This window comes from Melospiza melodia, chromosome 2 (assembly GCF_035770615.1).
Source record: "Melospiza melodia melodia isolate bMelMel2 chromosome 2, bMelMel2.pri, whole genome shotgun sequence".
NCBI classification, from domain to species: domain Eukaryota; kingdom Metazoa; phylum Chordata; class Aves; order Passeriformes; family Passerellidae; genus Melospiza; species Melospiza melodia.
This window is the reverse complement of record NC_086195.1, coordinates 112,681,288-112,753,376: the sequence shown is the minus strand read 5'-3', so window position 1 is coordinate 112,753,376 and position 72,089 is coordinate 112,681,288. Positions and strand designations below refer to the sequence as shown.

The 72,089-nt window shown below is 41.3% G+C and overlaps 2 protein-coding genes and 1 long non-coding RNA gene across 6 annotated transcripts in view; all 3 read right to left on the bottom strand.

Annotated features, from left to right (window-relative positions):
• The window catches only part of CLYBL (citramalyl-CoA lyase), a 165,593-nt gene extending 141,309 nt beyond the window's left edge, over positions 1-24,284 (bottom strand). For all 4 annotated transcript variants that reach the window (XR_010026811.1, XR_010026812.1, XM_063149598.1 and 1 more), the window contains exon 1: positions 24,226-24,284. Coding sequence is in view for 2 of the 4 variants with exons in the window: in XM_063149598.1 (XP_063005668.1) it covers positions 24,226-24,278 (53 nt within the window). In the remaining 2 variants the exon portion in view is untranslated. The remainder of the gene's footprint in view (positions 1-24,225) is intronic.
• LOC134414670 (uncharacterized) lies at positions 17,988-23,487 on the bottom strand. Its single transcript, XR_010026817.1, has 3 exons — positions 23,408-23,487; positions 20,499-20,611; positions 17,988-20,085 (listed from the first exon to the last, which is right to left on the bottom strand). It is a non-coding gene; the product is annotated as an uncharacterized LOC134414670 (long non-coding RNA).
• A 16,930-nt stretch (positions 24,285-41,214) lies between the features above and the next one.
• TM9SF2 (transmembrane 9 superfamily member 2) lies at positions 41,215-69,476 on the bottom strand. Its single transcript, XM_063149596.1, has 17 exons — positions 69,319-69,476; positions 64,578-64,645; positions 63,420-63,513; positions 62,594-62,721; positions 58,323-58,452; positions 56,655-56,779; positions 55,687-55,798; positions 53,759-53,838; positions 53,543-53,651; positions 53,287-53,419; positions 52,927-53,046; positions 50,695-50,752; positions 49,883-50,042; positions 48,270-48,421; positions 47,150-47,261; positions 46,360-46,531; positions 41,215-42,374 (listed from the first exon to the last, which is right to left on the bottom strand). The coding sequence occupies exons 1-17, from the start codon at positions 69,448-69,450 to the stop codon at positions 42,307-42,309; spliced, it is 1,953 nt and encodes a 650-aa protein (XP_063005666.1). The 5' UTR covers positions 69,451-69,476; the 3' UTR covers positions 41,215-42,306.
• Positions 69,477-72,089: the final 2,613 nt, after the last annotated feature.

Sequence of the window (72,089 nt, the reverse complement as noted above, 5' to 3'; positions counted from 1 at the left end):
AGCCCAAGCACAGTTTTGCTTGCTTCCTCTGCAATAATTAAAACTGAGCTGTGAATTCCCTTCTCTCACACAGATTCATTTTCATTTCAGTACCAATTAGTAAAGGCTCAGCTTTAGGGAAACTGTTGCACAGCCTAGCACCAAATGAAATTCCTGTTTCTTCTAATTCAAAAAGAAAGCCTTAGTGCCTCTTTGTTGTGAGAGCAACCTAGATCAGAGAAGTGACAACTCATCTTCACAAAGACAGTAATGTGAGAGCCCACTATCTGAACATGAGGTTGTAATTCAACATGATTAAACAGCCTTTTTGCTGTAGAAAGATGTAAACAATTGTTACAATCATGACACCCGTGTTTTTCCGCAATTGCAGACTTCTTGTGTGCTAATTTGTTAGTCCAACACTGTGGTGTTCCAATAGCAGGGGGTCTGCATCAGCAGTGTTGGTCTTTTTGTTATCAAAACCCATCAAACCTCCACATTTAGTGAGCTCTGCACCTGAGCACTGGAGAGGGGTATCATTGCCTACAGCTTGAATTCATTTTTATAGAGTTCTGGAATTTGCAACCTAAGCAGACTGAAAAAATAGCCATTTTCCCCCATGAAGTCTGCAGAAAGTTTTGTTTCTCCATTAGCACAGCAACATCATTCTCCACATTCAGCTTCCCTCATGGAAGTGGGCTATCTACAGTAGGATCATATTGTAGCCTAAGTTGCCATATAGTTCTCAGTTTCAGTTGCATGCTATTCTCCTCCAAGCAGGGAAAGGAAATGCCATGGCTACATGTCCACTTTGGGCTAAAGTTCTGAGAGGTTTACAGTGATAACAGGCAATTTCAGAGAGTGAGATTCTTCTGCAGCAGAAAGCATCAGATCACCTACAATGGCCCTGCTGCACTTGGGCATCTTTAGTTGTAGAGATTCCCCCCATTAGAATAATCCAGAAGAAGTGCCATAGCTCCACCAACTAAAAGTAAGTTGTTAGACAGTAAATGGGACTCTGGCAGGCTGTGGTTCCTGTGATCTGCCCACAGTGGGGGCTCAGACATTGTGAGGAAAAGCTGCAGCAGAAAGGGGCCCTAAAGGCACTTCAATCCCCATTTCCTTCCACTCCTGCGGTCTTGTTTTCTGTCCCCTGCTCTTAGGAGGACCAGGCTCCTATCTCCTGCCCTGACTCTGTGCTGAAGAAGCAGTATGGCAACCTCCCACCCATGGACAGTGCTGGGTATGGACCATGTTCTGGGGACAAAAGTGGCAGGGGTGGTGGCTCAGTGATCCCAGGCCCCTCAGAGGAGACAAAACACCTGTGCAGAGGACACCAACAGCATATCAGTGCCCAGTATCTTGGTACCATATGCATATTGGTCAATGAAATATTGCAGCACTACCTGCACGTTGGCCCCATAGCTTGGTGCTCTCCAGCTTGGAAGTCATGCTGACAAACCATGGGGGATCCAGTATCATTTCAGGCTAAAATCTCCTCTTAGCAATCTGCAAAAAAAAACCCACTAAAATATTTCTGCAAATACTGTAAGGTAAACTAACAGAAGGTTAAGAAATAGCCAATCTGACTTTTCTGTGTAATCCAAATTCAGCACACAGTTTATGAAATTCTCTTCAATAATATATTCTTGCAGAGATGTTCTACAGGACAGACCTTAATCATGACTGATAAGGATGATTATTGTCTGTAGGAATGTGAGAGGTTTTTTATTTGTTTGTGTGTCCATTTTAAGGTTTTTTAAGGTCTTGCCCTTCCTGGTGGAGACGCTGCTCACTAGCACACAGTTATATATTCACTGTATCTGAGGGGGTTGATCCACAGAAGCCCAAGCATGACCTTTGAGGACAGTTCAAGAGACTCAACCAAAAGCAACTTTTTTACTGTAACCAATACTTGATTAACATTAATTACTTTGATAAGTAATTGAAGCAAGGATGGAAACTGGGTCTGCCCCCTACGAAGTGAATCCCTCTACCTATTCATCTAGAAAGTCATGGTTTAACCCATTACTGGTCAAAGCAGTGTTTTGAAAATACAGGCTTGAATAACCTCAAAAATAAAAATGAACTCATGCCATTGCTCCTTATCACTGAGCAACTTCTAAAGCAAGAGGACATTCCTGTCAACATTTTTGTTTCTATCCTCTTCTGGAAGGGTCTTATCTAGTTAAGTCAAATTCCAAACTGCTTTTGGATGCAGGAGTTTAGATGAGTGACTCTAATACAAGGGGCTAAGAGCTCTGATTCTTGAGTAGGAGAAACAGCTTTCCTGAAAGCTACAGTAAGGATACTAAATCCATGAAAAGGCTGTGATTTAAGCAATGGTATTCTGCAGTACTTCCCCTTGTCTAGGTTTAGGTGATTCCCTGCTCACTTAGAAGGTAAGTATTTCCACCTCTTCTCAAGTCTAGTAAAGTCAACTGTGATGGTCTGTGAGTCTTTTTAGAAGTTTCTACTTGGCACAGGATTAAAATTATTTGGATGTTCAAAAGTAAAAGAGTGCAGATGAAGAGAGATCTGTATTTCCTTAAGTGTAAGCTGACAGTGAAGTACCCATATTTATGGGACACTCGTGACTCTAATCTCGTATGCCTTAGCTGAGTATTTGTAAAACAGAAGTATTACCAGCCCTTTTTATCATGAGGGTTTTCTGAAGATAAATTAATTAATGTTTGTTAAGCATTCAGATATTTATAGCAATAAGTGCCATAGAAAACCTCATAAGGAAATTACCAATTCTGTCTTCACAGCAGGGTTTCAATAGTGTGCAGTAAATAAGGCCTAGGGCTACACATTGAAAAATTAGGAGAAAACAAAATATTGAATAACTGCTCATTAACTCAGCATCGTCCATCTTGTTCACTAGCTGAGGCAGGGGTCCTGTGGAAAAAGCTGTGTATGATCTTGATTTTAAAAGACTGTGCTATCAAGCAAATATATAAGGGGGCTGAACTGAACTGCACCAGCTATCTTAATTTTGACATTTCCTCACTCCTGAATATTTTACTCTCCAGCCTTAATGAAGCTGCTTTGAGCTGCTGCAAGACTTTGCCAGCCCCCCTTATAAAAGAACACTTCTAAGAATGCTGTGTGTGGGGAGATACAGAGGCTGAAAGAATGACTGAATCATAAAAGGAAACAATGTTAATAATATCAAAAGAGAGCTTCAGCAAAATTTTGCTCCAGTCTTTTAAAAGGCAAGAAAATATCAGTGAATCAGCTTACATTTCACAACAATAGTATGCAGCCAATGGGAATTTCCAGAGGAAATGTGGTCAGAGAGAGTATTTACACACTGAAACCAGGTTTGGTCATCAGCATTCAACAACACAGCCTTCCATGCAGTTGCTATCTCTATATCAAGATTTGGATGTGAACTGGAAGTTCAGTGCCTTTCCAAACATTAGCTGCTAGAAATCAAGGTTACTTTAAATAAAACACTGAGAGCAATTAGAGCTTTTAGGATTCCTTATTTGCAAGAGTCCATGGAAAAGGTGAGTGGAATATTAAGAATATGTTAAGAGCAGAGAAGGAGCCCTGCCACGAGTGCTCCTGGGCAGCAGGAGGAAGACTGCACAGAATAGGCTGGAGGGAAGTAGTATCCCTCCACAGTGATTCTTAGAGAGGGAAATTTGTGAGGACACACAGCAACAAAAATAGTTGTCTGTTGGACAGAAATCACCAAGCTCTAGCTGTGACTGCTGTAGCATCTAATGTGACAGTGGATTTATATGTGACATCACCATAGCTAAAATAAGACCAAACAAAATTTAAAGTAAATTGAATATTAGCCTGAAAAAAAAAAGAAAGAAGAAATGAAATTGCCAAAGGAATGTATATTCTCCTGTTGGCAAAGTCCAGTATGTTTTTTGCAGATATTTAATCCCACAATGAGTTTTTTGTTCAAAAAAGAAACGGGGTAGTTTAGGAAAAAAGACAAAACCAAACAACCCCAAACGCAAGACTTAACAAAATGTTACATGCTGATTTGCATAAAAAAGATTAGGTGGGAACACAGTGTATCTTGTGAAAAGAAAAGAAACTCAAAAAATAGTGCACATAGTAACAAATTCAAAGCCATGAAAAGAAGGAGCAATGGGAAAATGGCATTTTTCATTTTTATGATGCTTTGCATCTGCATTCATTAACTAAGGTTTTGTATTTTTTGGCTGTTTTTTTCTTCTACCAAAAAAAGAAAGAAAAATTATGAGGAAACCAAAACATACTCGTCATGATGGTAAAATGTTAATTCTGCAAGAAACACTTGCTTATTCTTTCTATCTTGAACATATAAACCTATGGGGAAAAATCTCAAAGATATTTTTAAACGGTGCACCATAAACGTTTTAACATTTGCTTGTTGAGGAAATTTTTGCAGTGAAAAGTTTCTCTAGAGAAATTATTTACAATATTAATTTAAGGCCTTACTTTGTAATTCCTTCTCAAAGGAAAAAAATTAAATCCCACTGGCTTCAGAGCAAGCAAATTGATTGCTTATGATGAGATAACTGCAATGAAGATTCAAATGATACACTTTTGCCAGGGATTGTGTTTCTTTTGTACTGCCTTTCCAGAATTATGCTAATTAAATGCTTACTAGAATGTCTTTCAATTAGTTAACATATTCTCTCATATTCCTCATTTTACAATGGCTTTTAAAAATAATTAGGTATTACATTCAAGAACCCAGGCACCTGATTCAGCAGCAGGTTGCATTGTGCTGAGCCACACAATTTATTGTCTACACTAACAGTCATATGAGGAGTGAGGGAACTGTGCTGTCCATAGCTTTTTGGGTTTTTTTTTTTTTTTTGGTCATATGTACTTTTTGTGGTGTGTCAGCCTTCAACTGGTCTTGGAAACCCAAGAGGGAAATCCCAGACAGCCTGAAGGCATGGGGATCTTGCATTGCCTTCAGCCACCCTGTGATTGCATTTGCCTCAAAGCCTTTTCACTTCGGAGACTACTTGGCTTTTAGCAGCACCAGACACCGTTCCCAACCACCAGACCATCGCAAAAGACAAGATGTTAAAGATTTCTTCAACAGGACTTCAGCCTTGACTGGTGTGACTGTCCAGCTTTTCACACAGCCAAGGTCAGCTTGGCAAAGCATCTGGAAACGTCAAAGCAAGTTCAAAGCAAGGCCTTCCTGGCCCCAGCCAGCACACCATTGTCTTGGGCTGGTGGCAAAGCAGCCTCTGTGGCAATAAAGCAGTGCTGGCAGCAGTGCAGCATGCAGGGAGCAAGGCTGTGCAAGTAAAGCAGTGCTGGCAGCAGTGCAGCATGCAGGGAGCAAGGCTGTGCAAGTAAAGCAGTGCAGGCAGCAGTGCAGCATGCAGGGAGCAAGGCTGTGCAAGTTGGCAGCCATGCAGCATGCAGGGAGCAAGGCCGTGCAAGTAAAGCAGTGCTGGCAGCATGCAGCAAGCAAGGCCATGCAAGTAAAGCAGTGCTGGCAGCAGAGCAGGGAGCAAGGCTGTGCAAGTAAAGCAGTGCTGGCAGCAGTGCAGCATGCAGGGAGCAAGGCCGTGCAAGTAAAGCAGTGCTGGCAGCATGCAGCAAGCAAGGCCATGCAAGTAAAGCAGTGCTGGCAGCAGAGCAGGGAGCAAGGCCGTGCAAGTAAAGCAGTGCTGGCAGCAGTGCAGGGAGCAAGGCCGTGCAAGTAAAGCAGTGCTGGCAGCATGCAGGGAGCAAGGCCGTGCAAGTAAAGCAGTGCTGGCAGCATGCAGCGAGCAAGGCTGCCCTGCGTCGCGCTCAGCACAGGCACGCGTGGCCCCGCGCGCACAGCCCGCTCCGTGCTCCAACGTGGACAGACTGAGGAGCATCTGTGCTGGGGGGGGATGTGGAACAGATAAGTAATTGCTGTTTTTACTAAGTAAAGCAGAAAATTATAGCACATTAACAGCCAAGCGTGTTTGTTGCCTGGGAAGAACCATTTGTTTTCCAGTTTGGGATTTTTTACTCATCTGAAGTCTGTGCCTCAAAGCACATTAAAATCGTTTTAATTATTATGAGTTTATGTTCTTATATGGATTTAAAGTGTATAAATATTATGGGGGATGGGGAGAGAAGAAAGTAAAATAAATACATTCAAGAAAATGTTGTGTATTTTTAGCATCCACTGTGGTGGATGCAGTTCTGAATTAGCACCTTAGAAAACATATAATTCTTTTTAGAGAGCATTTATTGCATTAAAAATGTGTCCTGGTTTATCAGACAAGTGTGTGGCTATGTGTATGTTCTCTTAGGCACATTCAGCTCTCTTCAAAAAGACATCCAGCAGAATAGCACTCTTTAGGGACAGTGTTTCAGGGTTGACAAGAACATTAAACCATATTATAATTATCTCTTCAATGAAAACACGGCTTTGTAGTGGAGGCAATGCACGGTCCTCAAGGCGAGTGTTATTAGGCTGTATGTGTTTTCTTGGAAGGAGATTCATGGAAAGAAAAAAGCTTTTAATTTACTGCAAGGAAAAAAATACAGAGTACATGTCATGCATAGCAAAAGGGATTTTACAAAGAAGGCACTAAGTTGAGTGCCTCACTTATCTTCAAGAATGCTTCTACATAATAAGTGTGGGGATCGGTTTAACACAAGCCACAATATAGATATAACACACACATACAATTCCCTGTGACCGTTCATATAGATAACTACAAAAAAATTGTCTGTAAAGTAAGGTAAATATAAAGCAATTGCCTCCTGTGACATAAATGGGTTCTGTCTCATTCTTTGAGAGGTCACCACTGAACAGAATACATTCTTATGGCAGTGCAGATAATAAAATCTGTTATTCTTAATGTGAATAGAAGGATTTTCTAACCCATCTTCCACATTCGAAATACTGTTTTCTCAAATTAATCTGAAATTATAACGTAGGAGTTCTGAAACAGCAAGCAAAGTTACAAACTGCACCAAGAAGATTCTAATATGTTCATAAATGACAGTATTTAATATACATATCTTACACATACTATCCACACGTGCACATTTGGATTTATTTATTCACATTTAAAAAAAAAGAATACTGTGGATTTTTAATACTTTCGTAAATGCCTGAATTATTTTAAACCAAGAATTTTCTTCTTGGTTGTGAAAATGAGATTGCAACTTTGTTTTCTCTAGCATGTTGGCAAGTGGATAGATTTAAATTCCTTAAAATTGAATTAACTAGAAGAAAGAAACTAATGATGTTAGCCAACAGTTACATATATCCTGAACACAGCAAACACCAACAATGTAATGAAAATCTTGTGTTAATGGAGAATTAATTGTAAAGCTGTGGCATTTCAGTTGCATGCAGGCAGGTCCAGGCACACGCAAGCATAAACACAAAAGACAACAGCCCCACTAAACAGCTACCAAAATATACCCAATTGGCCTAATACTAGAAACAACAGCTTGAGCATTTGTAGGAAAAAAATGTCAGAAACTCACCAAATCTTGGTTTTAAAAGCATGCTAGGTATCCAGAGGGAGCATTCGGAACAGTCAATTACTTTCACATTTTGTCCCAGGACTTTAAAAGTTAAAGGCATAGTTCTGCCAATTGTGAGATGCCCCATCCAGCACAGACCACCCACAACTACTGATTTTCCATCTGGTGAACAAAACAGACATCTCCCTAATTATTTTTAAAAAGGTTTTTTTTTCTAACATACTTCCTTTATTTGTCTGTGACCTGGAACTTAATGGAAAACCTGGTAGATGCCAACCTCATTTCTTGTAATGAAGCATCTTATTTTCCCTACTTTAACCATGCTTATTTAAAGGCTATTTAATAGAAAGTTATTACCTAAGCTGATTTTTGATAGGACCTAAATTACTAAATAGTTTGAAACTAGAACAACTTTATATCAAACCCTAAATGTTCTAGTTAAATATTAACCGTTAAAAGACCTTCCCTTAAAGCAGCATATTAAAACAGGAAGCAATGAGGTTTACAGTCTCATATGCTGGGTTCCCATATTGCCAGTGTCAAAATTTATGCCTTTTTTCAGCAATATGGTTGCCATTGCCAGCACCACACTTATAAATGCCAACTGTAATTAAAATCTGGCACCTTATACAAGCATTAAACATGCTTACAGATTAAAAAAAATCTTTATTTTAAAATACTCATTGCAGCATATGCAGGCTTAAAAAAAAATTCTTCTTCTGCCAGTTTTAGAAACATCACAAGAAAAAAAATTAAGGTCCAAGTTGTCCTGAAAATCAGTCCAGAGAAACCTAAATATTGTGCTGAATTTCACAGTGGATGTATGTGGAGGAGAGATGGCAAAATCTGGATTTTCACTTGAAACGGGCTGCAAAGAAATAGCATATTTAAAAGTCTGGAGCCTTGGCAGACACACAGGGCAGGTAACACACAGCCTTTATCTCAGCACCCTTTACACTGGCGGTTACAGTTCAATAAAGATGTAAAGCCTCGTCGCTGTCACGGTGAATGCCCAAGCAGGGCTGGGGATCCCACAGCCCAGTAAGGGAGGCTGCAAAGAACAGAGGCTGGGATGAACCCATAGCCTGTTCATCTTAATAGTTTTGGGGATGTAAACATGATCATCTGGGCTTTTCATCCCTTAAACACCCATCATTGGTGCATTGCTGTGCCTCCAGTAGTGAGCACCAGGCTGGGTGGCCAGTTAAGAACAATTCTCTCCCAGGCTTGTCAGCAACAGAAGTGATCAGCCTTGGGGAAAATAGGGAGCTGGGGGAAACAGGCCATTCTACCCAGCAAAATGTCCAGCGTAAATTCCTTTTCTATTTACTAGTGTGCTACTGCTAACTTACACTGCTCTGTTATGGACCTGCTGGAGATGAGGAACCCATGTTCATGAGAGCTCAAAACATAAAGAAGCTACCCAGGCACACAGCAGCAGGTGCACAAATGAGGTGCTGCAGCACCCTGAGATTGCTTCTTAGTCTGGCAGCACTGCACCAAGCACTGGTCTGTACTGCTCCAGTCATTCACCTTGGCTAAGAGGTGAGGAAGAGTCATCCAGCCACACTGTCAAGTAAATTGCTGGAGAAGGACCACCCCTCAGAAACTCAGCACCACCTGGGGACTCTGCTTGTGGGGAAGTGCCAAAATGATTTTTAAGCAGCAACTGAAAGCAGTGTTTTTTCAAAGCAGTTTGATGACAGGTTACAAATTGGCATTTGCAGGAACAGCTTCCAGAGTGACCAGTAGATGGAGAGGAACCATGCTGGCTCTGTCCCAGAGCTGGGGACACCACGGACCGAAGGCAGCAGCACTCAGCAGCGTCTCTGCCGCAAAGGCGCGATGACCGAGACGCTCCATCGTGTCCTCCGTACCTCATTGTGCTGGTGCCTGAAGCAAGGTTTTCTCTCGTGATCCTACCAGCAGAAGAGGTAATTAAATTTCATTGTGGGGTGTCCCATGTACCAAATGTTTATGGACAGGACTGAAAAATTGTATCCTCGCATTTTCTTGACATCGCTTTCTTGGCTGAATTCCTGAATCCTTATGTCAAGTTTGCACTGATGGTTAGGTTCACATCAGTTATTGATGACTTTCAGCAGGATTAAATCTTTCGAGACACTTTTCTTAAAAATAAACTACACTACCAAATGGGAAACCTTGAGTTAGATAATTAATTTGAAGCATGTTTTCCCATGTAAAGGTTTTAGTTATTTTCTGGGAGAAAGGTTAATTCTCAGTTTGTAACCACTAAAGTATGTTGCTTTGTAACTAAATATAGCTTTTACACTAAATTTGGCACTTCTTATTGCTAGCCAGAAGGACAGAGTAGCTCTGCTGATATATATTTAAACTTTTCTATACCTCATTATACATTTTTTTCAGATTAATTTTACTGTTTTTATTAGAAAATCATGTATGGCACAATTCTTATTTACTAGTTGATCTCTTTGTGTTTACTTAGGATTTATGTTTCTTTGGATGAAAACTGGAATACAATTTAAAACAGAATGCAAGCTTATAGCTTGCATAGCACTATCTGAGAGAGGCTGGACTTGTAAAAAATACTGATTAGATTTAAAAATTTATCTATTAAAATAACTTAGTATTAGCTAGAATTAGCACCAATCTAGTATTTGGTCTTAATATCCTCCAATATTGTAGTATTAGCAAATCTAATCCTCTCATAATTAGCTTTTATTCACAGATTGGTAGAGAAGAACAAGCTTTTCTGCTTCTTTCAACTCCCAATTGGTCAAGTTTGAATAAATTAGTCATTTAACTGAGCTAATTGAATATATTGAAGAAAATATTCTCTTGGTACTTGCAGAGGAGGCTATTGATCTCAAAAGCCGACACAATACTTCAAACACTTTGGGCTTCCAGAGTTTAGATTTTGACTTTCATCAGCTGAATGGTTTGATCCACAACCTGGAAGCACTGTTTCTGTTTTGGCTGGGGGTGGGGGATTATTATTCAAACAGATTACAGTAAATTTAGGATTTGCTGTAATTTTATTAGGCAATTAGGCATATTTTTAAGAATAAATATACCCAGCATAAATTTTTGAAAACTGTTTTTCTTATTTATTTCTTGATCACAAAGTTGTTGCCATCTCATTGATTTCAGCTCTCTGCTTATCATTTAGTTCCAGAATTTTTTCCTTTAACAGAGAAATATACCAGCATTACCATTACTGGTGGCAGAAAGCAGCAAGACCTACATCTCATATATTTTATATAAAGATGTCAGAACATAATTTTTATCCATTGTAAACAGGCTGCAAGTGGTCTGAAAAAGAATCTGGCAGTGTCTAAAGTGCTAAAAATTTTCAATGTCTTTCTTTCCTAAACTAATTCCCTTCATGGTTGTGGAGTGAAGACATCCTGCAGGTCCTACTCTCCACACTGCAGATCTTGTCAGGCATTGCAACAGATCCATCTGGCAAAGGGTCAGAATTCCTGTCTCTGAAGCCAAGGCCTCCCAACATATTTGCAGTCCGAAATACCAGAAAGGCCCAAACTATTGCTGGTTTGCCCCAGCAAGTTTATGCTTAGGTTCAAAACCCTTTAATTTTGCCATTACCATTGCATAATCAATGTCATTTTATGCAGTCATAGATTACAATACCAAACCTAAACTATCATGTCTATTTTTGTTTCTTATTCTGCCATTTGTTGGTCGTGCTTTCAGGTTAATATACCATTTTCCAGGCAAAAGCAGTCAAAGAAGCTGATAAAAAATACCCAAAGCAAAAATGCCCAAAGAAATGCAGCCATTTGAGACTACATTCATTTTCTGGTTTATGTTGTTCAGGAACACCAGTGCTGAGTTTCTGTGGGAAGACATGCTGCCAATGGCATGTGTCTTAGGTGATGATACTGACATTAAAGACAAGGTTGACTTAACTGAGGTCTGTATCATTTCAGATATACTCAAAGGAAATCCATTGTGACTGCATAAAGACCACAGTGCACTTCAATTTTGTCTTAGAAATTACAAATCTGGAAATCCCAAGTCAACTTTCACACTCTGAATGTGTCCTTGTGCAAGCGCTGTGTCACTGTGTTTTCCTTTTCTTTTGTTCTTTTTTTTTTTTTTTTTTCATTTGTTGTGTATAAGACATGGTTCTATTCATTCCAAATTATTGGATCTAGGCAAGATTTTCGCAATTTTAAGGTTCTCTACTAGAATGAAAAGAAATGTTAGGAAATGCCACATCACTCTTTGGTAAGTCATTTTCATTTCTTTTCTACATTTACCTAGTCAGATGAATGTGAAATGGGGCGTGAGAGCACTCTAAAGGGAAGGAAGCATTGCTCAGGTTCTGTTTGGCAGAGAAGGTAAAGTATGTAGGTGGAAAGGAGCCCCTTTGAATTTAGCCTTAGAAAGTTTATATCATCAAAAGCTCTGATGCTAGGCTTCCCTACATTCAGACAGACGTGATCCAATGCAACCAAACTTCTTGAGAGTCAAGAGTTTATGTGGATCCAGCATTGCAAACAAAAAAGAAACTTTTCCTCCTAAAACGAGACTCTTACTCCTTAGGTAGAGAAAGAGAGACAAAACCAAATTTAGCCTGTACCCTCTCTGTAGGGCACCACAGCCTTTACCCTAAGATGGGCACTGTTCAGCATGCTGTGCTTCATGTGCTGTGGCAGCAACTGGTGTACACTGGTAAGCAAACAGCACACATATCAAACCATCCACACTGAAACACACAGATGTGCTTAAAGCATGACAAAAGAAACACGTGGCAAGAGAGGGACTGTCAAGCTGAAAGAGTGTCATGGCTGAGGAAACACACAACCAATAACAGAAACAAAAGGGGAGGGGAAAAAATCCCAGAGGAGCAGAACCCAACCCATTGGGAGAGATGGAGATTTTTGGCATCAGTCTGCCTTTTGTAGAGCAGTTACTGGCTCCACCAAAATTTGGCTGACAGGCTTCCTTACATGTGGATGTACCTGGTACCCTGCTGGGCTGACAGGTGAGTAAAACTGTGTGCAAGAGGGCAAGAGAAGAAAAATGCAGAAAGATAAGAGCTTTTCTTACCCAACACCATTAACTTTCAGAACTTCATTCAAAAAATAACTAGAGAAGACTCCTGCAAAGACAAAACTGCAATCCAAGGGAAGGATCATCTTAGAAGGAAACTGCAGAATTATACCTTCTGGCAGATGTGATACCTGAACCAGCCAGGCTAAACTAGATACAGTGCTCTCATCGTGAGACAACCTCTCTTGCAGCAGGCCACCACAAGAGGTTATCCTATAGCTCTAGAAACACCAGCGTCACAATGTGTAAGAAAACAAAGCCTCTAATTAAAAATGTCATTGCACATTTTCATTATTTATGGGTACTGTATCTCAAGGAGTAAGTTAAAGTAGGGCACAGAAGGAACATGTGCCTTTGGAAAATCATGCATTACCTCTTCTGCACTGCTTCTGTGGGAAAGTACTAAAAGCACAACCCCATGGGTCTCGGGCAGAGGTGGCACATCAGGAGAAAATACCATCCATGCCGAGTTGTTTAACACAATGTCACATCTCTTATCCTGTGAATTAAGCTAGAAAAAGATTTACTCCATGGTTTGGAATCAGGCTGGAGGAGAGAGGGACTCCAGAGCAGCAGTCCCTGCTCAGAGCACCATTTCATTGGATTGCATCAGGTAAGTAGCAACTACAATTTTTTTATTTTTCAACAGATGTTTGCTGGTTACAGTGAAACTACCAGAAAGATCAAAAACTTGCATGTTCTTACAAATTAAACTGCCTTCTCAAACTCATCATTATTACTTATCGCTTCTAGGTTGAGAGAGGGCTATGTGGAAAAAAATCTTGGCTCTCCATTGCCACTGAAGCAGTGCCAATAACAAACTGCAAAGGGGGTGCCCAACTGCAAACTTTTACAAGCCCTAAAAACTTATAAATGAAATTTCAAAAACTGAAGATGAATTACATGTTTTGTTTTGCACAATGCCGGTATCTACTTCTAATACTACTCTTTTCATAAAGTTACTGTTGTTCTCACCACACAGCACACCAAGAATCATTAAAATCTGAGCAAGTCCTGTTTGTTGTTTGCATGGTTTATCTAAGATAAATAATATCTATTTATCTAAGCCCACGTGTTCTCCAGGAGAAATGGCAACACATTAGTTCCCTCCTGCCCAAGCAAAATACAAACACTTTGTATTACATTACATTATATCATAAACTTTGGTAACCAGTATTTCCCTTCACAAAAACCACACATGTTGTCCTCTGCCTTTAGCAGGCACACATGGGTTCCAACTGCCTGCCATTAAGTTTCAGCTTTTAAAACCTGCAAACAAACATACGGTAGAAGTTAAAATTATGCACTGCTGCTAAATTTGCTGTGTGTACTGCAGAAGGATAGTCTGAAAAAACCCATGTTAACAGTTCAACATTTAAACAAAAATGAACAAACTAATTAAAAAATAAAAAGGGATGATTTTGAGTTTGTATTTTCAATCTGCTACCTTTCTTTTCTCCTCATTTAACTATCTGTCCAAACTAAGAACTAAATCAGCCAAGCCTTTGAGCGAACAGGATCAGTGAGATACATTTTGGGACACAAAGTAATGGGAGCCTTTTATTTCTGTTCCAAGCAGTAAAGCTGCTGCAGGGTGAGGCGGGAGCAGGCAGCAAAGCCAGGGGGTGTGAAGGGGACTGGTCATTAACTTATCAGTTCCAGGCCTTAGCTTTCTAATTGACAACCTCAGGGCTACTTTCATCACTTGTCGACTTCAAACCCACACTCCATTTTTCCTTTAGATAATGATGCAACTATAACATAACGGTGTTTCTGACATATTGCAGCATGTAGCAGTAGGATGATTTCCTCAGTAGCTTAGTTTAACAGAAAAGTAAAAAAAATCCAACTGTTAAATGGTTTTCACATCTATCAACTTCTAAAAAAAAAACAGTCAGTAAGAAAACAGATTTTGTGCTTCCAGTATATCGAAGTCACTGTTTGGTGCTGATCCAACCCAAAGCACCTTCAGTGCTTTAGTATCACTAGAGATTTAACAAAACAAGTGAATGGTTAAGGCAATAAGCTCATAAAACATGCATTCATATATAAAGCCTCAATAAAGGAACCCACAGAACTCAGAAATGTACTACAAGTCAGAGAACTTGAACAATAAATTCCCCAAAAATGTCATTAGAAATATATTACTGATATGATATCTAGAAACCTTATGTCCTTCACAAAGGAAATAGAGAAATAACAGGAATGCTGTAGTGAACACGTCCCTTCAGAGAGCCAGAAAAACGTGACTCACATCCCCCACAGAAATCTGAGCAGTGGCTGAAGGCTGCTGAGCCATTTACACAGAGTAAGGTCCTCAGGAAAGTATATTCATCCCATTTGGATCACAAATTTGAAAAATACTAAATTTTGTCAAGTAACAGCATGTCCACAGGCAGCAAAGCACCTGGCTGTAACATAAACAGTCACATAACTGCCTTTTAATAGTGGTTATAGTGGTTACAAAGGTCTGAGCCCTGCAGTTGGCTCTGCAAAGGCCTGGGGTCACAGTGAGCTCAGTGCAGTGTCTGGGGCCCTGAGCACGGCAATCCAACAAAAGCAGTGACAGAGAATGGAATAATACTGATGTGCTTCCAAAGTGCAGCCATTCCACTGGCTCCTACGTGATCCACAGGAGGAGGGAGCACAGGCTGGATACCACACTGCACAGCCAGGTGCTGCTGGAATAGGTGTGCACAAGCAGGCAGGTGTGGAACTAATCCAGATTAACAAAGCAAAGACACTGCAGGCAGACTTGATGTGCAGTCAGCTCTCGTCTCCGCTGGCATTTGGGCTCTGACGGTGCAAATGGGCACCCAGGTAACTTCAGCCACAGGACATTAATGTGGCCATGAATAGTTGGCTTATTCTGGCCTGACTGGAAGAGTTCAGCCCCAGCCATTTCAGATTACAGTTGTGGATGGCTCATTCCAGGCAGCAATTGCTACATTTTGGTCATGAACTTTAAAACAACAGCTACAGCTCTTATTTGAGGATTACCAGGGGAGCAGGTAAGGAAAGCAGTACCTGCTCTGGGGAAAAACACTGGGCTCGCTGTTTCCTTGGGCTGCCTTTCAGGCTTTCTAAATCCATAAAGCATATTGTGAATTTTGCAGATTACATTGCCTGTTCAGAGTTGTAACAACAGCATATCACCATATCACCCCCTTTCAAGTGTTGTACATGCTGCTACTCCTTCTCAAGCAATAAGGAGGCAGGAGCTCTCCCTACAAAATGCCTGGCCCATGTCATGGGCCAAGGTCACCAGTTGCAAAATATTATTAAAAAGCCAGGACAGGCTTATTTTATAGCCAAATTAACAGCTCAGCAAAACAGTGGGCTGTAACAGGGAAGACAGTAAGTCCAACAGCTGGGCAGTTCAACTGCTAAGGTTTTACTGGGATCACTGCCTGGGATGTTTTGGGGTTGTTATGGGAAAAGAGAGTTATCAACACAAGAAGTGTGAAAACTCAAGTTATTACATGAAATATTAAAGGCAGGTGTTTTTCCATTTTTTTAAACCAAACCCCACCACCTTTGCAATTTTGCCACTCCAAGGCTGCAAGCAGCAGTACAAACTGGTTCCCTTGCAGGGTTTGGAGCATGGGTTTTACAAGCCTGTTTTGCCTTCCTGCAGGCACTTTGAGCTTATAAATGGCACCTTTCAGTGTCCTGAAATACGAAGGGCAGCTAGTCCTGAATTCTCCTGTCGCTTAATGATCTCACATAAAATGAGGTCCACAAAACTTTTACTACCGCTGCAGTTCAAATTCACAGGTGAAGAACCACCGGGGAAAGGATGTGGACATCTTTTGCTTTCCTAATTTTCCAGGTGCAAGAAAGTTTCCCACTTGGACTTGAACAATTAGTTACTCTCAAAGCAAGTCTGATCTAAATAAAAAGACTTCAGTATGTTCCCCTGATAAGCACTGAGAAAATCCAAGGGGAAACCACTTGAAAACAACACACAATAGCACCACATTTAGGTAAAAAAAAAATTAGGTTAAAAAGACCCTATCTAAGTATTTATTAGTCTTTTTTTTTGCACCTAATATTTTTCACTTATCACAACTAAGTATATCTGACACTCAAGGATTATAGATAATATTTAATTAAACACTGATTGGTTCTGCTCTTATTCTGGTAATAATATCCAGCGTTTGGAAAACATACTGCACCTTAGCAGTATGAACAAAAAGTCAAAAGAAAGTCTTTCCAAAAAAAAAAGGATTTTGTTTGTTACAAATTACTTCTGCATTTATATAAAGATTTAACGATTCATGGCATGCCAAATACAGTGCTAATGAGGTTTGAGTTGTGTTTTTCATTTTTGTTAGAATTTTTTCTTGCTAAAAACAATTATTAGAGGCCATTCAAATGCTACTGCATAAACCAGGAAACCTAGTAAAACTGCAGGCAAAATTGGTATTTTGTTTCAAGTGTGGCTCAAGAGTCCAATTCACTTGTTGGTGAGCTGCATATTTCAAATAGCACCTACAACTCCTTCAAAAATGGAAGCCAGGTATGATGCTTTTAAAAAAACCTATTTATAACATTCATTAATGAAAAACAAAAATTAAAGAGTGTAAGCTTACCATTTAATTCCTGCCTTGCGAGGATGAACATCTTAGCCTACCTGCTTTCTTCTCCACTTACCAATGAAAGGTAGATAAAGGAGCAGAAATATAAGCTCTTAATTCTCAGCACCTCTTAGAGGACACTCGTGCCCATAGGAGCTTAAAAACCTTCCTGGGGAGCGTTATTAATCTTGCTGCTAGCAGCACAGAATTTTTAAAGCCTACTAAAACACCGTCTAGTCACAGACATGCAAGTCTTGCTTTTTAGTGACCTGGTTTTAAGAAACAAACAAAAAGTCTGGAAATTATGCCAATTTAACTTTCATCATTCAGTCACACGGATCACTGCCCACCTCAACTACTAACTAGATACCAAACATTGTCCTTCAACAACAAACCTTGCCATCTACCATACAGAATAGTTTGAGCTGGAAAGGACCTTTAACAGTCAGTTAGTCCAACGCCCTGCCAAGGCTAGGGCCATCTACTACTCGATCAACTACTCCACATGTTGATGCTTCAGTCTAATGGAAACCCTGCTTTGACCTTGCTTCGTCCTTGACCTTGCTCTTCCACCTCTGCCTTTGGGCCTAGGAATATTTTCAGAAATCTGAAAATAATTCCAACTGCCTTCTTCCCAGGGTAGCACTCCTGCCTGGCTGCGGCCAAGCTGCTGCCCATTTACACCACTGCAAGTCAAGCCACTATTAATCCCTTGGACTTCAGTCTTCCAAGTAACATGTGCATTACTCCAAAGGCTTTCAGATGACTTTTTAACTGAAAACATCCAGGATGTTGGGGGTTTTAACAAATCATCATAGCTATTGCCCAGCAGCTGATAAGGCTGAAGTTAATTAATGTTGCCAGGAAATAGAAATATAGCTGTGATGAACTAGTCTTGTTGTGCCCATATTCAACATTTCCTCTCCTTTCCTTGAAGAGCATTTCACCAACTTAACAAAAACCACAGAAACAAACACAACCCCCCGACCCAACAGGCTGGGCAGATGAAAGATATTCACACTAACTAACCCCGCTCTCCGGTTCACAAAAATCCCACTGACAATATCAAGAGTGGAGAATCAAACCCCTTTATTACCAAGTCCACAGCAGATAAAGCAGCAATTGTGCTTATACAGTAGTGGAAGTGTAGCTACAACATAGCGTGACAGCTTGTTAGTGTTGAAAATATATAAGCTCTTTGTAATTGTGCCTTTGGAATGCCATCTGTCTCGAATTAATGTCCACCTGGGATCATGTTTCGGTGACCAATATGGACAGATTACTGGAACTTTAAAACCTCGCTTTCTTTGTAATTGACATTTAAACTGTTTGAAGTTTCTCATTAAGTCCTTTTTTACAAATTAGGTGCAGATGTATAAAGCTAAATGTACAGTACTAAGGGAAATTAGGTCACATGAATGCTCAATAATAAAATGTATCAACTGCTTAAGTGCAACGAGTACATTGAAATTTAGAGATCAACTTTATGCCCCAAATTCTTCAAAGTTTCATCGTTCCCCTTTCATTGCTGCAGGAGCCCCTGATGCCAACCATTTTTTAATTAAAAAGGCAGAGAAGGAGGCAGGTTTGGCCACGCAGACAATGACACCTGGACAGCCCTGTCCCACAAAGAGCCAGAGAAGGCAGGGCAAGCAGCCACAGAGATGCCCATTTCACAGGGACAGGCAAATCCTATTTACACCAGTGATGCCGGGAGATTTAAAGGGAACAGGGAGACCTGGGAAGTAAATATAGGTCTGACCAGAAAATAAGGTAAAATATAGGAAGGAGACTTGTTCAACATCCTAGGGCTAAGAAACCACAAACTGACCTCCAGACCCACTTGCAATCGAAGTTCTGCAGACCTGCTGTGCTCCTCGCCCTTGTGGAATGAAAGAGGGAAGTGCATAAAAGGGCAGTGGCTGGAGAAACACCTCCATGCACAGCCCAGCTGACAAAATAAGGGCAAATTGAGTGTTTCCCCTTTCCAAACAAGGAGGTTCAGAACTCGGGGAGGTGTGAGAAAGGGGTCCAGGAAAAAGCACTACCAGAAACTCACATGATGTGCAGAGGACAGGAGGAGATACACAGGGGTTCATCAGCAGAAATTCTACAAAGCTCTTAGCATCAAGGGGCTTTTACCTGCCAGAATGGTTCTTAAGGAAAGAGACCTCAAGTACAGCAGCCCAATCTCCCCAACAGGTATGAAAACTCCAGGGATCCCACTCACCCAGGCTTTATGAGTAGCCAAGAAATACTGCCCCAGTGTGTGAAAGCTCAATGATGGAAGGCACGGAGCACCCACCAAGGGAACACACGCCCTCCTTTCCCGTGCAGGGCTGGCACTGGACGTCAAGATGCCATCCCACAGCTGGCAGTGTTTAAACTCAATGCAGTCACACACACAGGTTTCGTGGAAGGTCCATTAACCTTCTCTTCTGGAGAAAGGTCTCTCACTCCAAGTTAGGACACCATCTATATAAAATGCACAAATTCGAATCCTTTTGGCACCACAGCTAGCACGCTGGTTCTGGAAACAACACCAGGATGCATACCCTGGCTCTCTGCTTGGAAGCATGGAGCTGCAATGGAAGAAGCAATCTTCTCTGAAAGCTGCTAAACCAGACCAATACTGTCAACCAGATCTCTTTCTGTCTGCTTAGACTTCATCTGTGTGCTTAGGCTACTCTTAAACAGAGTGTCTTCAGTACCACTACTTATTACAGTGATTTTAAAAAGCTTTTCTGCTCACATCCCCTTATAACCCTATTCTGGTAAGCTACTAAAACTCTTTGCAAAAAAAGTGCAAACTTTTAACTGGGTACATTTCTGCTGCTTCTGATAAACACCCAAGCGACTCTGCTGTGAAATTGTCCATGCTTCTGGTTGCAAGATGAACAGCAGGTCCCTGCTGGTATCAGAACAGGAGATTCTGGTTTCCTCATCCACAGGCTCTTTCTCCAGTGTTCATACACATCTTCAGTTCAAGGAGGAATTCAGAAAAAAGCTGCGTATTTTTAAAAGAAATAAAAATTGAACCATATGTAAGCAAACTTCATCACCTGGGAGAGAATAAAACCTGACTGATATAATACAGCAAGATAACAATATTTTTCCAGGACAGGCCAGCCCAATTCATTTGCAAAAGGAATGAGACAGAGGAGTAACTCATTTTCCATGCATATTAAACAAGAAGGGCTGCTAAGGAAGATGTATTTGTACCCAGTTCTTTTTGCTCACACATTACAAATACTGGCTTTCATTTGGGTGATGAGTTTGCAAGGGCAGGTACAGGAGCACACAGGACTGTCCAGAACAGCACAGGCTTTAGCAGACCAGTTGAGGTGCCAGTGGTGATTAGCTGGACACACCCAGCTTTGCACCCTGCTTCTCATTAGCATTAATTATCCACCATCATACCTCTGCTGCTGCCAGGATGAAAAGTGGCTTGGGCAGTAGTTTCACAGTCCTTCATGCCAAATGTGGAGTTGCCAGAGTGCACAACAGGGACCTTATATTGGCCCCATGTCTTCCTGCCAAGGGCAAAGGAGAGCAGAGACCTGGTTGAGCAGAAAGCTGGAGAGAACAGGTAATACCTCCTTTGCTCTAAGACCTCTCAATGGAACTTTATCCTGACAAAAATGTTTGAGTGAATTCGAAACACCAGAGCTAAGGCTCAGTTTTGTGACGTGCTTCACCTGATGGCTGATGGAATGCCCCATCCTACACACATTCCCTGTGATGGAATGCCCTCACACACAGCCCAGAATGCAAGGTAGACTGAGGCTCCATCAGGTCCACCCCAGAGACAGGATCACAGTGCCAGGGACTTGATTAGGGGTGCTCAGGGTGTCCCAATGGGTGCCCTCCCCAGTGTGAGCTGCTATCAGGTTCTCACCCCACTAGCAACACAACAATATTCATTTCAGTGAACCAAAGTGACCTTGTAGAAAAGCAGACTCTGCACATGCGGCTCAGCAATTCTGCCAGATAAAGTGTTTTTATCACTAGAAAGTCACACTTTCAAATAATTTTCACCCCGAGGCCATAATCTCAAAAGACACACTTAAAAATGTGTAGAACATAAAATGAGTGATTTTTTTTGATTGAGGTTAAGGAAAGAAATCCCTCACAGACATAACACTTTATTGATATTCTTGGTCACAGCTCTGCACACGCTGAACAGGATCAGCTAAGGACCACAATTCATGTCTTTCCATTTAAAACCTGCATCAAAGAATAAAACTATTTCACAACTAACAAAAGGGAACCCTTTAATTTGCTGTAACAATTTCGGCTCCCATTGCATTAGCACCCTCCAGTGTCCAATACATGAAAAACATCTTCACTAATTTACCAAGCAGATACAGACTTGGAGCCTGAAACACAAGACACAGGAGTGGTGGACTCCTGGGAGGGAAATTGATGAGAATTGATGATGAGAAAAGAAACTCCCAATGCTAGAAATTTTAAATGACATAGGCACAGTCTCTGAAGAAGATCTGACACGGGGTTAGTACTCGTCAGGCTCCTTTGTTCCTAGCAGGCATGCCAGTGTCTGCCCCTTTGGCACAACAGGCTCTACGTGCCCACGCTGTACATTCCATGCTCTGCAGCGTTCCACTGAGATGTGGATGCTGCCTTTGACTGATTTAGCACAGGCACGTGGGTATGGATCTGCCTGGGGTATGCCATGCAAATGAATACATGTAATAAAACCCTCTTGTACATGGGTGACGTGCTTGGCTCACTGAGGGCAAACGGGTGACTGTGCTTCAATGTGCAATGCTCCTCTCTTACAGCATCGTCACCAAGCAAAGCGAGAACAACAGCAAAAACAGCTGCACTTGCTACTAAAAACAGCTGGATGAAGGGTTTTTTAACTTTTTCCAACACAAAAATCTTTCACAGGCAGAGAGAGCCAGTAGGCTCTGGAACATGGCAAATAAGAAAAACCAGCTCTGGGTACCTGCCTGATAATAACACAAGCACTCGGTCCTCCTTTTCTGGGCAGCGCTGCTTCCCCCCAGCCTCACAGGGGCAGCAGCACGCACATGGAGGAGGAGGGCAGCAGCTGGAAAGGCAGCCACACCACATCGGAGGTACCTGCTGTAATTAGGGTCCCGGTCCAACAGCATGGCAGAGAGCTCTGTGGGACACAAGAGCCAATTAAATCCAATCAACGTGTTCATTGATTGCTGACATTTGAAGTCATCCCTGTATTTTCTCTCCCAAGTGCACACAGTGAGCAAGGACTCCTCATGCCTCATCCTGCCGTGGTCTCTGACTGCTTGGATGCCCAAAATTCTGTGGTCTCTATCTGCCCAGTGGCCTCTTGGGCTCCACAGCAGCACTGATGACAAGGAGCAGCCAAATCCCACCACGGGGACACCATCACATCTTCTGGGAGTCATGCAAGGGTGTTGTGATGCCGGGCAGCCATGTCCCAACCCAGGGCAGCACCAGCCAAGGAAGCTACAGCTGGAAGGGAGCAGCCTCACCATGGCATGCAGGCAGCCTCTTCTCCCAGCCCTGAACAGGTGCTGCACACACATAAAGGTCATCACCCCTGCCCTCACACTGTATAGATTCCTCTTCCACCCACAGTATGAATATTCAAAATTCTTCATGACCAGAAATAGCAAGGCATAGCATTTATGATTCTGCACCAATATGGGGAAAAGGGGGTGAAAACAAGGGGGAAAAAAAAAGCATGTATGTGGATGCATCCTCCCCAGAAACTGGCTGTAAAAGCGTACTGAAGGGGGTAGACTGGAAAAATGACCCTGGGTGCTAGGCAGGATGCTCCTGTGGGCAGGAATGACTGACATGGACTTACTGGGCTCTTCAGAGTGCCTCCAGCACAGCACAAAGCACTCCAGCTGTCCCTGAGGCTCCCCAAGAACACCAGCATCAATATTGCATGCTCACAGTAACAGCTACGTTACAGTTTTACAGACCGCATAGGCTTTTGTCACTCAGCTATAAAATATTTACAGAACCATGGTCTCAGCAGAGAATGCGAGAATTTAAAGCTTTAAATATTGATACTAAAATGAATTAACACTTGATTGCCTTCCTAATATCAATACTAAAGAATAAAGCGTTCTCCTTCTAGCAGTGCTGTTGAAAACCTGCCTTAAATGAGCACAGACCCATCAATCTCTCCCTCTGGCAGAAGTCACTCTCTGCCCCCGGGAACAGGCAGGCACACACCTGCAGGCAGAAAGCTGGACAGGAAACCCGCACACTTCTCCAACAGGAAAGTGCAGCGGAACCTTTGTCCTCCGTGCCACTTGTCACTTGGAGCCTGATCGTCCAACACTGACCTGTACGGCGATCCTCTGTTTAAAGCAGAGCTTTTCCTAGCATCCTGCCGAAATCCGTGCTATTCCCGACAGCTATTCACCCACCTGTGGGAAAGCACCGGCTGATTTCGGGCCCTTGACAAGTGGACATGCGTTGCCTACACGGCCTTCCCTCATCCAGGCACTGCAGGAGCCGTGTCCCCCCAGAGCACTGTTGTCCCACAGGAGCGCGGGGACTCCGCACCGCCGGGCTCACGGGGGCCCCCAGGATATCCCAAGGATAAGGGATGCTGGGGGGGGGCCCTGGCACCCCTGCTCCTGCCCGCATCACCACCTATGCCGGGCCATCCATGGGTGGAGCAGGCGGCACAGGATGCTGTTTGAACAACGGGAAAGCCCCGGTGCGGACCCGGCTCGCCTGGCCCCGCTCCCCCTGCGGGAAATGGGGCACGGGGCCCTGAGGAGCCCGCTCCTCCAAGGCCGGGAGCACGAATGGGAAAGACCCAAGGTCACCCTCCGGGCAGGAGCTGCACCAAAGCGGACAGCCGGGCAAGGGCAACGTGCCGGTAACGGGAGCAAGCACGGAATAGCTCGGGTCGGAGGGGACCTAAAGGACCACCTCATTCCGACTCCCCTCCGGCGAGCAGGGACACCGTCCCCTAGAGCAGGAAGCCGACTGCCATTCCCACGTTGCCCGTGCCCGAGGGCAGCCCCGCACACCCGGGGGAACCGGGGGAGCCTCGCTCGGGCGCGGCTCCGGCCGTGAGGGGAAGGGAGGGGGAGGGGAGGCGGTGCCGGGGGTCCCGCGCCCCGCCCCGCCCGCGCGGCCCGTCACTCACAGTCTCCGCCTCCCCGCGCGCAGCCCGGCCCGCCAGCACAGCCCCGCCGCCATCGCGCCGCCGCCACACGCCCCGCGCTCCCATTGGCTGCGCCGGGACACGCCTCGCGCTCCCATTGGCTGCGCCGGCGGCGCCCGCGGCACGCCCCCCCGCGCGCTCGGCTGTGACGTCAGGGGGAGGCGCGCTCCCGGCCGCGGCCGCGCTCCCGCTGCTCCAGCGCGTCCCGGCTCCGCAGCCCGCGGGGAGCGGAATGCTCCGGCTCCGCTCCCCCCGGTGCGCCTGTGACTGCCGCGAGTGGGAACGGCCCGTTCGTGCAGAGCATGAAGAGACAAGGCCGAGGATAACACAGGATGTAGCACTGGGCGGGGTAGGAAAGAAACAAACTTGGGAAGAAAAGGGTCCGGAAAAAGAAATAGGGATTCTGAATCTGTTTTCCAACAGTCCAAACTTAGACTGAGCATATAGTATAATTTTCTTTGCAATGATGCTGGAATGTGCCAGATCCACAAAGTATAATCTCAGCAAGGTATCCAATATTGTAGATACTTCAGTTCGTTTCCAAAGGACACAAACTTGGATCATGCAACCTCTCTGTCCTGTCATCTCTCATTCCTGCCCTTCCACAACTGCTGAACATGTTGCCCTGGCCATGGGAGAGAGATCCCCAAGACACTCAATTGCAGCAGCTTTCCTAAAAACAGGAGATGGATAATGGAACGCCCCAAACCAGTGCCCCCATTCCTTGGAAAACCCAGGTTCACATCCACGTAGGTTCATCCCAAGTCTTCATGGAAGGGCTTTTTCTTTCCTAGAGTCGCTGAGTTTTGCTGTGTAACTTTGTTGTTTTCCCAACACACAATTGGCTTTCCTTTGTCAGCGAGCTGTGTGGAAATTTTCCAGTGTGGCTTAGCATCACTTCACTGGGGAAGTGGTGTCAGCAAAGCATGAGCTTCCCCTCCTAGCAGAAATAAAACCTGCTGTTTTGCAGAGCTGTGCTGAAGCGTGAACGTGACCTGTGCTCAGCTTCCCTGCCCCGCGTAATCTTGCGTGCAAGTCATGGGTGATACCCCTTGAAGCTGACACACTGAGATAGCAAACATTTCCTTATCACCAGCAGCATGACAGAGTTAACCCTTCTCAGCACAGGTCCAGTGAACTGTGTGTGGCAGAGACTGCTCCTTCTCCCTCCTGTCACTGTTTCCTCTTTTGCTCTCTCCTCCTTCCAGCCTCACCTCCTTGGGGAACTTCCTCATGAAGGATGATATTGCACAATGATATGCTGGAGGAGAACCTTGGACTTGTCTCCTTGCCCCTCTCTTATTTCTGTAGGGACAGATTTCCTTCCTGGCACCTCTCTTGTCTTTTCCCCTTCCAGCTCCAAAACTCCCATGTGTACAAAATGCTCTCCTTCCCCACTTCACTGATGAGGATGGTCTGCAGTGGGGAAAACAAAAAGAGATATGTGACACCTGATAGATCCTCTTGGCTCTTGTTTCTCCATGGCTCTCCACAGAGAGAGGAGAGGAGAGGAGAGGAGAGCAGAGCAGAGCAGAGCAGCAGCCTGGAGAGGATGTGAGCTGGAGAGGATGTGACCTGGAGAGGGGTACAGCCAGACCAGGCAGAACCCCTGAAATGTGCATCATGGAGCCATAGAATATCCTGAGCTGGAAGGGACCCACAGGGATCATCAAAGTCCAGCTCCTGGCCCTGCACAGGGCATCCCAAGGATCACACCATGTGCCTGAGAGCATTGTCCAAAAGCTTCTTGAGCTCTGTCAGGCTGGTGCTGTGAGCACTGCCCTGGGGAGCTGTTCCAGTGCCCAAACACCCTCTGGGGGCAGAACCTTATTCTAATATCCAACCCAAACCTCCCCTGACACATCCTCCTGCCCTTCCATCGAGTCCTATCACTGGTCACCAGAGACAAGAGAAGAATCTTCCTTGCAGGAGCAGCATTTAGTGTGACATCAGGGGGAGGCAGGATGCTGTGCTGACAGGAGCAGCTCTCAGGTTTTGTCAGAAGTCCAAACAACCTTTCCTCAGCATTAGCAGCTGAGCGTGGGTTTTGCATCAACCGGTGCTGGCAAACCTGGACTGTCCTGGCCTGTTGCGTCCCTTTGACTTGTAAATGATCATGGGAGCACAGGGACATTAATTAAATCTCATTATCATCTTTTCCCTTCTGTATTCTGGGAAAATACTGCGTCTGTCTCGTCCTTTTAAAATGGGAAGCCTTTTAAAGAAGCTAAGTTTTCACTTAATTGGATTAAGGCAGTGTAACATTTTCCAGGATGCTCAGAAGGTATTTATGAGCCTAACTCTCACTGCCATCCTCAAGAGTTAGGTGTGAGGTGCTTTTGAGGATGTGAATCTTATAGCAGCAGTATGGTTGGGGTTAAGACCCCTGGAGCCATGTGTGCATGAAGAATACTTGCAGAAAAGCGTTGCTGAGCTAATTTGGGACTGCTCATCAGAATTAGGATACTTCTGTGGGTGCTTTTGGGTTTTGTGTCTCCTTGCAAAATCTCATGTGCACATATGTTGCAGCTCAATGTGAGATAACTGCACACAAATTAATCAGAGAGAGGGATCCTGCAATTCTCAGATAAACAATAAATTATGAAGGTCAAATGACTCATGGACTGTGCTGGTGAAAATCATTTGGCAACTATAAAGGATTAGGAAAAATATTCTAAAAAAGGATAACTACCTACCAGTTTTTCTTCTCATACTTCAATAAAGCATCACACCAAGTACAGTGTACATTTAATGTCCAGTATTTTTTTAAATTGCTGGATTTCAAACACTTTAATTGTCATCTTGGTCTGGTATCTTTTGAGATGTTGAACAAATAAGGTTGCTACAAAAGAGCAAACCAAATATTTTGGCAGGATATGTGGTGGTCCTTGTTCTACAAGCATTTTTTAATTCTATGATGGTCTCTTGATGGTTGATAATGACAGACCCAAGTATTTTTGAATGAGAAAAGGAAAAAGAAGCAGTGTGCTACTGCAGTACCGTAGAACTATTAATAAACCATGCCGATAAAAGGAAATTTTTTATTGGCATCTTAGTGGAAAAAAAAGAGCCATGCTGCTGCCTGAAGCTATTGCATGTCAGTGTCCTCTTGACACTCATTTACTTTGATTTTCAAGAGAGAAATGAGCATCATAACAGCCAAGGCATGTTGTGCCTTCCTCTCTGTGTTTGTGTGAATACAAAAGGATGTCCTCCTCAGCTCCTGTGCAAGAATGGGAAACAAATAACTGCTGGCACCAGTGTGGCTGAGGCCCCGGTGCCTCTCTGTGACAGGCACTGGTTTGTGCTGGCCAGCAGTGTCACAGTGCTCCTGTGGTGAGCCTGCTGCTTTGGGCCTCAGCTCCTCCTGCCCAAGTGTTGGCTGCCCCCCAGCTTGGAGAGCACAGATCACCCAGGGAGCTTTGTCCTGCCGTGCCTCCTGTGCCACCAGACTGGGGGGACCCAGGACATTCCTCTGGCTGCCCTGGGTGACTAGAGACCCTGGCAAGGGGGCAGAGACCTTGGCACAGAGTCAAAACCACCTGTGCCTTCAATTTTAGTCCATGGAAACAATTACCAACTTGGTGTGAAGAGTTACAAACCACAAGAGTTTGAGTAGAATGATAGTGAATTTATCACAGGGTGAAAAAGTAGAATTTGGGGTTTATAGAATGGGGGTTCAAGAGGCAAGATGGAGGAATCTGGGCGTGTCCTGTCCTTCTTCTCCTTCTTCTTGTTCTTCATCTTCTGTGATGGTGACACCTTTGGATTGGTTTAGAGTAGAGACAAACTGTCTAACATAGGCAATAGGTATTGGAAAATTATTGTAAATAAAGTACACGTAGTTCATAGTATAAAAAGCTAACACCACCCCAAGGGCAGGGGCTGTGCCACTACCCAACCTGCTGGACAGATCTCAGCAGGTCAGAGAAAGAATGGAATAGATAAGAGAAAATAAACAACCTTGAAAAGCAGAACCAAGGAATCTCTTCAGTTGCAGAGCTGGGAAAAAAGAGACTTTCTAACACCTCAGGGGTCATCTCAACCACAGAAACCTGAGACCAGACAGCTCACAGCACTCCCTCATGTCACACATCTCCTCCTGTGGGATGAGAGCCAAAGGAGGAATGTGCTTTCCAGCACCAAAAAGTTTGGAGAACCTCCCCCAAAACTGTGTTATCAAACAAGTGGAAATAAGCCAGCATTTTCACAATGAAAAATTATTTGTCCTCTGTCTATTCATTGCACTGTTATGTCCAATGGAATTGCAGTGTGTGTCATATCCTAGCAGTGCAGAGTGTTTTAATCCACCATAAATCCATGTAGAGTACATCATCTGGGGCATTTAGAGTGATGGAAGGTGGATTGAATAGCCCTGGTATATTGAGACAGGATTGTTTTGTCAGGAAAAGCTTTCTCTGTGCTCTTGAAGGGCCCAAAGCTTCCCTTTCTCGACTACCTCAGAAGCACCACTCAGGCAGCTACTTCCTCTTCTTGGGAAGGGCAGAGAGCCCCTGCTACCATCATCCTGTTGAAATCCACAGTTTATGCTCTTAGATCCTCTCCAGATCTCAGGAAAGGTAAATACCCCTGCTTACCTGGGGTGTTCTCTGGAGGTTGTTTGTCCAAGTCTGGTTCTCCACCTTTGAAATCAAACTCTTCCCTTCTGCAGTAAGCTGGGGATACTGGTAAGCATCATCAACAGATAAAAAAGTCCAAAAAGGCAGAAACATCTGGAAAAAACAAAGGGCCAGCAGCTGAGGTGAAGCTGCAGGGAGTATAAATTAGGAGAGAGGCCCAGCCATAAATTGAAGAAAATGCTTGATAAGAGATATGAAGAATTCCTGTTTCCAGGCATCAGGAAGACATTACAGTGAATTCATTGCCATACAATTCAGATTCTGTTATGTACTATGCAGTTTTGGGAGGAGATTATTGAAAAGTAGCTCCATGGAATCACTAGAATTCAGAAAAGTCAAAATATTTTCATGCTGGGAAGCAGAACACACCCTGTGTGCTCTGTACACTGTCTGGGAAAGATTAAAAGGTGGGGCAGGATGGGGAAACAGGGGAAAGAACTAGAAAACCAGAGTTTGTAAGAGGCTTTGGAGAGATGTGTTTGCCAGTTCTCCAGGCAGGAGCAGGTGATCTGTTACAAAAAGTTGTGGTTTCTGCACTGGGTTTCATATGAGCTGGCAACAACTCCTACTCCAGCAGGAGTGTGTCCTTTCCCTGACTGTCCCTTTCCCTACAGGTAGAGCTTGGGGAAAATGACCTTAAACACATGGTGACGTTTCCAGGTGAAGTGGGTGGTGGGGACACTCCTCTCCTTTGCACTGAACTTCTGCTCAGGCACTGTGGTTTGACTTAAAGCAAGGCAGTGACTCTGTAGTTCAGAGGCAGGAATAGAACAGACCACGGTGCTATTTGGAGCAAGTTAATTTAAAAAAGAGTGAAGTGCATCATGATGGGCTTCCTACATGAAATACTGGCAAATTGTGAGAGGAAATAAGGATACAGGAGAAAATGATGATGCATGTGTAGAGGAGTGGCCAAGAAAGCAGACTGTCCTTCTTAATATTGTTATTTTGACAGATTTTGAAACTCCGAACATTCTGTGTATCTAGAGTTGATTATATAAAAATGCTTGTTGGTTATTATATGATCACTTTTATTTCAAAGTCCTGTCTCCCTATAGATTTGATAATGTTTTCACCTTTCTGGAGATTGATTAAACCGGCTTTCCTGCAGGATGCTTTGAAAGCCAGGAGATAATCTGCAGCCTTGTTGACACCATAATGCTATGATGGCTTGTGTGCCATTAAAATAGATCACAGAAATGTTCATCTATAGAACCTGAACTCAATACATTGTGTCAGTATACAGTATAGATCCCTTAATCCATAGGCTATTATTAAAATAGTGGATTAAGGAGTTGTTTGGGATCACAGCATGCTGTATGTGTAACAAAACAGTTTAGCTGAGATTAGTACTTATTACTCAATGCAAAATTTGATTGAAGAATTCATAGGTGCTTATAATATCACAGTTTTTATTTTATCACTAAATTACTGACTTTTTTCCATACAGCTCTTGTTAAGACCTGAGAATTAATCACTATATATGGAAACAATAAAAACTGAATAACTGACATGAATCTAATTAAAATATTTTAGTTTCATGCAATTATAAAATATGGTATGTGGACATTTAAAATGCATTGTATGAGAATGTGCATAGAAAGGATGTTCACACTTTAAAAAAAGCCCCTGTAAATTGAAAAAAAATTCAAATGAGTTCACAAACTGTTATACAGATCAGTGTCAATCTAATCTAAGCCAAAGTGAAGTGGAAACCTAAAGTATTTTTTCCACACAATCTCCTTCTGTCAGCAGTCTTGGTGAAATTGTCAGAAGACTAAGTTTTGTGCAACCATGTGGTGAAGTTGAACTGAGTAAGACAGTGGCAGTTTTACAGACTTGTCCTTAGTGCAGCAGAAGGTTGTCAACAAGCCTTTTTGGTGACATCTCCTCGTGAGCGTGGCGAGCAGATGATTTGAGGATTACCAGGGTGCTGGACAGGTCAGCCAGCATCTGACCTGAAAATCTGAAAAATCTCTTCCATAAAGGATCAATTCTGCAGCCAGAAGCTGTTTACTGGCTGAAGGGGGAGGGAAATGGGTGTGTCTGAAAGGCAGAGACCCTTGGGTTTGTTTGTGTGTGTAAGTGGAGTGGTGTCTTTAAAACTCACTCTGTAAAAGGGAGAGCTGAACGCTGCTTGACACTCACTTTCAAGTAAACTAGGAGGCAAGATAAAATTTCATGTAAAGAAAAAATTTGTGCGCAGAAATCATGATATTTACCAGATAAGTAGAACAGAGCCATTTTTTTGGCACAAGGTGGAACATGTTTATACTACATTTCTGTTATACTGAAAGTCTTATTAATTTTTTTTTTCTAATCACAGTTTTAGCTGTGATTTTGTTTGGTTTTATTTTTTAGTCCTGTGGCTGCTAGTCCAGGTCCCTATTGTACTTTGCAGAAGAGTCTTGATATTTCTGAATGGAGGTTCAGACACTTCCACATCAAGCAGATTAAACTCCTGTGAGCGTGCCTGTGCTGGAGATTTCTGTTCCACGGTCTATCTGCCAGCTGATCGTCTCTGTTAGTTTTCAGGTCCACTTCCTACATCTGCACAGCCTCTGGGCATGTGAGGCTGTGGTTGTAAGGAGGTTATGAAACCCCAAGCAGAGGGGCACAGCAAATGGAGGCAGCACAAGGCGTCGCTTTGGCAGCAGGAGTGACTTGTGAGCAGGGGTGGCTGTGGCACTTGAGGGCATGAATGCTCATGCCCAGGGTCATGCAGCAGGTGATGCCTCAGGTTTTAGCTTTTATATTTTTCAGATTCTGTGCTGCTTTATTGTGTACTTCTGAGCTTCGTATTAAGGGATAGTAAGCTCTCTTCACAGAGTAGGCAGACAAAACAATTCCTTCTCTAGCTGGGGACCCGAGTGCAGCCAATCCAGATCTCAGGCCAGAGAGCATAAACAATGGCAGAATGAAGAAAGCAAGAAGGATGGGGCTTCATGGGCTGGAGCTGTAATTGGACAGTAACTCCAATATGCTAATGGACCAGAACTTATGGGTGTGAGACCCATGACTGGTCATCCATTTGGTGACCATTTTGGGCTCATCTTGGGTGTAGCCCTGGCTGGCTCTTGTGCTGCCCAAGGTGGATCCATTGAGGCCTCCTAATAAATACTTTATTCTTTAACTCCATCTGGTCTCTGTTCCAGGTCAGCCTTCACAAGGCATCACAGGGACTGGGAAGCTGCATATCCTAAAAAGCATCACGTGAATGAAAGTAAAAGAAAAGAAGGACTTATGGCAGCCTTTCAGTGCATCTCCAAAGGAGCACTTGTGGCCAAAGAACTGGGGAATCAGCTCTGGGAAATTGGAGGAGAAAACAGGTAGAAAAAAGCTGACTTCATTTACCTGCACACCTCTCCATGAGACAACATTTAAGGAATGTTCAATTACTATCTAATTCTAAACTAAAGGTTTGTACAACTTAGCCTTTCCTTCTTCTTAGTTAAAAAGTGTTATAACTTGGCCCTGTGGTGCTAGCCATTTAGATTTGGTTGCTACTGGCTTCAGAGATTATGCTCCACTAGAGAAAAAGGCAGAAAGATGAAAAAAACATTTAAAGAAGTCATAGAGAACTTGAAACTGGTGGTAGCCATTCTACCTACCACTTGGACTAACTTTACATAATTTTTAAACATTTCTGAAGTTCTTACATAGAAGCTTATACATAGTACATTATCCTTTAATGCCAAAAGGTAAAAAAGCAGGAAAAAGAAAACTAGGAAATAGAGCTTTCACTGATTTCCAGTAAGATTTTCTCAACTAGTAAATTTGCTGAGATCAAGAAGGTAAGAACACATGTTCTGAATACAGTGCATATTTGGAATGTGTTATTCTGTTTATAGAGCCTGAAGCATCATTGCAATGCTGCTGCTTTCTGTCATATCAGAAAGCAGTGGATCTCAAAATAAAATCGTTTTCCAAAGGCTGGTGCTTCACTTCAATAAGGTAATACTTCAATAAGGTAATATTCTCATTTTTATAAACAGAAAAAAAGGATTTGGCAAATGTGATTAGATTTTGTTAATGTTTTTGATGTGTGAAACATCAAATGAAATAAGCCAGGTACCAGAGCATCCCAGAAAAAAGCAGGGACTCTTCATCAGATGAATAGTGGGATGATTTGTTATACTCTGTCCTCAAGAACAGACCATTAATGCTGGCAGCAGAAATCCTTCAGGATCCTTACAGGTGCTCAGGAGGGCTCAGGACACTCAAAAAACCTGGAATTTCTTGCAAATTTACAGAAGCACCTTGCCGCCCATGTGCTGTCTCAGCTAGAAGTTTAATGACTAAATTTGCCTTTCCCCTTTGCAGGGGTTCAAATTGTAGGGTTTTGTGATTGTTTCATTGGGTAAAGTTGCCAGGTAGCTCCCCCACTGACTCCTGCCAGTGCCACATGCCACAGCAGGATCAAGCTGGGAGCTCTCTGTAGCTCTCCATGTGGATAAGGCAGATGTAAACTTAGTGCTGGTCCCAGATCCTGAACTGAATATCTGCTGACTTTGTCATCCATGTTTATCATGCCCATCAGGAACACAGAGCTCCTGCATCTCAGCAGCCTCAGAGTGACTGACATTATAGGAGTACTTTGGAAATACACTTTCCATTTAATCTCTATTTAAATTGATTCCAGTTTTGTGACTGACATGGTGTGAAAAGTAGTTGTCGTTGTCACAATGATTTTAATGACACATAAATATTTTCTGCCGTCAAGTATAGCACAATAATCCATCATTAAGAGATATTGCCATATGGCTATCACATGGCACAAAATACATCCTCTAATAACTTGGGCTACCTTTAGATCAGTCAGGACTGAAAAAATTCCCACCTTAGAGCCCAGACCTAAAACTTGGAGAGCAACGTGAGACTTAAATGCAAGTAAAGGAGGGCAAGTAGATCTAGAAACGTGCCACTTCCTATATCTCACACATTTTTTACAGGGAAAAAGAGAGTTGTGCTTTTAGCAAAGCAATATAGAGACTGGTTCAGGTAGATTTGCTCCAGTTGTGGTCATAAATCGCCTGCTGTGACCTGCCAGACCTCCTGAGCTGCCTGGTGGGTGGCTTGAGAGAAGGGATGATTTATGATTTATACCCAAGGTGTTTAGTTGAAATCAGCTGGTTTAAGTAGGAAATCTTGGCTAACCAAGGGTATTTGAAATGAAGTGAGCTCAGGATGGTCACAGAAATGTTTCAGCCTGCAGATCTAACTGGAATGTAGTCTCTCACTTACCAGGTTAGGGAGCAAAGCCCCCCAGCCTGGCCTCGCAGGGCACAGCCACAACTGGATGAGGACCCAAATTCAGATTCTGTGAAACAGTATTGGTTTTACCAATTTAACAAAGGCTAAATATTCTCAAAGGGGGAATATTTACCAATAAACCTATTGGACTAAAAAACTGGGTCGACACATCCATATTCCTCCCTGTGCTAATGATCCAAGTGACTATAAAGGAACTTGACTAACAAAACACACCACACTCACAGATAAGCCCACAGGCCAGTATGTTTGACAAAAATACTTTTGACAAGGAGGTGTAATTCATTGTTTAGAATCACTGAAATGTATTTTATAACTGTTATTCTCTGGCATTCACCCCAAAGGAGTAGCTGTGCTGCTTATCCAGCTGCTGAAGGCATAAGGACGGCATCCACCAAAGATACAAAAGAAGTGAAAAATTTTGTCATTTTTTAAAATATGCCTATATCACACAGGAATTCCTTACATTTAAGTCACGTTAACTTGGTATTTCCTATCTATATTTTTAGCTTCACTTTCCAAATTTCTATCCCATTCAAATAACTTCATCTCAGACCTTGTTTTTTCCTTCAAAAACTCACTGCCATATGGAGGAAACATTAAAATTATTGGATCCAAAGTAAAAACAAAAGCAGCTTAGTGTTAGTGCAAGAGGCTTAAATCAAGACAATTAAACCTAAGTTAAACTGAAAGTAAAAATGACAAATAATTTTGGCTAGATGTAGACCACACAAAACAGAAAGTCGTTGTCAGGCATGGTGGAAGCAAAGAGTCTTCAAAAAAAGATCATCATCTTCAGAAATAGTGAAATAAACTTCCAAGAGAAATCCATGCTCTAAGCAGACAAGAAGAATCTCTAGCAGGAGTAATTTTGAGAAGAGGCTGCCTTCCAGAGTTCCGCCAGGGGATCACTCACTGCCATGCAACCAAGTGATTGCTGACCACTTTGGGAAGAAGGTCAGTGGTGTTTTCAGCATGGACAGGACCCGGGATAATCCTTCTGCAGCCCAGCTTTCCTCTCCTGTTTGTTATTGTAATGCCTTGGTTTGTACTTAATGCTGCTGTGAGTGACAGCTACTCCGACAGCCGCCTGTGCATCTCCCAGATAACGACGGCTGGCCTCATTAACCACTGTGGCATTGGGATATTCACAAGTAGCCTTCAGTTGTTCAGTTTTTAACAGAATAGTTGAAAATGAGATTGCTACACTTGGTGACCATAGTATGAATTCAGTCTTTTCCATCTATAAAGATCTTGCCAGTGTTCATTGCCAGGAATAAACCTGGCCCCTCAGAAATGCCAAATTTAGGTATTTCATTTGTAATGTTACAGATTCGCTGATAGCAATCTGTGATTCTCCACCACAACCTTCCATGCTGCTTCCCAAAGACCACCAGGTGTTGATTGCTAAGATGGACCTGCAGGTTCTAACTGAAATTTAGACAGCAGTTCCTGTCACAATGAACAACAGCTAATGGAGAGGAGGAAAAAACCCCAACAAACACCTGACTAATTTGTTGAGTGCCAGGACAGGCAGTGAGATGATGGAATAAATGGCCCAAAGTTATAACGAAAGCAGTGGGTAATAATTATTTGTTTAATAATTATTGTTCCCTAATTTGTTAGTCCTATCCAATCTCTTTTACTCCAGCTGTGGATGTTGCCACTGCTCATAAGACACAGAGGCAAATACCTGCTTCTTCCTATGCCTTCACTACCCTATTGAAGCTGTGCTAAGAAGTAAAAGAGAAAGAAATGTTTGCACCCACACAAATAAATGTGAAGGGCTGGAACATGTCCATACCAAACTGGACCCTCTGGCATGTGTAGCATCTGCACACAAGTCATCTCCTTTTGCCTTTCACTCCAGACAGCCTAGATTTTCTTTTGAAGCTTAACTGTGGTAAATACAGCCCTTATTATTGGTTCCTACAAACCTTTTAAGAGCATATTTATTTGTTCTTCCATGACTTCTTCTGGTGTGGCAAGCGCAGACTTAGATGGATTTCTGCTATATACCATGTATGAGCTAGCAGTGCTGCAGCTTCATCTGTATTTGCTGAGGGTGTGAGATTCAAAGTTGAGTGAAATTGCAAGAGGGAGTATTTGTTCTTCCTGTCATCTATTTGCAGCCCAAGAACTTCGCATTTTTCATTAAATTTCTCTTTCCTACTTATCCCCCCTTTTTGGGGTTTAAAACATAATACATTGGTCAAGAAAAACTCTGGGGATTTAGTAATATTCTTAATCTGCCTACATTTGTCTGCTAGTCTTGGTCTATTCAGAAATTCAGTTCTGGATCTAAGATGTCTCTTCCAGAAAAAAACCCCACTTGAAACAGGTAACAGATTAACAGAAAAGACTTGAGTTTAATAAACCATCATTTTCCTGGTGCATAGGTCAATTCTTTGTTTGGACTCTGCCCCCTGGGTGTGGATATTGTCCTTCTTGAAGGGAAGGAAGCCTCTCTCTAATTTTTATCCAGTGTTACTACAGTCACCCAGCTTTCTGGGATAGACAGCAAATTTAAGGCCACCTGCTGTTTCTCCTTTGCCTTGCCCTCCACCTGCCTTGGGGCTGCCCTGATGTGACATCCTGCAGCAGGAGGAAACGTATGATTTAGCTCTGTTGCTGTCACTACAGCCTGCAGAAGGAGACAGAGCAACAGAACATCAGTTTCTTCTCAGCTGTCTTGCTAGCCTTCCTCCAGTGGGCAGAGAAGAGCAGTTTCCAGCAGGAAAGTGGAGAGGGCTGCTTGTGAGAGCTTGCAGAAAAATGTAGGAAACAGATCTGATTTTCTGGCTGCTCCATTTTGTAGCTCCTAAGCAAGGCTGGAGAAATATCACAACCCTAATGCTTCTTGTATCCTTGGGCTACCAAGGGAGAGGATGGGGCATCCTGGAAGCCCACTGACCTCCTCAGTAATATCCCAGAGCAACTGATACTGGTGCAGGCAAAAGGTGGGAGCTGAACACAGCCCACCTGCCTTTTCCAGCCTCCAGAGAATGAGAAGTTTGCTCACCTTCTGCAACACAGAGGGCAAGCAGAGGCCAGACTGTGCATGTGCCTGCTCTCCTGGGACATCACTTCTCTTCCCAGTTGCACATTTCCCTTCTTCACTTCATGTAGTCAAGGCAGTTTAATGATTTCATAGACATCGACCAAATGTGTAATTGTAAACAAATCAAAAGGCAGTCACGGGAAGTTGGGAAAATATCAGGAAGACTGTCTTCTCTACCTGAACATTTCCCGAAAAGAGAGACGAAATTGACTTGATATAATTACTGAAAAAAACCCCAACAAATCTCTGAACAAAACCCCACCAAACAACCCTGTTCCCCCACCCCCCCAAAAAAAAGACCCAAACCACCCACACAAGCCACATCAAGTTTTGAGTCTTGCAGCAGCAGCAAAACAGCAGTTGTGCTGAATTGTTTGAAAACAAGGAGTTAGCACTATTGAACTGAGAAGCTGGAATGTGCCATTCTGCCCATCTCACTGCCCAGGCTGGACAGCCTCTCAGGACACCCTGTGGGCCCCTATCTGAAGCAGCCTTTTGTAGTGAACTTAGAAAAGCTGTTTGAAGGTATCAGAATGGGTTCCTGAGTAAGGACAATTAATCCTTATAAAGTAAGGCTTTACAAATCCAGTGAATTCTAGAGAGCCCTGCTAGCAGCATGCCCATACTACATGCAGGAGACACAATGTTAGCACATTCACCAGTGAATTATTTAGTTAATTACTGTTATTATTCCTTGCCAAGATTTTTGGCTGTGCATTTCTGATCATGCATGTTTACAGATCTAATGCTAAATCCCTCCAGTAGACTGCTTTGGTCAAACCTTCCTGTCATGCCCTTGCCTCTGCTCCTGCATCCTGTACTTGTGTGCATGCTGTGGCCAGCAGGCTATCCTCAAATAGCTCGAGGGAAGGGAGAACTTCAACTGCATTTTCACTGCAAGCCCTGGAATCCTGGCAAGTGGCAAGAATGTGTCATCACCCAAACATGACAGGCTTCATTTGTAATCTTCTGGTTTATCTGATTTACAAGAGTTAACTACTCTCATCTCATCAACAGCAAGTTCCAGATGTTTCACATAAGAGGAAAGAGTGCATGATGGCAGCTGTACAGTAATCAACTGATAAATTAAGTCTCTCAGTAGTCCCTGAAGGTTTGTGCTTTAATCTGAAGTGTCCCACACTTGTGTAGACACATATACCCAAAGTAATTCTTTAAAGTAACAGGAGAATTATTTCAGGAGTCTGTTGAGGAACACATATTTATGGAGATATGGAAATAAACAGATCACTAGTGACTGACATAAGGAGAAACAGCGGGGTACTGAGAAAAAAAAAATTAAATTAGAGGTGAATTGTAGGAAGCAGTGTATCTGGGACAAGAACATCTCTGCACAAGTAATCTCCCTTCCTTTAAGGAAATACATAGGTCTGATAGGCTGATGGAGCTGGAGATACAACTGCCCAGAAATAAAGGTGGTGTCCAAACTGTAAAGATGCTCAAACAGAAAGAAAATGGCCTGTAACTTCATGGTAAAAACTCATGGACATGTGTGTCCCACATTAGCTAAGCTTACTAAAGTTCTTGCTCAATTCCTGGAGCAGATACACTAAACCATACACTGTGCTAAACCAAGCACTCAATTAAAAGGAGGAAAAAACCGAAGAACCAAAACCAAAAAGCACCCCTGCCCCCCCCCCCCCCAAAAAAACCCAACCAAAAAGCAGGGTGAGGGAAAAGTATGTTGGACTGTTTTACCATTCTGTCATTCTATGCTCACTGCTGTGCTTTATCAGCCATTAAACACAAAACCTCTACAGCTCTTAAGGATTTACCATACTTCCATTACAGAATTCCATGTAACTTACCTGTGAAACTCAGGATCTCCTTCAGGTGAGTAACAATTCAGTGAGAAACCTCAGTTTTGACTTAAATCTGCACCATCCGTCATCAGGACTGGCTGCAGCAGCCCCTCCCCAGCATTCTCACAAAGCTTTGCAGAAACATTTGGCCACAATTTCACTCCACGGACCAAAGTCATATACACTAAAACCACTCCCTTTCAAGGTTTCTCACTTGCCTGAAATATAGATGTGCCAGCCTGCTTAGAGATTGGTGGTTTTGCCTTTTCCAGTATTAGCAAAACATTGTGTCCACATTCCACCTTTTTGATTTGTACATCAGTTCAAAAAGGACTTGGCTGGTGCCTCCCAGCCCTTCAAACAGATACTCAGATCAGTTTAAGTGAGCACCTCAGGTGCCTGCCAGAATTTTGTCATTTCACCTCTTGTCCTCACTGTCAGACTTTTCCTGAAGTCATTTGTGCCTGAAAATGGCACAAAAAGCCTCAAGACACTGTGACTGGTTCACAGTCAACTAATATTTATAACATTGCTTACAAGATCCAGCCAAGCAGCTGAGGGCTCACACAACCTGTATGACCACAGAAACCTGAGGGCTCGCACCAGTGTTCAAACACAGCCAAGCTCTTGAGTAAGAATGGAAGCTACAGAACAAAATGGCCCGACCAGCCTGCCCTGGTGAGTGACAGCTTGCCACAAAGCTGCTTTCTTATTTCTTCTGGAGAAAAAAAATCAGGACACCAACTCCCATATCACATTTTGAAAGTATTATTTGGACCAAGGATTCCTTTCAGACTAAATTTGGCAGTGATGGGCACTCTTATTCAGACTCTGAACAGTAAGTTTTAAAATTATTTATCAGCCACCAAAAAATTGACATTTCTCTGAAGTGTTTTGTCCAAATTTGCCCTGTCTTCCTGCAGCTCAGCAATCTGTCCTACCTCTTAACCCTCTGAATAATTGACATTTTCTCAGATTGCCATAAGTGCAATTTAAGAAAATACTGGATAATGCATTAAGTTTTTTTAAAAACTCAGTATTTTGAAAGTTTAGGCAAAAAACCAGGTGTCCCAAGAGGAAAACAGATACAGTATACAGTAGAACGCTTTAATACCTTAACACAGACCAAAAGCCTAAATTCTAGAAAAACATTTAAAATTATCTGAGGCAGTGTAACAAGGGCAAAATCAACTTTTGAACAGCTCTTCTGTAAAATCTGTGATGTATTGAACTTTCTGAATTGTCTCACACTGAAACATTGCAATTGCAAAACAGCTGCAATTATTACAAGGCAAGGCTGCTTGAAAAGCTGTGTATGCAGCAGATTCAGATTCCAGAAGATAGTGACACATTTCACAGACTGCCTTTAGAGCTGGAATTAAAATACTTGAGAAGCTGCCATGAATTGTCAACTAGTCTGTAGAAAAATCCCCAGGAAAATACACCCATCAGTTTCAAACCCACACATACAGCACAGTGGTTTCATCTAACTTCTATTAATCTTTTTTAAACAGCAATTGTCACAAAAATCTGGTTTTTTGAATTTGAATTTCAGTAGCAGACAATTGATTCACGTTTCTCAAACTAAGTATCCCTATTTGTGTAAAAACTACTGGCAATTTCAGGCAGTAACTATACAGGGATATGAAGACTATTCTAGTTTTAAACTTTTGAATCAAAGAGTCACACTACAGTTTACTACAGTAGTAAAGAGCAAACACCATACTCACCCTTTTCCTGTTTTGAACACAAAGCATGCAAGATTTACCTAAACTCAACATTTCCTCGTGACTGTATGTTGGTAGGGGCACAAGAACAAACCTGTGCTCATCTGAGCAGAGCTGTGTCTGGCAACAGGCAGAACACGAGTGCTGTGGTTCATCTGGGAAGGGATAGGGAGCACTGCAAAATTGTGCTAATGCCTCCTGAAGCCTTGATGTGCCAACTTTTGGGAGGTTAATAATGACAAGTTACCTTAACCAAGGATATTTTTATTGGGTCCAATATTCAAGCATCATCAGGTTAAGGTCCTATAGAAAAGTAAACTGGTAAGAATAAAGCCCCCCCCAACCTTATGAATGGCAATTGGTACATGAAGTTTAATTTTAAATAAAATTTTACCAGCCAAATTGTGTTATGAATCTAAAACTATCAAACAAGGTTTGAACAAAATACTCCATTTCCAAAAAAAGGCAAATATAGGTTTAATGCCAGTCATCCAAAATTGACATTAGTCTTTTGATATAAGGCAAAAATAGTAATTTTCTTTTATTTTTTAACCTACATTAAGTACAGTCAGCAATAGTTGCTATATAGAATATGCATCATTGAGATCTAAAAGCAAGATCAGCAGAGAATGCCGACTCATGCCTTGTAAGATCTTCTCAACATAGTGACAACTCCATGGCAATCTCTGGGTTAAGGACTGGATTAATGCTGCAGAGAGCTTTTGTTAAATGGGTGTATAATTTAGTTCCCATGAGCCACAATCACATGTCCATGTTAAAGCCATTTAGCACAAATAATAATTCTTGCAGATCTAAATGTGTGTCAATATACATTAAACCATAGAAAATGCCAGAAAATACTCTATGCAATCTTTAAGCATCTGTCTTCAATATAATCGTATTTACATATTTTTATGAACTTCTAATATGTAATAAGTCAATGAGGACATTTTTACAACGTTTATTGGGTTATGAATTTATAAATTCAAGGACTCAGAGGCACATAGTTTGAAAGGCCAAGAACACCAAAACTAATTAAGTCACAGAAATCAGAATATTTATGGACGTAACACCAGTAAAAAATAAAAATCACATCCAGACTAAAAGCAACACCTCTTAAAGAGTCATCCTTCAAAGTTAGCATAATAAAAAGTTCTCATTTCCCTCAAAGAAAAATAAATCATCCCACCTACCAAGCTAGAAAAACTTATTTACAGTTGTACTTTCATCAGAAGTATCATTAAGTTGTGTAATACAGCCACTTCTATTCTGCCATTAGAATTTAACATTTCTTTCAAAGTATAGTTGTATTTACAAATGCATAAATATCGTAACTCTGATCTTCATTAAGGTTTGAATGAAAACAGGTTGTTAAGTCACAATACAAACTTGTTAGTGGAAAAGTAGGTGCATTTCAGTATCATTCTCAAAGAACAGGTAGCCAATACTTCTGATAAAGCTCAAGTTCATCAACGAGACCAGGTTTTTAAGTTAGGTTAATGAAGATTAAACCTCTTCTGTGTTAACTCTTTACATCGGTTTCTTCAGTCGACTTTCACCACGCTGTATATTTTGGTTACAAACCAAAAGCATGCAAAGAATCCAATTGTGCCTAGAAGAGAGAAAAAAGAAAATGACATGTTAGAACACTGACACAGGAGACATTAATTTCTGCTCATAGTTTGTGAGTCAGGATGTATGTATCTGTGATCTGCTGTCCTTAGCCTTCAGTACATGAATCACATCAGACAATGGAAAGTTACAGACAGTACTCAGACCTTATGGGCATCAACTACTCTGTAACCTCTCATTATTTTCAGGAGCACAGAACAGATCATGTGGAACACTCTAGTAGTAAGATGTTTCTGTTTATTTTTTTGTTCTTGTTCCAGTATGCTGCAGTCCCACTCCTTCACACTGCTCCATTTCACCCTTTCTCAGCGACTACTCACACACACTTTCTCTCATCTGCTCAGCTGTCAGAACATTATTAAGTTTAATAAACATAATAACATCATCAGAGTTCCCATTACTTAGCAATACTTTAAGGTCTTGGAAAACTAGAGCACTACCTTTATTTCTCCACAGACTGAGTTAATACAAATTTCAAACCATAGTGTAGTTACTACACAACTTGTAGTCCTACTGAAAACATGTGTTACATACCTTAAAAACAAACACTACTGAAATACTTATGACAGTCAAAAGGTATACACAGATTTGAACTAAAACTGGAGGATGAAAATAATTTCCCTGATTATTTATTATCCTTCTAGCAGAAAAAAAACAGTGGCTTCATCCCTTCTTTTTCTGTAACTCCAAAAGAAACTTTTAACAAAAATATTATTTTGAATGTGAAATAGTTAATATAGTTGGGATTTGTTAATTTAACTGGATTACATCAAAATTCAGTCTCAATCAGAATGATACTGGATTAAACAGCAGCTCAGAACACCTGTTACAGGGACCTTAATTTCCCACAAAAACTAGGACAGGAAAAGAGCCCTGAAGATTATCTGATTTCTGCCTAAGTACCTCTTCTAGAATTCTATCCTGAACTTATACAAGCATCAAAGAAGTTCTTTAGAGGAAAAAAAACTTCCTTTGTTTTAGATTTGGTAAGAGGGGCAACAAAAGTTGTGTGGTAACTTGTTGTCTATCAAAGCTTGAAAGGAACCATGAATGATATCATGGTCATTTTTTTTCACTTTACGCTTGCTAAACTACTGATGTTTAAGTGATTCATTTACTGTGATACGTAGTTGTGAGCCCAGCTGTGAATCAAAGATTTGTCATGTAGCTCCCGGTATTGTGCCTGCTGAGTCTGATCAATGACCTGGAATGCAGTATGGATGCAAGTGCCTGAAGCATGTGTTACACTGACATAGCAGCAGGGCATCGTCAAAACCCTTCCTCCCCATCCTGACAATTCTTCACAGATGAGTAAGCAGCAGCAGAATAGTTTTCATACAACAATTATGACTTTTTCTTGTTAGCTTTTTTATCATCCTGGCATGGGAAGTCAGTTGCCCTTGGGAGCAGTTTTTGCTAAATTGCTAATATGTTCTTTTGTTTAAAAAAAAAAGAACTGCCTGTACCTTTACTCTACCTCTGATTTCTTCTGTAAATCCTTATCTCAGAGCACTTCAGTAAATCTCAGAGAACTGAACATAACCTGCTTTTACATTCATATCAACCTAAATGGACATAATTCTTCTCAAATCTTAAGAAACAGGATTATTTCCCCAAATTAAAAGATAATTTGCACTTAATCTTGAGGGAATTAGATAAAAAATTGTTAAGCACAGTGTTTTACAATTCTGTGTAATTAACTGCCTCAAGTGTAACCTCCCCTGATTTCAACATCGAAATTGAAAATTTAAAAAACCAAGAGCATACAGACTGAAAACTGAGTTCTAGTTGCACAGGATGACTTGCATTTCCACTGTCCCAATTACCAACAAATGACTGCCACAAAAAGAAGCTGAAAGGAGCTGAGAATAAACCACCTCATCTTTGCATGCTTATGAACCTACCCTAAAAATTTGCTGGCAGGTGTTGCACAGCCACTTGGTCAACTGAAAGTGAACACGTGAGCAAAGGAAAAAAGGGGATGCAGTGGACACATCTTAATGCCTCTAGACAATGCCACGTGACATGACTGACTCGAAAGAATAAAGGCAAAAAATGTAAATTATATGAGTATCTGAGATGCAAAAGGCAGCTAAACCATGTCTCAGCATAGAAAATTATTGTAAATCCCCTTTATCTTGAATGAATTTGCTCCAGAATTAGTGCACACATCCAAAGTGAACAAAGGAGACAAGGTAAACACAATTCTGGTTTTGGGCAAAACTGTTTTACTATTACAGGCAGACTTGCTGAACATCTGTTGGAAAAGCTGGTGAAACTAAATTAATTGACTTTACACTTATGTAAGGCCTTACTATTTTTCACACTACTTTGCAAGTCTGCACTGCATTTAAAGCTGATCTGCATACAGCAGTACACATTCATTTCCAGCTGAACATCCACACATCCTAGGATTTTTTAGTTCAATGAAACTATCAGTACACCCAGACCAGAAGTAAAGGTTAAGAGAAAAGCAAGGTGAGAAAGAAGAAAACCCGAGCAAGGGAGGCAGAATCTCTGATCTGTGCATTCAGAATGACTTGCAAACTGGTACAGAAATGTGAATAAAAGCAGAGATGCATAAATTACAAACTATCTGCAAGCAATGCCAAAATACATTGGACTGACTTAAAATGAAGGATGGAAGATAAAACTGACCACTTCTGGGACACAGCCTGATCACTTTTCAGTGAGATTATATAATGCACTCAAGTCCCATTTTTTCCTTTTAAACAGGCAATGACCCAAGAAAATCCTTGCAGGCCATTGCTCCCATTCACCATCATCTGCATTCAGTCTACAAACAGCTTCAATATTTTCTTAGCTGAAGTAGACATGTCTTTGAAATATTCAATTATACTTAAAATGAACACCATTCTTAGTTCTTTCTTCTTTTACTATTTTTGTTCTCCTAGGTTAAGTGGAAATGAAAATTCTACTTAAAAGTCATAGTGAGATTTGTATTAAAAGCTCTGATGACAAGCCATTTGTAGTCTAGGAGGCCCCAAAAGATAGTGTCTATACACAGACACATATCCAAGACTTTGGAATCATTAAAAGTCATCATCAACATGAGGCCTGAAATTATTTAAACCATGGATCAGTTCAAAGTAGTCTCAGAAGTACTGCTCTGTAGGGCAGAGTATACAGGGATGGACTGCATTCTGCTGCAGCAGAACACAGAATTTTTAAGGCCTTTTTGAGGAGTTGGCAGTTGCTGCCTTCTTGCATCAGTTTGAAAGGAGATATCTTGCATTTTCACTGCCATTTTCCCCCCCTAAACAAGGGCTATTTCTGTCTGACTGAAGACTACAATGGAAAATATTGTGACCTCATCTCAATTACTGAAGAGGAAATTGAAATGCAGCACCTAAGGACAGATGTATTTTCCAAACGCTCACAATGAAGATTACAAGGTTCAGATAAGACTGATAAAAAAAAGTTAGAGAAATTCTGTCTGCTTCCCATGCCACTTCAATGCAATTGGGATACAGGTAAATACATTCTGGAAGAGAGTAAATTTAAAAAACAAGGCATTCTTTGTCTACCTTTATCCCTCTCTCTTCCTTCCAGCTATTCCAAAAAACCTGCTGTTTTTATCTTGACACTGTAACTTTATACTTGATTGTGTGTGATTTGAAGTGTGTTTCTCCAAAGACAACTTATTTTTAAAAGCTGAGGTTTGTCATATGACTATCATAAAAATAAAATCTGGAAAAGTATTTATCACATATTTGTAGACCTAATGACAGGCCACACTTCAAGTCAGCAGTAGTTTTGCCTCATCCTCATTTATCTCTTTTATTAAAGTTTGTAAGCACATAGTTGCAATATGCTACACCTGGAAAAAAATCAAAGGCATACATATATTTATAATTCTGTATCAAGATCAGTTTTGCCAAGGATTCTACTGTGCAAAACTAAAGGCAGATTCAAAATTTAAAAATCAGGTTGAATACACTTACCTGTGAAAAGGAAGAAGATCAAAACCATAATCATGGTATAACCGAAGTATAAAATGGTGCTAGCTGTTCCTGTGATTTGCAGTTTAGAAAAGAAATAATGTATTGCATATATTAGGAAATAAACTGCAGTGAAGCCACTAGTGAGAAATGAACGCCACTGCCAGTGATAGTCCTAGAGTGAGAGAAAATACAAATGTGTGAGAAATATTGCGCACACCTTTAGCCCACTGATCCTACCAGGGAATGCAGAGCTACCTTCTCTATTATGACTTTACCCAAAAGTAAGTTTTTGCAGGGTTTTTTTTATCTAGAGGGAGAAGAACTATATATAACCAATACTGCTTTAATAACACCATTCAAAACTAAAGATAAGTAACCTAAAGATCAATAGCAAATACATAAAATACTAAAATCCCAAATAAGCCAGGTGTACTTATTTCCAGCCACAGAGATATTTTTTTTCCCAAGGCTGGGCACGTCCAAAATGTACTCCGATTGAACAAAATTAATGGATTAATTTAGCACCTTCAGAAAACAGGGAGTGAGAATCTAAAGATGTGACATCTGACTCAGCAACACCCAGTGCAAAGTTTTAATATTTCTTAGAAGAGTTGCCAAAAGTAGCCTGCTTCACTTTTTAAAGACATAGTTTAAATGAGTTTACATCTCATCTAGCACTAGTGTTCATGTTGAATTCTGGAATACTTATTTTTAATTACAAAGGCATGAACATTTTTGGAAGCATTCTTAGAACATTATCAGGTTTGAAAACAGAGGAAGTATTTCCTACCTCTGCACATAGATGGAAGTAGCAGAGCAATATTGTAGCCTCAGAACATGTAATAACCAAAATAATGAATACCAGAAACAGGAAGCCAAACATGTAATACATCTGGTGGGACCTATAAAAGGCAGTTAAAAAAAGTTAAATGGCCATTGTGCTATTATTATTTCTTCATAGGTAGTAACATCACCTTAAGTATTTTCCCTTCCTATTGAAAAACTGTCAATTGTGCAGCCATACAATTGACTAATTTATTTTCTAACTAAAGAATAGGAACCTTGGCAGCTTGGTCTGAGAACACTGAGAAAGCAAGGCCAAAGCATGCCCCTGGTTGGGATTTTAGAGAAAGAAATGACTAAACATAATGGTGAAATCACAGTTCCAGTGAAGTCAGCATGACCTCTTCCACTGACTTCAGAAGAACCTGGATTTCACCTCACATTTCAATCAAAGGGGCAAAGCTCCAAAATAACAAGAAATGTCAAATGCTGTAGCTGTCTGTGTTGGGTAGAGGCACCTATTCAAGGTTCAGAAACAGTTTAACAAGATGCAATAACTAAATTGTGCCAGAAGGAAGACAAATTCCTCACAGTAGATTAGTTTGTCAGTGAGCTTACATCAAAATTCACTTATACTGCACTAGTCTATGAGGCTTTCTTTTTAAAAACCATTACTCTTTTTTAATTAAGATTTCACAAGAATTTGTTCTTGGTTCTTTTTTTTCCTCCCAAGAGTAGTAATACTTGTCTAGCCTAATAACAACTACCAAACAAATCTCAAGTTTATTTTAATAAACTTTACTACTGTCAAGTTATATGCTATATATCAGCTTCAGAGCCACTTCCACATGAAGTCACAAGAGTAGCATGAGAAAACAACAAACTATCTGAAGGTAGGTCAGCTGTAAATTGCTAAGCATATCACAGCCACCTCTCTGCACACCCCAACAAGCACAACAGGCACCGAGTATCATTAAAACATAAAAAAGATACTAACATTTAAATAGTATTAAACCAGTATGGTAACAATGCATCCCCAAATAATCCAGGAAAGCACATTGAAGAAAACTTTCACAAAGAAATTATCACTTTTTTATGACAGAAAATTCAATTTATGGTGAACTTACCAAATACTATTGAGAATGAAGAACAACTGTATAAAGATACATCCAAAAGGAAGAATCCCTCCCATGATAATACCAGGTAATGGCTTTGTATAGAACGATTGCTCAGGAATCTGACGTGGAATTTGATTTGTGCGAACAGGGTGTTCAATAGCCTTTTAACAAAAATAACAAACAGCTAAATAAATGAAGTATCAAACCTTTTTGCTTTCTTTTCGTAATGACTGGTGGCACAACGTCTACTCTTTATTTTGAGCATGTGCATACCCAACTACACTACATTTGCTTTTGCTCCAGCTCAGTTACCAACACTTGCTTGGCAAACTTGCTAAAAGACAGCTCTTACTGAAAACATAGTGACAGATATTTTGGACTTCCATTTCAATGTTTGCCTATCTATCATCTGTTACAGAGCCTGAGCTGATTTACCATATTTCAGCTGGGGTAGTGGTGGTGCAGATTCCTGCTTTCACCTTCTAAAAATTCCTGTGTGTTGTCTTTCAGGATTTACTTAAAAATTGCACTAGGATAAACTTACTGAAAGGACTCCATCTGGCAATTTAATCCTAATTCAAGACACATGCATGGATCAGCATGGTGAGAGAAAACAATGTAAAGCATTGTAAGATACATGCATACTCTATCTTTTGGCTTTCATAACAATTACATCAAAAGCACCAACAGATACTTCCTTTCTGATTTGATTTTCAAGTTTTTGTGACACCTACCACATTGCCTGATTAGCTTATCAAATCTTCCTTCCTTAAAAGATGTACACACCTGTACAATGCAGGGGAACTTGATGGAATTTCAACATGGTTATCAGAAAAAGCCCACTGAATTAAAAAGTGCCTACTAAAACAATATTCTCTGAAGGTATTACAAGAGATCTACAGAGAGACAGAATCCTGGCTTCCTATGCAGGAGAAAACCCACAAATGTATCTGCACTTATAGAAATTTATTTGTGGGGAACAGTAAATAGTTTTTTAAGAAAAAAAAAAAAAGAAAAAAAGAACCAATCTCATTATTTAATGATTTGGTCACCAAATTATTAAATGTTTGGTCACAAAGAGCTGTCATAAAAATATGTAAAATTGATTGGTTTAGGAGTAAATCACAATTAATGTCTACCAAGCAGAGATAACCATTTACAGAACACTTATGCAAACAGATTTCACAGAACTCTAGCAATTTGATCAGGGAACATCCTCAGTGTAGAGGGCAGACAGGAACAAGAAATACATGACAAAACCCAGAAATGCAGAATTTGCTTTCCCTCATGCCTGCTGGGTCAAATATTTGTTTTAGTATATGAAAGAGATGCTAATTAAAATAAAAATGCTCAAATCACTGATTTATCTGTAGCAGTCACTCAATTAAATAGAATGACAACCCAATTTGCTGCAGAGAAGTATCACTGTCACCAACCATGTGTCACAGCCTTGGAATACCAAGACTGGTTCTCTAAGGCAGTTCTAAAGCAGCTGAACTGAACTGGAGCCAACAGTGCAACTAGCTAAGGTGCTACCTCAGTCATGGCCTATACAGAGAAAAATATTTGTGTGTGTTTATGTATGTATACCCTTAAAAAAACAAATTCTCAGAAACACTTACGTTTTTCTTAAACCCAAAATAGGCACCAATAAATGTCAGTGGTACAGATATGCAAAACCAGAGTGCCAAAATAGCAACCAAGGTGCCGAACGGAATAGCTGCTGAAGAGCCTTCTCCCCAGAGAATGAGGTTCATGATAAAAAAATCCGCAAATACAATTCTGAAAAACACAGAGCACACTTAGAGCACAGAAATACTTCTGAACGTTCAGTAACCCTGACAAAACAATGGCACTGTTTTGAGATTTTAGCACGAATCTCTGCTAAAACCAAATGACACACACAAAATATGAAAACAAAGAGATCAGACAAGCAATTCTTTGTTAATCTAGTGGGACTGAACTCCAGCAGGCACTGACGTTCCAACTAAGCTATTTCAAATATATGCTTGTCTTAACTACACTTCAGGGTAAGACTGCTTGCTGTGATTAAGTGGAAAAAATTATCACAGTGGTTATACATTACATGACACTATGTAAGACTGACTACAGTGAGGTCAGAATAGTGCAGTCCAGAGAATGAAAGAAAACAATGAAAAAGTGGGCCTCAAACTTACTACTATCATAATGCCTTTTCCTAATCAACCTTTTCATGTGGTGAGAGTAAACAAATGCTTACAAAAAAAAAAATAAAATCTAAGGATGATATGCCACTAACATACCCATCTTTGTCAAAAGCACCATGATACTCTTGGAGCTCCCAGAATAAAGGGACAATGTAAGATTTACCTGTATGGCTGAAACCTAAAAAATTAGCTATGCACATCAGAGAAGCAATTTAATTCTCTTAATCATGACAATATTCTCAGCTTACCCAGGACAAAGGAATGATGTCAGCAGGACATTTGTTTTCCATTTCTCACCTCCAAATGCTGTATATTAAAACATTTGACAGACATTAAAACATGTATTAAGCTCAACTATTAATTTTCCAGTCCATTTACCTGTTATACTTAACTTGCAAATACTCAAATCATGTGCTATCCTGCCCAAAACCAGTAAACTAAATATTCAGTAATCAAATTGGATTTCCTTATCCTATTGCTTAACCACAGAACTTCAAAGCAAAACGTCTCAGACCAAGGTCAGGAAAGGTATCCAACTAAAACTGTGTTTCTGATGACTTTATCTACTAAAAAGACGGAGCAGATTTGCAGTATTTCTAAATCTTTAAAAAATGTTTTAAACCTGGAGTGATTAAGAAATTTAAGCTTTCTAGCATTTGACTGCAGGTTTCAGTAGGTAAAGATACATAAATATGTGAAAACCAAGCTTAACAGTTTTCTTGAAATAATTCTTGCCAATGAATCTTACAGAAGAGTCAGAACTAACACGCTTACAGAAGTAGTGATGTTTTCTTGAGTCTTAGCAGCATTAAGCAGTGGTGATACCAAAAGACCAAAGATAGCTTTTTAAAGAAAATCTTTATGAATTTGCACTATGCTGATAAAAATTCTAGTCAATATACTTTCAAATGAAAATATCCTGCTGGAGTGCAGTGAAGCAGATAATTTCATCTGAGCACTGCCATAATGACATGCTTCTTTATTTCAAGAGTCAGAAGTGATTATGGTTAGAGTGATTTTAATTAAGTTTCCATTTCTTCATAAAAACTTGGTAAAATGTGACAGCAGTTATTAAGATTAACCATTTAGTTTCAACTCATGTTTCACTTTCTAAATGCAGTTTTGAAAAAAAAAAAAAACCTTTTAAAATTGAATATCCATTTCAGTTGCATTTTGTTTTATATGTCACATTATTTGTATACTATTAAAAAAACCCCATTCATGCTTACATGCTCTAATACAGGGTATAAACCACTTCCTGTTATAACAACAAAAATATCTCTGGATCAGTCATTCACTATCTTAGTAATTAAACACAACATTCAAGTATCAACTAAGTGATTACCAATAAATAAAATATTAAATTTTATCCTTAAAAACTACATTTCCACCAAAGACATAGGATTCAATTTACCACTAATACACTTCAAAATATCCTTCAAAACACAGAGCATACACCACAATATCAAGAAAAATTCTATCCTCAATTATGCTCTTAGTACTAAAATTTCCTTCTGTTTAAGTCTTAACTGGCTTGGATATTAGGAATACTTCATTTTCATGTCACCACCACTATGCAAAAAACTCCCTACAAGATACAAACTCACTTTTCCCACTGGTTTTCCCCACATGAAAACTACCAAATGGTAAGAAGGAAGATCTCCAGTATCTACTGCCAGGCTGAAGTTCTGAAATAAACTTCTCCTGTAGCCCCATATATTCACAACTAAAGTAGTTCAAAAGATCCGTTTCTCTCAAGTCAAAAAACCTTTCACCTTGAGTAAGGTAATTAAAACAAGCTGTATGTGGAATGCCATGCTTCACCTTAAAATAAATCAGAGGATACAGGGGTAAACCAACCATCTGAGGCTGGCAGACAGACAGGTCTTGAAACAATAGCTGGGATCAGTGAGGGAGCACAGTATCAACTAACTCCTGTCAGGGGCCCAGACACCACAGGGCTGACTTCTACAGCTACAGAACAGTCCTTCTCCCCGTGCTCCAGACAGTCCAATAAGCATTATTCTCCAAAATAACTGGGAGCTAGCTAAAAAGAGATCACCAGTCTCAGGCACGCAAGAACTGAGGTTCACAGTTTGGGGGTGCAGGTGTCTGTTACCAAGCAACATCCACAGCTAAAACTCAATGCAGGTTTACACAGTGCCCACAGTGACAGGAAACAGAAGCAGAAAACAGTCTGATGTGAAGATGTAATGACCTTAGTACTACTATTATTTAATTTCACAAATACACAGCAGCAAGAACAATTCAGGGTCTTTAGGCACGATTACATCAAAACCAGTGTAACTATGTTAAGTGCTCTATATATATATATATATATTCTGTTGTTAAGGTAAGTACATTTCCCCACGTTGCCCTGAGGGAAGCTGCAAACAGTGCAGCAAAATAAGAATCAGTTCTGTAATGATAATTTATGTTAATGAACTTAAGCCTTGTCATTTTCAGTAACTATTACTCACATTTGTAGAATCTGGCAGCAACATAACCGGCTGGAGTTCCAAGCAGCACCCACAAAACTACAGCACAGGTCATTAGAGCTCCCCTGTTAGCAGGTGACAAAAATCCCAGGCAAGCAAAAACTGTGAGGCAGAGATGCACAATTTTAGAAATGATGTTAGAAACCTTAGACTATATGTTTGACTTAAAGCCAGTACATCAGCTGTCTTACAATCTGTGTGTACTAAGCTGCATGTCTACTACATCAGCCCAGCTGTTTCTAGTGACTTTAATGAAATAGACAAAATGATACTGCTATTTTTACTAGCACCATGCAGTGAAAAATCATGTACAATCAACTAAATCCTCCCCACTTTACTTACACAGGGTAACAAAAGTCATTATTAAGATTTGTGTGCCAGAGCCTAGAAAAACTGACAACAGCATTCCTTTTCTTGGGGGCCTGAAAATATCACCGTGAACCAGTTTCCAGCCAAATTCTTCTTGAGCATCTTCCTGTAAAAGAAATACATCTATTAGAATACAGCAGATTGCAACTTAAATAGCCTGTTACAGCTACACATTTAACTGGAAAAATTACATTCCAAATAAATTTTAGGAACTGCATTTTAGGCTTACAGTGGAATCCATCTGATTGTATCTTGCAATATCTTTATGGAGTGTCCTCAACATAATCATAGCTACCATTCCAGACAGAAAGAGGACAATCACCAGGGAATTCATAATACTGAAAAGAAAAAAAAAAAAAAAAAAAGAGAAAATTAATGAAAATCATCATTCAAACCGCAATGTAAACACTTCAGTACAATAAATTTCCTCCTATTTCCTCCTTACCTAAACCACTGGATGTGAGTGTGAGGCATGGATTCCAAAATATAATCCCATCTTGATGCCCACCTGATATTTTTTTCTTCCTGAAAGAGTAAACACATGAACATCAGATACAGTCAATATCCAATTCATACATTTGAAAGCTGATGTTTGTGCAAATCAATCTTAAATCTTGTGACTAACTGAAATTTCAAGTTCCATGCTTTACAGGGAATACTTCAATAACAGCTACCTAGAGCAAACCTAAGATTTGACCATAGAATCTAAACCAAAATATTTTCTGAATTGGAACCCTTGTGTCTTCTTAAGACATTAAGGCTTACCAAATTAATTTAATTGCGCACCCTCCCTTCAAGAACTGGAATGGAATAGCAGAATAATGAAAGAACATAGATTTTTTAGCACATAAGTCCATATAGCAAGAAACTAAGCTATGCTATACAGTCTCCAGATGATACTTCACTCACTACATCATGCTCTGTCCAAATTATCCTTTGCTTTCATCCAACCTCATTTCAGTACCAAATACCAATCCCATTACAAACAGCTTTCACTGCAGGACAGGTGGGGAGAGAGAACTTAGCAGAGGGAAGCAAATTATTCCTCCAGGCATTTCAACAGATTAAACTTATTCAAAATGAACATTCATTGATCAAAAACACTTCAAAAACAACATTTTTTTGTTTTATTTTGCAGAGTAAACAGGAAAAAAGGAACAGACAGTTTTAATCAAGGTGAAGGTGGCTATTAAACAAGCCAATTAACAAAACTGGCTAGGTGTCTGACAGGCTGTTATTTCAGTAATTTCTAATTTACAAGAACAAGAGTGCTTTCCAGTAAAGCCAGATTTTGAAAAAAATCCGGTGGGTTAAAAAATGTAGTCAAGATCACATACATAGTTCACTGAGATAACAAAACCATGTCTCAAAGGAAGCAACAAATTTCTAAACCAGTATCAATGACTCTAGGACAGAACTGCATTTTTCCTCATATCTAAACTGCCTTTTTTTTCTCTTCCTGAGATGACCTGGTCTGCCAACCCAATAGAAATTCAGAAGATTACCTTCAACTGATGTAACACTGTGCACAAGACAGGTGCACACACACAGCTGGGCATGCCATTTTTAAGGACAAACAATCAAATAATATGAAGCTGAGGTCACTCTTGATTACTGTCTTCTCACAGGTTTCCAGAAATACTTGCTTTTCGGTATACAAATTCATTTCAGCACCACAACTGATATAATTTCTCAAAATATCATCATATATAGTATATACATAATGTAATCTCTCCTACTTCTTATACTATTTATTATATTTTGAACTCAGAGTGGAAATAGTTTGAGAAGGAGTAGGGAACTTTGATAAACAGTTTGTCCAGCAAACTCCATCTACAGAAAACCAAAACAAAATCAAAACCTCCCTCTCTTGTCAGCAGAATGAAAAACATTCAGCTATCACTGCTGCCTGCAGTTGCCTGATATACTGCTCCTCTGCTTTTAAATGGAGAGTAGTAGAACAAAGACTACCAGCTTCCTACTCTTTTGAAGGATTCCAGGGGAGGAAGACCTTAAAGAGAAGGCAGCTTTTACAGCAGGAGGGCAGAAAACTATCAGCTTCAACCTACCTACATGAAACAATTTCTCAGACTTAAGAACTTGGATTGAAAAATAATCTACCAGACAATCTAGGCAGATGTGGAAAGTGTGACTTAAAAACCACATATGTGTTTCACATCTACTCTGTATGTGTTGGTATGCAAAACTGTAATGTATGTGGTTAAATCCCAAGCCACCTCTGACATTCCAGTTCAAATAAAGTTTTAAAACTACAAATTTATTATTCTGAGCCAATTTTAATTGCCCATCTTTATAATTCAGAGTACTAATGCATGATTTTAAGAGGTAACCACCACAGTACTTAGTACTCACATGAAAAGTAACTGAGTATGTGTAAGCAATTTTGACTTCTCCACTGGCCTTATTACTTATATCCATGGGCACTCCTGAGCAGTCGGGGTTGTCTGGGTGAGTATGCTTGTAACTGCAGGGAGACAAGACACACAGTGAAAGCCACTTCACTGACAACATTCTTAAGAAAGCATTAATTCATCTTAGAAAAGCATACCAAGGATTCTTCCCTTCAATATAAGAATTGTACTTAATGTCTCATAAATTTCAGGACTCATAAGGAACATATCCTAAGCTCAGGAATTTCTGAAACTTGAACTTCTTAAACAAGATTTGTCTCTTCTTAAAAGAGCACAGTCTCTAAAGCAGAGTACCAAAAATGAAAGAAGCCTTAGTATTGCTATGAACTTCCAAAACATTTTAAAAATTTCACCAGCAGAATTACTAACTTCTCTCAGGAAAAAATATTTTCAACTGAACCAACAATGCTACAAGCTCAGTTATGCCATGAAAGACAAGATGCTAAGAAATAACACAACAGACACCAATTGTGCAAAAGCCACACAGACACCAGGACAACTGATGAGTGTAGCTGTGAAATCTTTCTATACAAATCCTGACTGTTGAACAGATCAAATCTTGCACTCCAGCCAAGCCTGCAGCAGGCACTGGTGTCCTGTTCTGATACAAGACAGAATATTCCCTGGTAGAGAAATACATGCATGCACACACACACACTCATCACACCCCACAAACACTTACTGGTTTTATTTTATCTTTTCTTGGTCCAAGTAGGAGAAAGTGCACCAAGGTCCATCAAATTACAAAATTACATTACACTGTCCTAACTACACTGCATCAATCAACAGAAGAGGTAATCTCCAGGTCACATATATGAAAGCATTTCTGACTAGCAGCAGGTTCCCAGATCAAAGCAAGTGTCCTGGCATGTATGACTTTTTGATGACAAGTTACTTTCAACTACTAACCTTTTTGGTTCAAGTTTAGCAGCAACTAGTCTTGCTCCCAGAGCTTCATTCTCCACAACATGGTAATAAATTTTTATGTCAACATGGTTGAAAATATAAAAGGTATCCTTTTCATGAAATTCTGACTGCAATGAAAAAAGGTTATATTGAACAATCAACAAATATAGACATCACAAAGCCTTAGACAGAAGTCTGCATAACAGAATTTTAGACTGCATATAGTTTTTCTGTCAAGAAGTTCTAAAATATGAATGTGAGATACTGGAAATTATAAAGACAATAAGTGCCTTCTTGCATTAAAAACATAAGTTAGAAAAGTTAAGGCTAAGAACAGTCTAGTAAAATTGAAAAGTAGAAAAAATCATTTAAAATATTTAATATATATATATATTTATTAATCAATTTAACGGAAGATGTCCTATTTTATTTAAGTAACAACCTGAATAGATAACTAAGGGACAAGTTTTGTTATTAGAAGCATTTCACAAGCATCAGCTATTTTAAAACAAAGAGTCTATTTTTCAGAAATTAAACAGAACTTCCCAAGACGATGCAAATAAATGCTCTCTGTGGCAGAACCACCTTTGAAACCAAAGATGCACAGGGATGAAGAACAAGCAGCAGCTAAGAATGCTGAATGCAAACCTCAGGTGAAGGAAATATCACCCTGGAATTTAGTTAGCTTAAGAGGTTGTTAAACTCACAAGTAATTTAACAGCTATGTCTACTGAAGTTCAGTTAGAACCTCTAAAGTGTTCTATCCCCACCCTTTCTATAGAGCAGCCCCAGTTATAAGAATAGTTACATAAATGAAATGTTATTCTACAGTACATCAGTTATTTATTCAAAGGTTATTTTCCTTTAATTAAAAGCAAGCCTTAAAATAAGATTAAAATAATATTGCCAGATTACATATTTGATCATAAATGCATCCATTCACATGGAGATCCTGAAACCAACTGATTATGGAGGCAATTAAACAAAATTGGCAACCACAGAAATTGTTATCTTTGGTAAGATCTATTAAATAAAACCAATCATTTTGAAAAACCCCAAAAACCTATCCCAAGTTCTCAGTGACCTTGCCATGGAAGAGGTCTGTGGTAGTCAAAGACTTCCTGGACTTTCTGTTGTATTCTTATCTTATGCTTTCAGTGCACTTATCTGGATCTCCACCACATCAGTGCACTTATCTGGATCTCCACTATATGATCTATCACAAGAGAATCTTCTTCCATCAGCTCCCAGTTTTAGGAAAAGCAAACCTTCCAAAAGTACACAGAGGTACAAACACACCTATGCAAATCTGCTTCCACTGAAAACACCTCTATCCCAAAAGATGTCAAGTCCAAGCCTTCAAACATTTCCATTTCTTAGGCAATGAAGGATGACCTTTACCCTCCACATGTACTGAATATTATGCATGTTCACCCCCTGATCTTTTAGAGCTCTACTGTACTAAGAAGCATAAGAGACAAGGTTCTTAGGCTTAGATCAGGCTTTCAAATGGAGGTACTTGCAGAGACCAAAACACTCACCTATCTTTAGGCAACATGTGCTCTTAAAATAGCAAGGACTCACCATAGAAACGTGACACAGGAGAAATGCTAGTCTCTAAATTAGTAAGAAGTAATATATACTAAAAAATATATAATTGCATAAACATACATTAATAACACAGGCATCTTTTGGACGGCCATCTTCTGTAATGTAACAGCCAATAGGAAAACCAGGATTACAGAACCTCTGGCCATCTTCCACATCGTAACACCATGTCACAGGCATGTTGTCCACAATCCTGTAAATGACATAGTGACACTTCACCATTTTTCAAAATACACAGTGTAATGGAAACAAAACCAGATTAACATTAATCTACTTTGCTATATTCATTACTGGAATATTAACTACAAGAATAATACTACCCATGGAATTGCAATGATTGCCAATCCAAGTTCCAAACGAGTTACAAGCATGGAGCTCTTCAACTGAAACCACTCTATTCACTGCACTGCTTCATGAAGTCCCCATGCAAAAACAGCCCAAAGCCAAAAACTCACCCAGTCCAAATTTGTAACAACTTAACTTATTATTTTGTCTTTCAATAATGTCCAAAATAATCAAATTTGCTGAACCAGCTAAAATTGACAATTTCAAGTTTAAGACAAAACAAAAAAAAATTTTAAAAAGCCTACATCACAAATTATTAATTCTCCAGCTTCCTCATTGCCAAATACATTTTTCATAGCACTCTTAAAACTTCTTTTGCTATTTAAGAGAATTCCTAATAATTTCTCTCATTTATAGCTACCAAGGAGTGTGCAACATTTTAATTAGATGATTACCAAAAAATTGTAAGCCATCAAACAACTGTTTTTGTAAGAACTCCCATGTCTGAGGGACTCAGTGCCAGCTGGCTCCAACAGACTCCCTGCTGGCCAAGGCCAAGCCCATAAGTGACCATAGGCAACACCTCTGGGAAACAGATTAGGAAAGGGAGAAAAACCTCTTCACAACAGCATCTGCAGCTGGAGAGAGGAGTGGGAATATGTACAACTCTGCAGACACCAAGGTCAGTGGAGGAGGAGGGGGGAGAAATGCTCCCAGCACAGAAGCAGAGATTCCCCAGCAGCCTGTAGTGCAGCCCATGGTGAGTCAGGCTGTCACCCTGCAGCCCATGGAGGACCACAGGCAGCAGATACCTGCTTGCAGCCCATGGAGAACCCCACATCACAGCAGGTGGAGGTGCCCTGAAGAAGGCTGTGATCCATGGGAGACTCACACTGGAACAGGCTCCTGGCAGGACCTGTGGCCCCACGGAAAGATGAGGCCACTCTACAGCAGGTTTGCCAGGACCTGTGAATCCATGGGAGACCCACACCTGGAGCAGCCTCTTCTTAAAGGACTGCATCCCATGGAAGGGACCCCCCACTGGAGCAGTTCCTGAAGAGCTGCAGCCCATGGGAAGGACTTGCACTGGGGAAGTTCATTAAAAACTCCTCCATGGGAGCAACCCCACACTAGAGCAAGGGCAGTGTGTGGAGAGTCCTGATCCTGAGGAGGAAGGAGTGGCAGAGACAACGTGGGATGAACTGACCACAATCCCCATTCCCTGTGCCCCTGTGCAAAGTAGGTGGTGAAAACTGCAAGTGAAGTTGAGCCTGGGAAGAAGGGAGTGGTGGGGAGAAGGAGTTGTAAGCTTTGGGTTTATTTCCCAATACCCTTCTCTCATTTGGCTGCTAATAAATTAAACTGAATTCCTCAATTTGAGTCAGTTTTGCCCATGACAGTAGTTGATGAGTGATCTCTCCCTACACTTATCTTGACCTTTTTGCAACATTTTCCCTCCTCTGTCCACTTGAGGAGGGAAGTGACAAAGCAGCTTTGGTGGGCACCTGGTGTCCAGCCAGGCTCAACCCACCACACAGCTGGACTCAATGATTTTAGAGATCTTCTCCAACTCAATCAATTCTGTGCTTGTATATTTGAAATTTTATCTCCATTATGTATGCTAGAGAGATTGCTTGCTTTTGTTAGTGTTTTCATCTCCTAATCAAAACAAGACAACATTAACATATTGCAAGTAAGTTTGGTTTGGATAAAAGCTTTCCTTTGCATCTATGCAGCAAAGACATCCTGAGCTGCCTTCAAGCAGCAGCAGCAGCAATGCCAGAGCAAACTGGTAGTTTAAGAAGCAAATCATTTTTCACAGCTAATCTTCAAATTTAAAATGACTTGAAGAGATTATACATGTGGAGCAAATATGCTATTCAACAGTGTTCTTATATGTCTCTCAAGAACATCTGGTGATGAACATTGTCAGCCAAGATATCAGTATAGCTGTTGAGTACAATTCAGTATGTCAATTCCTAATCTTATTAAGTGGCTTTCTAAACCTTAGAAGTATTTTGCACCATCTGTGTTCCCCAGGAATTTTATGATAAATTGAAGCTGGATAATAACCCTCTACTGAATCCTCACTTATGATACCTTGTTCATCCCTGTACAACATACCTCTGTACCATACTCCTGGAGCATGCATCATTAATCACAAAATCCAGCCACGGCCACGTTGTGAAGCTGTGGCTAAGGAGGACTAACAGACATAACCAAGGATTTTTCACTGGTCCCTAAGTTTTAGGGCAGTGGGCAGGAAAAAAAATATAGTAAAAATGCAATTAAAAGAATTAAGAAATAACCTAGAATTCAAGGGAAGTTTTCACACTGAAAAACAGAATTATGTCTTACTTAAACCTCTACTTGAATACACTAAGTATATTTTTAAACAATTTAATCTACAGGGAAAAAAACCCCAAAACCAGTCTGAAGTACTTTTTTGTATGATTAATTTTACACAGTTCTGTTTCAGCTTCTATCACCTTAAGTTATGGGCTTTTCTAAAAAAATTAACTACTTTCAAGCTTTGTAGTCTTGGGAAGCTATTTTTAAGTTACACACCAAAACATACACAACCTTTTATAGCTGAGTCTTTTATGCCAGACTCACATGCATTACTGAAATTCAAAGTGGTGCAAATATTACAAACAAATGCAGTATTTAAGAGGAATATAATCAAGTCCAGCATGTTTGAAGCTCCACTTGTTTTAGCATTAGGCATATACACTTCAAATCCTTGCAAAAGTAGCTGTACATTTCAGAGTTTTTTTAAGGCCTCCTTGTTCACCTACCTGAACACATGACTCTTGCCTGTGAACCCTTCGGACATAACCTATCAAATTCCTACTACACTCATTTTCAAGAGGCTCCCAGAACATTTACATCAGTGAACCACAGTTTATCCCCACAAAGGGATATCCCATATCAGTTCTTGAGAGCAGTAGAAAATGCACTTGTTGCCTTTCCAGCTGTTTCAAAATTGAAGGAATGGAACATAACATTACAGAAAAACAGTTAATGACAGTGGCAACATTCAACCTGCATTTTTACTAAAATACCCAAAAAGTTTAAATCCAAATAGATGAAGACCAACACATTTGTTCCCATAAAGCAGGAGGCCCATATGTGCAATTAGAGCATACCTATGAGTGACATCAATTAATGATGCTCATGCATTCCTTGCTAAGACATGCCTCAGGAACTCATGCCCAAGTTGTTCCTTCTATTCTTGCACCTGAAAGCTGCCATTGGCAGAGCCTGCCAACACATCAAGCACTAAATAAACACTGATAACATGGCTAGGACATTTCCAGTGCCAAGACTGAGCCTGCTGATAAACATTTCACGGGTCTTGGATGTGGGTGCAGTGTTGGGAAACTGAGTATCTGCCTGAGATTCAGCACACTCATTCAGCCTTGCCCCACCCTTAACACACGCCCCACCCTTGCCCATCTGACAAGGATTCAATGTCAGAGCTCAAGGTCAATCAGATGGTTACAGAGAGGCCCAGAGAACAGGAAAGGACCAAGCCTTTATGCATTCCTCAAAATTATTTAATTAATTAGTTTTCATTGGCCACCTTTCCCTTCCACATCCATAGAAGAGAAACAAACATTGCATAAAAGAACTGTTGATCCTGTCTCCTGGACACAGCAATTCAAGGTGAGCGCAAGGGCTCTCAAGGAAAACAAAGATAACATAGCAAAAGAATAAAGGTCCTGTAAAACTTTTCTCAAGCTAAGGTAGGACTAACTTCCACATTTACAGGTGAAAAAAGCAGCAGTATCTTACAGTAAGCACAAAGCTTTGCGTTTAGAAACAGATTCATTTCCATTGCTCCTAATGCCTATCCTTCAAGTGAAGGAATTCTTTTTTATGGAGACGACAAACAATATAACATTTTATGTAAAAGCAGAAGGGGAAGAAATTAGGTGCACATATCTATTGTTCCATCTATTCACTTGCAAATACAAAAGTATAAACTAAATTATCACCAACATACTACACTAACCAATCTATGAATTTTAGACTTACCAACTTACCAGTGATGTTGATAATTCAGTAGCATACTTTTTTTCAAAAAGTCTAATTTCTGTTTGTCTTCTGGCTTTGTGGTATCATATGTTTTTGTACAAACAGTTTTACAGGTCTCCTTCTTGTTGAATGTGAACTAAGAAAAATGAAAGACTCATGAGCAAAAATGTTGTAACAAATGGTCTTATTTCAGTACATAACAATTTATCCCATACATTTCATTGCCTATACTATTATAATGAAAACACCTAACAAATTACTGAGACTAGGTACATCAACCCTCCAGAGGAGGTTTTTATACTGGTGTGTGCTCTAAACCCTTCCTGTGCTCACTGCAGGAGCCCTCCAGCAAGAGCTCCTTGTTTCTGACTAGCACACATTTTCTGCCATGATTTACCAGATAAGTGATCTGACCTCTCAGCAGCCATGCTGTCACAGGCAGCTTCAACTGGAAGCTTTCTCTCCAACTACCTCTGTAGAAGAGCATGTGAGAGCTTCAGTCAGCAGGACAGACCAGCAAGCTAACACCATTTATAATTCTTCCATTTTATGGCTGCAATATTTTCAGATCTGGTTCTAAGAAGCAGGAGTGCTGAGCAGCAATAATCAGGTTTTGTCAGATCCCAAAGAGAGAAGATAACCTGCACAGCACTTCAGGCTATAGCCCCACAATGCAGAGCACACAGTTACAATTAGGTTAAACTGACAGATTTTTATCGTGTGGAATTTCAGATGCTGAAGCTTTCTCAGATAAAGCCATTGTGAAAATCATCTTCAAGATTCTGATCTCCTTTGGTTACATTTGAATGCACACATTACTGACAGAAAACGAACCCTGTAAGGAGATGGTTCTATCCTCTCCCCAAACAAGACTTGGCCAAGGTTTTCAGATGGACGCTTCTTTCCTTCTGCTTGACAAAAGTCAAACCTGAATTAGAGAAAAGATACAAAAATGAATAAAATATTCTCAGCTGCAAATAATGTTCCCAAATCAACATGTTAATCACAAGTGAAGGAGCTATACACCTTTCCCTGTAGACAACAATTTCTTCATTTAACCTGTGAGGTGTGAAAATCACTATCCTGGTTTGAGAATAAACCAGATGAAACAGAACCAACACTGAAGTCTCTTCATCAGCTATCTCAGAACAGTGTAGCATAAGTTTCTTTGAGTAATTAGAAGTTTCCTATTTGAACATTATACACAAGAATTAAATCTTCATCTAGAGTTTAATAATGACTCTCAGAAAAAAAGCATGCAGACCAGATTCCAGAATTTGAGGGAAAATAAAAATAAAAAAGACAGAGACAGCTCCCTTACAACAAACACTATTAAACGGTTATTACAGTTTTATTCACCAACACATTTAATAGCACATCCTCCACATTTTTCCAATCTATTTTTAAATATATCACAATAATGTTCTTTAAAGTGTAGACATAACTGATGCTTAAGCTCTTCAATATTAACAGTCAAAATACTATTTATAGCAAAAACTTTCCATAGTTGTACCAGGCACTGATACATTTAGCGCACTCCTATGGATGTGTACAAAGAAAACATTTAACACCTCATTAAGATAATCGATGGGATGTTCGCACCTCATTACCACTTTAACTCATCTGGCAGCGGCTACTAAAGACAGAGGTAATACTTTGATCTACAGTGACAACTGATGCAGTAAAGTATCATATATTTATACACACAGATTTTAACCTTAAGTTACACTACAACAGCGATTCAACCTGCATGAGGGCCTATAAATCCATGCACTGAAGTTATGAGCAGAAAACTGAGAAAAAGGAAGGAATGTAGGCATCCATCTGCTCACTGAAAATTCTGTATTTGTAAACTTATGTTAGCAAAATAAATAGCCATGCCTCAGTGGCACACTGCTGTAAGAAGTAGTACATAATACTATAAGGTAAATGAAATCCATCTTTTTGGAAGAACTGACAATTCAAACGGCACAAATGGTACCATATACTTACGCAGTGTATTCGTAGGGGAGCACAGACTCCACTGAGTCAAGCCTGTTCACAAACAGCTCGATTCCAGACTGAAAGAGCAGAGATAATCAGCAGTTACATTTAAAGCACTCCTTCAACTCCCATGGATATACAAAAATAGGTTTGTTAGAATAAGGTTAAGGAAAGTGAAAATGTAAGATTTGTGTAATGGTACATCTTGATGTGTAATGAACTGTATCTGCTGGGAGCACAAGTAAGGCACTATCTAACCATCACAAAAGCAGCGGCCACATGACAAAAACACTTAAAGGCTAACATAACCATTCCAATTACAAGATAGCAGGAAATCATGCACAAAAATAATATCATTAGCACAGCTGCCAGTGTTTGAGTTTAATGTACCAAGTCATATTAGTTATCATCACAACTTCTGTGTAATAGAAGTCTTAAAAGAACATGAAGGAAAGTGCAGATGAGACCAGTACTTCTCCCTGTAATTAAGGATGCTCGACAATTTTATATGTGTAGTAACTATAAACTGAACTATGATCATTTAAACAATGCATTCAGACTGATATATTTTAAGTTTAAACAGAATCTCTTTTCAAAGAGAAGGCAAGGATACCCACATTTACCTTCCTATAGAAGTTTTTCACTAACTCTATCAATTCGAGTAAGAACCTGAAATTCAGTCTACTGTGGTTTCAGACTAGTTTAATCAATATACATTAATTACAGATGGGCTACTCCACTTCTGTTGAAAGGGACAGGACTCTCACTCTTCCCTCTTAGTCTCAAAATCCCTTCCCTTATTCTAGTCTTGCAGTTCCAATAAAATTCAAATGTTTGCCATACACTGCTTTTGGCAGTTATCTGCTTGCACAGTAAACCAATCTAATGGACTTAAACACCAAAAGACTTAAACAAAAAAAATTTGAAGAGCAGTTCTTAGTATCACAGCAGGCTGTCCTCACTTCAGCTGGGATAGAATTTACTTCTTAGTAGCTGGCACATTGCTGTGTTTTGTATTCAATGAGCGAATGATGTGATAACACACTGAAGTTTTACTTGTGGCTAGGCAGTGCTTACCCTGAGTCAAGGACTTCCCAGTTTCCCATGCTCGGCCAGCACAGAGGTGCACAAAAAGCTGGAAGGGAGCATGGCCAGGAGAAGCTGACCTGAACTGGCCAAGAGGCCTCTCCATACCATGGAATGCCACACTCAGAATATAAACTGGGAGGGCTGGCTGGAAGGGGATGATCACTGCTCTGAGATGGGCTGGGCATCCATCAGTGGGTGGTGACCAATTGTATTGTGCAACTTGTTTTGCCTGGATTTCATGCCCCCTCTCTCTCTCTCTCTCTCTCTCTCCTTTTCATTAAAATTGTTATTACTTTTTCTATCATTAGTAGTATGAGTATATTTTTTTTCAATTAAACTGTTCTTATTTCAACCCACAAGTTATTTTTTCCCCCATTTCTCCTCACCATCTCACTGGGGTCAGCAGGGAACACACAGTTGTGTGGTTCTTAGTTGCCAGCTAGGGTTAAACCACAACACAAGCTGAGCTGCCTTACTGTGTAATCAGACAAAAGCTGAAGGGCAAAACAAAGGTGAATGCCCTCAAGAGCAAACCCTCTCCCTTTCAACAGCAAGCCATCTATTTTCTTACCAACAGAGGAGCATTTCCTCCCTATGAAAACTCACTCAAGTTTAGCCAAATCAAGAAATTCTGGAGGAAAAGAAAAGCCAGAAATGTTGACATGTATCTGTAGCTCAGATACTTCAGTTGGGTACCGTGTTTTACTGATATAACTTAGCTGTCCATGTGCAAGTCAGGACGCAGTCCTGGGAGCCACAGAAGTTCTGTGAGCTGTTAGCATAACCCACTAAATGAAGACACACCTTCAGGCTCAGCTCTCCCCTGCCCTAAGCCATGCAGACCTGCTGCTCACCTCTGGGTAGCCTATGCTTGCCATAACTCTGTAAGTCACTTCAACTCCCAAACACAACAGGAAACTAGACTGGCAAAAAGTTGGATAGTTTCCTGCCATGTTAAGCTCAAAAGCACAACAAGTAACAGAGCTGAGTCAATGCAGAGGACAGGAACACATTGCCCAGGGGAAGGCAGCAATGAAATCTCTCACTCTCAGCAGCAGCAGGGACTTAGACTGCCTCAGCTGGCCACAGAACCGTGGCCTTAAATTAGCTACTTTTATCAGAGAAGATTTACTGAATGCTGCAATTTTTCCTAAGAATTATATGCATTACTGCAGATCAGCACATTTGATAAACCATTTCCATACAACACCAAACCCTTTTTGGAGCAGTCAGGATTTTTAAAAACTGAGTAAGGATTCTTAATCTTTAGGCAAGAATTACTATTTCAGTCTGCATAGATCCCATTCCATTTCTGATGATTTTCTTACCAAAACCAGAAGAAGCAGCCAAACTGAGCTTGCCCAAGCAGATTGGCAGGAAACTTGAATAACGGGGGAAAGCCACAGGTCTCACTGCTCTTAGCTACGTGCCCTGTAAACACCTCATCCCACCTCACCAACACAGGACAGGAGATCACAGGGATCATAACAGACAAATAGTAGGTACTGAGATCTGGCATGTGGATCGAAATCCTCAGGCAGAGGAAAATGCACTGAGATTGCAATAAACTGTGATAACTGCAAGAAACCTGTCCAAGGAAGCTTCATTTTATCCACTTACATAAATATGATACAGCAATAACGCAATCATATTTTGTTCCTCCTTACCAGGAACCAGAGTACATTCAGCTGCAGACTACATGGAGAGAATCAGATGTGAAGAGTGCTTTAGACTTCTCCATATGCCTATGTCTAATGTGGAAACTGCTAAGAGGTGGCTAATTGCAGAAAGAATTTTTGCACTACTGCAGCTGTTGAGGTGTTCAGCTGCCTGCTGGTGATACATTTAAATTACCCTAGTACCTCATGTCACATTTATTAAATGATAAAATCTAAGGAGAAGACAAACATTTTGTATGTGTTTTATGAGGAATAAAAATGCAGAGATATCTGAGAGAGATTACCCCATAAGTGTCTCAGATTGGTTACAAAATACAGTAGGCTATAAGGTCCACCTGACTTAAAAAAAAAAAAAATCTGCCTTCTACAAGCTTAAAACAGGAATAATCCAAACATTGCCATGTTTTTCAGGGATGTTGTGAAAAAACACAAACTGCAGCTTGAAAGCTTAAGCCTGTATTTGAAAAAAACCCATTCCTTACGAGGGTGGTGCAGCACTCTAACAGGTCACCCAGGGAGGAGATGGCTACTCCATGCTTGGATGCTTCCAAAGCCTGCTTAAACAAAGGTAGAGCTGAGTTGATCTAACGTTGACAAGAGTGGTGTTTTCTGTCCTCTCATGCTCCACACTCATGAGGCTGCAGTATGTGACCTGCTGAGGTCACTTCCAAACACCATTTCTGTGGTCCTATAAAAGAATGTCCACAGGACTACAACTGAACAGCCTTCATTGTGTGCTTGGCTTATTCCCAGCTCAGCTGATTCAGGACAGCAGAAGGATAAAGTCAGCACATGGTATTTTCCAAAAGCATACAGTTTTAAGGAAGCTCTTATTCTGAAGAATTATGAACCAGTGTTTCATGCAAGGCAGAAGCTGAGAGCTCAGAAAGTGCAAGACAGCCGCTTTCTACAGTAGTAAGACCGTGGATCATAAAACTGATTAGCCTTGAACTTTCTCATTCAAGTATTAAAGCACAGTCTGCTGTAATTTCCATCACAGCAGCAGGAAACAACTTCAAAAGGTGCCCCAAAGGAGCAAAGACAATTTTTCATCAGAGGAGATTTGCATTAATGCTCCCCACCGATATCCTTACAAATGAGTTACTTGGTTATGCAAACTTTGCTTGTCCCTTCTGCAGACATGAAGGTAAGTTTAAGCTTCACTTGACACTCCGGGCCCTGGCAGCCCCTACACTCCAGGTTCCTGCAGCCAGGAAGACACAGCAAGGAAAGTGTTACGGGATGTTTACTTTGGTATCTGCTCCAGCCACCAGCTGCTCGCTCCTGCCAAGAATCACACACACACCCCTCGGCATGACCTGTCACTGCCATCCTTACTTGCTGCAGCTTCCTGCAGGGATTTGAAAGGACCCAAGCGAAAACCGGCCGGAGCTTCCTACTTTGCTACTTGCCCGACGTGGCCGTAAGTCACAGGATGAGCCGACAGCTCTCTCCTTCCCTCGCAGGGATCGTGGTCACTTCCCAGCCAGGCCGGAGCAGAGCCAGGCAAGCACCTCTCCATTCCGCTGGGTCCTCTGTCTCATCAATTTCCGTTTCAAGGAGCAATGGTCATAAACTAAATTACAAGAAGTTTCACCTCCACACGAAGAGGAACTTCTTTACGCTGAGGGTGACAGAGCACTGGAACAGGCTGCCCAGAGGGTCACGGAGTCTCCCCCTCTGGAGACATTTACACGCGGTCCTGTCACCCACTCCCGGTGACCCTGCCTTGGCAGGGGGGTTGGACCGGGTGTCTCCAGAGGTCCCTTCCAACCCTAACAATTCTGTGAGCAACTTGAGCACAGCGGGAAAGGAACCACGCTCGGAGCCCCGGCAGCCCCAGCCCCGGTACGGCACGGCCCGGCGGCTCCAGACCCTCGGGACAAACTCCACTACGCAGCCCCGCGGCAGGGGGACAACACCCAGGCCGCGCCGCGCCCGGGCGGCCTCGGGGGCCTCCCATCAGCGCCCCCCGGGCTCACCTTGCACTCGGGCTTCTCCTTGCCGGCCTCGCAGAAGTTGACGGGCGCCAGGCCCGGCAGGTAGAAGGCGGCGGCGGGCGCGGTGGCCGCCGCCAGCGCGGCAGCGATGAGGAGAAGCGGCCGCAGAGCCATGTCCGGCCGGGGGAGCGCGGGGCGGGGGCCGGCGGGGCCGGGGTCGCTGGGCGGCTGCGGGGCCGCGGCTCCGTCTCTCGCCCCCCGCGCGCGCCCTGACGCGGCAGCGCCGCTTCCGGCTCCCCCCTCGCGCGCGCGCGACACGTCGTCACCCGCCGCGCGCGGGGCCGCCAGACCGAGCGCCGAGGGGGGGGCGGGGCCGGCGCGCGCGTTCGCTTCCGGGGTGTCTCGCGCCCCCGTTGCCACGGCAGCGCGGCCCTGCCCGCCCCGAGCGGCTCGAGCGGCGGGGGGGCGGGAATGCGTGAGGGGAGCCCGGGGAGCGGGGTCTGGGCTCCTCCGTACGAGAGAGACCGGAGCTCCTGGAGTGGGTCCAGCGCGGGGTGAGACAAAGATGATCCAGGAAATGGAACATCTCCCCTCTTACCAGGACAGGCTGAGAGGGCTGGGCCTGCTCAGCCCCGGGAGGAGACGGCTGGGACGGGAGCTCATCCATGTTTATCAGTGTCGAAGGGAGGGTGTCCAAGGATGGAGCCAGGCCGTGCTCGGTGGTGCCGAGCAATAGAACGAGAGAAATCGGGCAGAGACCGGTGCACGGGAAGTTCCACCTGAACGTGAGGATGAACTTCTGTACTGTCCGAGTGACCGAGCACGGGAACAGCCTGCCCGGAGAGGCTGCGGAGTCTCCCTCACTGGAGATACCCGAGAACTGCCCGGACATAATCCTGTGCCGTGTGCTCTGGGGTGACCCTGCCTGAGCAGGGAGGTTGGACCAGATTGTCCCACTGTGGTCCCTTGCAACCTGTCCCATTCAGCGATTGTGTGCATGTCCACAGGTGATAGACAGGAATGGTGCGCAGCTGCCATTTGGGACCCCCGCACCTGGGCAGTCAATCCCAGCAAAGCCTGGCTCCGCTGATCCCAGTCAGGCTGCACTGCCTTCATGCCTGTCTTGCAGTCCTTGCTTTTTTAAAAATACATTTTGTCTTTTTAAAATAAATTTTGTATTCTAAAAAATAAATTATAATTTTTTTTAAAAATAAATTTTGACTGGTTTTTTTTTTTATTTTTTGTGTTTTTTTCTTAATTCTCAAGGGTTTCACTGGGAAGAGGGTCCTGCCATGCCCAGCCCCTGTTACCAGCACCCTTGAATTCCCAATCATTTTCTGTTCGTTCAAGAGTTCCTAAGTGAGGAAGGGGTTATTAGAATATAAAGTTAATTTCAAAGCCCTGAAACAAAACAGGAGCTTCTTCTAGATGCAGCAGAATATGGTTGTTATTGGCAAGGAGAGGGGTGAGGCTTTTTTTTAAACAAAAATATGAAAAATTGTATGCAAAATACAATCTCTTTAAAATAGAAAATCCAGTCTTTATTCCTCACTTCTCCTCCCATGGGTTCTTGTGGGGAATTAATGACTGACACAGCTAGGCAGGGAGCAATCACCCCTGAAGGCTGAGTGGCTTCCAGACTCAGGTGTCCTGTGACCATGGCATGACACTGCCCATACCAGACTCAGAGCAAACATCATCCCTGTCTGGTTTTGGTCTTTTTAATTCTCGTGGGTTTTGAGTTTTTTGATTCTCATGGGTGGACAACTCTTCACGGTTTTCAAACTGAATTCTTGGGGTGAGGCATACTGCTGGCTGAGTGGAGCTGGGGAAGAGGGCAGGCAGACAGACAGACAGACAGATGTTAGCTGTGGTGGCTGTCTGTTGCAGCTGAGCATTCAGAACAATCTCTGTCCTCATTCTCTCCACGTCATCAATGGCTGCTGTCATATAGCACTGGTAAAAATCTACTGGAAAAAATCCCCTCCAAAAAACCCCCACCCATATAAGACAGGCAGACATAAAAAGTCTGTTTTGATAATGTAGGAGAGGACATTGCTCAGATTATCATTTTATCTTTCCTTACTTCCTAAAGCATTCCATCCATTTGGGTTTGTGCGGCTTCAGAAACTCCAAACAACACCCTCTCATGAAAAACTATTTTTGTAAATGCTGCAGCATTTTCACTAATTGCCTTGGTTCTCACAACACCTTTTATTTCATTTCTGCTGTTCATTACAGGGCTCAGGGGTCACACCTGTTGATCACACAGTCCTGCAGTAGCCAAAGTGTCTAGGGCAGGGTGAAGCTTCAGGTGGGTCAATTCACACAGCATCTGACCAGATACAGGATTGAGCATCTAAGCACCTAGATCACCGAACACAGTCCTTAGGCAAGGTTATTTTAACAAATGTGTATGAATTTTCAGCATTACACAAGCCATTCTTCAAGTTTGAGATGAATGCATGGTAATTTATAGCATATACATTAGATATTTTTGAACTCTCCCTATATTTAAAATATAAGCTGTTCATCTACCTTTCTCATTCCAATTCCTGCTTGTCTCATCCTGCAGATATCCTAAGAGCACAATTATAAGATCAAGCCTTATGACAAGCACAGCTGGAGAAGAAATCCCAGTTGCCTCTTTTTATTTAAAATTACTCATGGTTAGGATAATCAGGTTGTAAATGACCCAAGTTCAGTTGCTTTTCTGCCACAAGGGAGTTCAAATGTATCTCCCATTTCCCAGGTTAATATTCCAAGCAAATTACTTTTGTGGGCCTAATTCCATTCCTTTGCATGAGAGAATA

Bases quoted from the DNA above. Each gene is read 5' to 3' on its own strand.
- TM9SF2 (XM_063149596.1), bottom strand. From the start codon at position 69,450: ATGGCTCTGCGGCCGCTTCTCCTCATCGCTGCCGCGCTGGCGGCGGCC. The intron at 50,753-52,926 runs GTGAGTAATAGT...TTTAATATACAG, and splicing joins TGCTGCCAGATTCTACAAAT to CATTTGGAGGTGAGAAATGG. The intron at 42,375-46,359 runs GTAAGTGTATTC...TCTCTCTTCTAG, and splicing joins GATCTTCTTCCTTTTCACAG to GCACAATTGGATTCTTTGCA.